We start from the raw sequence: 71156 nt of genomic DNA on the forward strand, positions 1-71156 counted from the left end.
TGTTTTAACACCGCTGTTATAACTCGAGTTTAAAAGCTCTTAAAAATATAGGAGTTTAAAACGGCGCCTCGTGTAGGTCCATGACGTCAGGGAGAGTGAACTCCACTCGCCAACCAATCATCACCCTGTAGCAGTAATGTGCGCCTTCTGCTGCCCAAAATTAGTTATGTTAGCCTTCAGCCCAAAACAAAAGGAAACGTACAGGTGAGTTTTCCCATTTGAGGTTTAACCAGCGAACGGTTTGGCTCATTTATTCAAAGGTTGGAATTTCTGCATATACAGACGCCGTGTTGAGCATGACAGACTTTCCCATTCATTGTCCAAACCAGTGACCTGTCTCCTCCTTTAGAACGTCTCTGCTATTATTAGTAATTAATTGCTGTAATTAACCTGGCAACCCAGCTGCCTGTAAATTACTGTAATATTATAATTTTTACAGTGTGCTTGTTGTGTGAGTGGACAAATAATGAGTGTGTTTGTGAAACTGTTATAGATTTCTGACCCCTTTGTTTGTATATTTTCCAGGATTCCTGCTCATTATGTATATCCTCAGACCTTCGTCCAGCCCAGCGTTGTCATCCCTAATGTCCAGCCTTCTGCTGCGTCCACCACCGCAGCTGCCGCATCTCCGTTTCTGGACTACACTAGTGCTGCTGCTTACGCTCAGTACTCCACAGCCTATGACCAGTACCCGTACGCCGCCTCTCCTGCCGCAAGCTACCTCACCACAGCCGGCTATGGCTACGTCCAGCAGCCTGTAGCATCACCTGCACCACCAGCAGCAGCAGCAGCAGTAGCAACAGCGGCCGCAGCTTTTAGCCAATACCAACCACAGCACCTACAGACTGACCGCATACAATAGTGAAGAGAAGTTAAAGTTAAAGTGCAGATAAAGGAAAAAGTGTCTCGGTTTCCACTCACACCAAGACATCAAGCAGCCAGATTAGCTTCTTTAGTTTAGCGCTGGAGCTACAAGGCTAGTGTAGCTAACAAGTAATGGACATTCATGGCTGTATACACCATGATAACTACATTAGCCTTAAACCATGTGGATTCATTAAGTAGTCTTGATTTATGTGGTGTCTGTGACCGTTTTTAGCTATGCTAATGTACTTAGTCCGTGTTTATAGTGATTATTACATTATCAGAGACCACATAATCAAGTCTGTTAGCGATTACTGAGCAGCTCCACACAGTTTGAGGCAAAAGCCGTTAGTTAGCATGATGCTAATGTGCGGCTGTGAGCTTTTTATTACCCGTTAGCTACATTAGCCTCGTGGCCCTAGCACAAAACCAAAGAAGCGAACTTCAGACACCAAAACACGTCTTGGCTGATCAACTACATTTGAGGTAAAAGGGTGAAACGGTGTTCATTTGGTTTTGCGCTTTTTCGTCCTGCAGCTGGTGCTGAGTGTGAAGAAGGACTGCAGTCCAGCCAGAGAGCAGTGATGCTCATCATGAAGAGAAATAAGCTTTTATTGGTAGTTGTTGTTTTTTGTGTTTGTGTTATTTAAAGTGTATTTAACAAGGCAAAATGTGCGAAACAGCAACTCGCATCGTCTTCAACCACATCACCTCAATGTGTTCTTCAAATCCAGTGCTGTGCAAGCGTCTTAGGCCAAAATGATGACCATAAATGAAAGTAAAGATTTGGGTCATTCTACAGAGACGTCTGTTTTTTTGTCCTTATGTTAGGATTACAGTTTATTTTAAAATATAAATAAAACAATACGTTATTTTAACAATTACACCTTCTTGAACCATCAGTTTAGCAATATTGGTTTTTAAATCAATCATATATAATTGCAAAATAATAAATCAATAAAAGTCACACTGATGACATCACGATTTCCTTTGACCTGTTTGCTGAGGATCTATGAAGAAAAGCACATGGTGAGTCCACTGTGTCTTTCAGTTATCAGAGATTTTCTCATTTAGCTCATGATTTCATATGAAGCTTTTAGCTGAAGTCACTGGTGTGACCAGCTTTATTCTGAGGTAATTGTAAAAAAAATTGAATCCAAAAGGATTAAACTACATATTTTAGTGGATGTTCCATGATTGATGATCTGTGGTTTGATGTTCTGTAGCAGTCACTTTGTAAAATGCATTGTTCACTAAAAATGTCTCTGGTGTTACCTTTCTTATGTGCAACACCAGTGACACCTATGGTCAGATAAAACCAGTGGATGTTTCTGTAGAATGACCTGCTTATTTGTTAAAAAAGACACTAATATTAGAATAAATGGAAATAAAAATACATTGTGATTTGATGTAATAGTTTTAGCTTAGCTTAGCATGTCCAAATCTTTCCTGGAGGAAGTCCAGTATTTACTGTTACCTGGTTTATCTAATCAGATCTTCATTAAATGAAGTCAGGTGATGGAATTGAATAAGTCCATGTGGTGCTGGAGAGCGGTCAGAAGTCAGGAACCAGACCTGTGTTCTTCTAACCTACACATTCATAACTTTACTGAAAACAAAACAATCTTACTCCTTTTTACTCTATTTATATTTACATTTATTCTAATGTTATGTAGTGTTTTTACAGGGACCCAGATAGCGCGTATATATCGGTCCTCTGACTTGGAAAGGTCAGCACCCCGCCACTGCCTTTGGACCACCCAGATTACGGTCCTGCATACAATCTCTACCTAGTTTAATCTTCTCAAGTGGATTTTAAATGCACAGACTTTTATTTTGGAAAATGAGACAAACATTACAAACAGCCGAGAGAAAAAATAATATAAATGTCTTTAAATATATATAAAATGATTTTATAGAAATTGTTGCTGACTTTGCTGGATTAAAATGATTTACCTAACTAATTTACAAAGTATAATTGAAAGAAGGGAAAATGATCAAATTAGACTGGGTGGACAATAAGCGATAATAAATTAAATTTGGTCAAATACTCCATTTTACCACCGGTGGGCCGCACCAAAAATGCTGAGCAGAACACCAGTGGACCGCCAGCTTTCAGGGGAAGACAGACTGTAGCTTTGTTTTTGTTTTTTTTTTCACTGCCTAAGACTTTTGTGCTGTATATTGTAAGACATATTACATTTAATATGCAGTACAGTAATCGTAGTGTTATTTTGTCCATACAGCCCTACTGTATACATCTAGGTTTGTCTAATGCTACTGTGTGAGCAACACTAAAAAAAGTATTATTTTGTATTGTACGTAAACAACGTCCACCCTCTGTGCTTTGTACTCACTTCATGTCTTTGCACTCAGAGATGTAATGCTGTATATCATATTCTAATCATATTGAACACTATTGGGGTTTTTACACTCTTTACCTGCTTGCTGCCTTGCTGGTGTACAGGTAGAGACTATAGTTCATCTGTTGCTGCACAGTTTGTGTTATTTAGCAGTCCTTCATCAGTGGTCAGTTTCTGACAACAGAGCTGCTCTTGGCTGGATATTTATGGATGGTGGTCCACTCTCAACCTTGCAGAAACACTCATGTTACACTCATACCAGCACTACACATGCTACCATGTCAGTGTCACTGCTGTGCTGAGAATGGAGCACCAGCCAAATAATATGTGGACAACTGTGGTCAGTAACACAGGGGTAGAGGGTGGTAGTTTCTAATAAAGTGGCCACTGAGTGGAATCACAAGGTAGATGTTTCTAATAAAGTGACCAGCGAGTGGGATCACAAGGTAGGTGTTTCTAATAAAGTGGCTAGTGAGTGGAAGCAGAAGGTGGTGTGTGTGTGTGTGTGTGTGTGTGTGTGTGTTAGGATCATTGTCCACCTGAGGTGTTCAGCCCTCCTTCATTTTCCCTACACACCACCACTCATCCACTTTGGAATCCTTCGTGCTGTAGGGGGCGCAGTTTTCACTTCTAATATGCTCTGGTAGTTTATAATGACATCTAAAGGCCAGCAGAGGGCAGTAATGAGTTCAGTTGAATCAGTTACACAAACTGAAGTAAAATTTCGATGGATATCTCATTTTAAATGATAATACTTTCACTACTGGTGTATATTAGTGAGTAAAGTAATCTACCTTTCCCTTAGTTCCAACTTAGTTATTAATACTGAGCTTCTAGTTCCTTTTTCAGGTTTAATATCATTCCGTTGTGCTGGTTCAGCTCCGGTTCTGCTTTGCTGTTGATCCCTCCTCTCACTCTGCAGCTTTAGCATCTCATTTTAGACCTGAAATATCCAAAAAGAGAAGCAAGGAGTCTAACAAACTTCAGCTCCTGTACTGAGAGAAGCTGGATGGACTAAGAAGTTCCTCTGCAGTTCTAGAGGTGTTTCATGGTTACGAGCCCACCTTACACACTAAGGCCCAGTCCCATTTCACCCCTCGCCCCTACCACTGAGCCCTTAGCCCTCTGTTTTGCGCATTCAGGTCTAGGGGTAGGGTGTCCCACTTTTGGTTGAGGTAGATGGGGTAAGGTGAAGTGTTGGGGCTACGCGACCCTCCAAATGGAGTCCAGAATGTTAAGTGAAAAAAATGAAGAAACGGCAAGATGGCTGAACAAATGTGAATTTTCTCTGTTAAAAACTTAGGATTATCATTTTATGATTATCTTACTTTAATGTCGTTTCAGTGTATTATTGTCATTCTTCGTAACAAACACAAAAAATCGCTAATAGTATGCTAATGTCTAGGTAGTTAGCGAGCTTAAATAGTCCAGCATTTCTGCGGTCTGAAGCACCAGAATGTAACTGCTGCTCCATTTAAGGTGGAACGGGAAAATTCAAACAAAAACCTGGCTTCAGGTTCACATCGTTGAAAGAATTAGGGGTGGGTGATAATAAATAATTGCCCCCCTCTTTGAAGATCAAAACACGGTTATTTCGTCATGTCTGCGCACTGAAATGGCTTTCTAGTGTTTTGAGATTTGAGGTGCCATTGAAATGTGTGCCAGTATTCATACTAACAGTAAAGAACTGAAGCGTAGTCTTAAAGAGCCCATATCCTGCACTTTTCTTGCATTTTATCCCCCCAGCTTGTAATACATTTTTTACATTACCTTATTATAGCCTCTGTTTAGCACTTAGAACTAAACAGTCTGTTTTTGTTACTGTGACTTTTATGGGTGTCATATGTAAATGACCTCTGGTTTGACTGGCTGACCTGTATTGGGCCTCATTTGAAAAGCAGACCAAAGCGGAAACGCTCCATATAACTTCAGCATAAGGGGGTGGGGCTAAATTGCTGTAGGCTCGGTCACAGGAACAGAGATTTCTAACCAGGCTGTTGTTGCAGTTTCCAAATATGGACCGGGACGTGAACAGTAAACAATATTACATTAGACTCTTTTATTTGAAAAAAGATGATATGGGCCCTTTAAAGCAGGACATTTTTTAATATGACAGTCATAGAAAATTAATTTGGGATGCCATACTGTGATTGTCCTATTTGGGTCAGCTGGCCTCCATAAAAAAACACCCACACAAGCATCAGTGTAATCGATATTACTCAGTTCTGTAGGGAGTGAGTAAGCATGTTTACAACACATGTGGTAAGGGACACATTTTTAATTTTGGCTGGAGTTTCCCTTTAACCTTGGTGTCCATACTATTTGTAACACTGTACATGTCTCTCAGTCCTGCTCTTAGGCATATTTTACTTTATTTTGCCGCTCTAACACTCAATTTAAATGAATAACAAACGGCTTTCTATTGCACATAAGCGCGTTATTATTTCGTGCCCTATGTAGTGCACTACGTAGGGAGCACTTTCACAGGATTGTCGCTAGAGGGCGCTGCGAAGGACCGTTCGATTCCAGAAATTTTAGAGTCGACCCCGATTCTGATTCCAAGTGCCGGAGTCGATTCAACACAATAATCTCGTTTCAATAGAACCACCAGACAAAAATAAAGATTAAAATATTAACCGTATTTGATCATTAACGAAGGACATGTGTATATCTTACGCTAGATAAATTAACCTTTACATTGTACTTCGTTTTCCGCCTTTTCTGAAGCAAATACAGGTCGAATATCGATGTTTGAATTGGAAGGATCGGGGTCGACTCGCGATGAATCGATTCATTTTGGAGTCGACTCTAAGCTCTTGAGCCGTAGCGAATGAACGGTAGCGACGGTACTTTCTTATCAACACCCGAGCACCTGGGACACGCTATTAATTTCGTTTTTAATGTAAGGGACGATACGACTCCTCTTCTCCGGCTCCAGATAAAGCGACAGTAGTAAGTTGTGCTCTAATAACGTCTTTCATGGACGAAATAAACGTACGTTTGTCTTCGAGCTGCGGTGTGTTGTGGGGGTAGCTAACTTTTGTTATGGAGCTGAAGCTAAGCTTAGCTGAGGCCACGACTCCGGATGAACGTCGGTCAGGCGTAAACTAAACAGAATTACTGTTTAAATATGATGTTCTTACGCAGATTAAACCTTTTCATATGTTTTAGGATTAACCTAGGTTACCAAATTTGGGTGTAGTGTTGAAAAAGCTGCATTTCTGAGGAGTTGTTCGCTTTAAAACTGACGAAGCTGAAGTCAGCTTGTGCGAATTTTCCCGTTCCACCTTAAATGGTGCGGCAACTGCTGCACCATTTAAGGTGGAACGGGAAAATTCGATCATGAAGCTAGCGGATAAAACTGTAACGTCACTCTGACGTAAGCTGATATGCTAGTTGGGTTTCACTTTTGTAACATTATAGTGTAAACTGAGGCTCCTCGCCTGGCTCTTCGTCTTTGGGTCCAGTTTCCAAAAGGTTCTGTCTGTTTTTCAAAAAATTAGAAGGCATAAAGTTTATGTGAACACGGTATGTTTCTTGCTACGACTTGTTCTTATTTAAACGACCTATTTAAAGGGCTCACATCGTGAATTTCCCTCACGCTTTTGTTGATGTGAAAGTGGTATTGTTAAAGTTTCAAATCCTGCCCTTGGGTCTCTAGTCAGTATATGGAGGCTAAGCTGCAGAAACAACCCATTGTGTTTGTGATGTCACAAAAACAAAAGCGTTCACATACACCGATCAGCCATAACATAATGACCACCTCCTTGTTTCTACGCTCGCTGTCCATTTTATCAGCTCCACTTACTGTATAGCTGCACTTTGTAGTTCTACAGTTACAGACTGTAGTCCATCTGTTTCTCTGATACTCTGTTAGACCCCTTTTACCCTGTTCTTCTGTGGTCAAGACCCCCATGGACCCTCACAGAGCAGGTACAGTTTCGCTGGTGGATCGTTCTCAGCACTGCACTAACACTGACGTGGTGGTGGTGTGTTGTTGTGTCAATGTGTGTTGTGCTGGTACCAGTGTATCAGACGCAGCAGTGCTGCTGGAGTTTTTGAACACTGTGTCCACTCTCTGTCCACTCTATTAGACACTCCTACCTGTCAGTGCACCTTGTAGATGTAAAGTCTGAGACGACAGCTCATCTGCACCTGCGCAGTTTGTGTTGGTCATCCTCTAGTCCCTCATCAGTGCCCACAGGACGCTGTTACTGGATATTTTTGGTTGGTTGACTATTCAGTGTAAAAGCAAGGATCGATGTATCTCCCTATTAATGCCTACAGCCATTTAGCTCCACCCACACTGAAGTTGTAAGGAGTGTTTCAGCCCTGGGATGTTTTTTGAAGATATAAAATTGCGTGTTATACTGATCTGAATGTCATCGACAAACCAAAACAAATCTGTGTAGAATGTTAATATTTCTTATGTTTGATGCAGCTTGCACAATCTGAGGTCAAACTGACCACAAAGAAAACGGATGCATATTAAATGTGTGCAGAACACTGAAATCAATTTTATCTTTACCTGGTTTTTCCCTATTAAAATAGAAAAAAAACTGCCAATCATTTATTTAGAGATATTAAATACAAAATGGGTTCATATTGACTTCAGAGATAATAGGAGGGTTAAATCTAAATAAACAGAAGCAGAAACTCTTAGCTGGTCACATGGATCACAGAATCCACTAAGGCTTTGTCACTGTGTTTACAATATTATTAATCTTTTTCCTTTTATTTTCTTTTTTTTTTTTTTTTTTTGGATATAGACAGACCCATGGCGCAGGACAAAAGTGGCTATGTTCCAATAACTGACCACAGCCCACAGCAAGGCTCAGGCTTCGGCCAGCCGAGTCCACCAGGATTTGTTCTTCCTCCTCCGGATTATGCGGGGATGCCGATGGGTCCCGGGGCTCCCGGGGGGGTTCCCTTTCCACCTCCTGGTGCGTTTGGTCAGCCTATGTATGGCCAGGGTGGACCAGGCTTTCCACAAGCACCTTTTCCACATGCAGTTCCTTACGGTCAGCCTTCCAACCAGAGACCATACCAGTACGAGCCTAACGGTGAGTGACGTCCACTGAGCATTCACGCTGACCTCACATTACCAGGTTAAAGTGGCACAAATCAGATGTTTTTTGCCCTAATGTGACTCAGATCTGATGTTTTCAGGGCTGTGTGGACACAAATCTGATCTATTTAAATCCGACCTGAGCCACTTTCATATGTGGTCCTAGATCGGATACGTGTCTGATTCATGGCCATGCAACCTTAATGTGACACTCAAATCGGAATTCATGTCCTTTTTTTCCACTGCACATGTGCCCTTGTTCAGCATTACCATGGCAACAGTGCCGAACAGAAATTAAAGCCAATAAATGTTGGAAAAGCAGTTTTTCTCTCCTTTTCTCCTTCGTCTCGCTCTAATAATGAAGCAGAGTTAATTGTCTTCTCAGCGAAGCTCGTTCTGCTCGTTAGTTTGTGATTCATTCTCGTGACATTACTAGGTTACTAGAGTAGGATGTGCATATACGGGTCATTTCAGGATGCTGGTTTGTTCACATTAATGACAGATTTGATGCGTGTGATCCATCCTGTCAGAGAGATCGGATTTGAGCACAAAATTGGATTTGAGAAATGAGGCTTGTAATGTGAACGTAGCTTAAGTCAAGGATGCTTTTCCAGGTCTCGGCTGAGTTAAGGCAGGTTCTGACGCTCTGATTTTGGTCACGATATACTGCCAGGGACAGAAACCGCGAAGGAATTTTTCAGTTACAAGATAAAATCTGCAGCCTTTGAACACTTAAAGTGACGGTATGACTAAAGATCAGTTACTCCCCTTAATCCAAATGTAGTCAATCAGGCACGTTTGGTGTCTGAGGGTTTCTGTAGTTTTGCACGGGAAGTTAATGTAGCTAAGTAATTAAAGCTCATACCTCATCAATTAGCAAATTAGTACCATTATGAAAATGTAGTGACCGATACGGATTTTAAGGGGATAAAAAATTAGGAATAGTTGCAGAAATTGGTTAATGATTGGATTATTAAGTGCATGTGAACACATGCACTTATACTGTAATAGCTTTACTTATTAGATATTGTCAGTTGTAAATTTTCACACTTCTTAACCTCAAATAAACAACAGAAACAGTCATAAGTTATATATAATAAGATATACAGTACTGTGCAAAAGTCTTAAGCACCCAAGACATTTTCAAAATCTATTTATTTGTGTTGTTTGTGTTTATAGCTGAGAAGTGTTAATATGTGAATACACAAGATTTATAGTATATTGATTTAATAATGATATATGTATACATAAAATTTATATATATAAAAAAATAGTGATTTTCTGGATGTTAGTGTGTTTGTTTAACAATTTCCAAGACTCTCCTTGAGGAAGCCCAGTATTACAGTATTATATGTAGTTAAAAAGCAACTCCTGGTTTGACCAATCAGGGCTTCAGTAAATTGTGCTCATGATGTAATTGATGATATTAAGTCTCTGAGGCTGTGAACGTGTCAAGGAAAAATATGGACCCAAGAAATTCTTGGCACTTTTTATTGTTTTTATGTTTATTTGAATTATGAATGTGACTTTATTCTAATGTATATTGTGATAAACTCACTGCGGAGGTAAATTGTTAGATTTGCTTAGATGCCCAAAAGTTTCGCACACTTCTGGTATATACCTCTTAATTTTCTTGTTTATATTTTTTTGCATGTTGTCATGTTGTTACTCACATTCTAAAGATGAAGTCCAGATACATTTTACATGTATTTGTTATTTCAGTCATGTTGGTGTTTGTTCAGATTTTCCAGTTTAGTTAAACAGGGAGTGACTTTAGTTGGTCCCCAGTAACACGATTGTCTAATATTTTGTTCTGTCAGTGTCTGTCAGTTTGTAATTATCAGCAATATTTTCACTTATACAGATAAAATCACAGTAATCACAGGTTGTTGGTATTAGTTAATAATTAGTGTGTTTACATGCGTTAAATAATCCGATAACTGCAGAAAGTCAGATTTTGTCAGTAATCTGATCAACACATTTACATGATCTTGAGTAATCAGATAGTGGGGAAACTCCAGGTCTACATGAGCCAGACAGTAATCAGATTTCAGCTTTGGAACCAGCCAATAAACTAACAGAAGAAGACGTGACGTAAACGTAACATGAAACTCAAACTTCTTGCTTTTTTTTCTTTAAACACAGAGTCACTTTACCTAGAAATATGAACATACATCGTTTAGAAGATGAAGAATATTTAAATCCTTAATTTCGCCAAGAATGTATTTGGTTTCAGTGTTTTGCTGGGTCTCGCATTTTCCAGTACAGCAGTCTGTTTTCACACATGCTCAGACTGAGAAATCTGAAAGAAATCAGAGTAAGAGTTCACAGCACTGAGAAATCTGATCACTGAGCTAAAATCCAGCCTCTTTATCCGATTTCTTAATCAGATTTCTAGACCTTACTCTGATCTAAGAAATCAGTGTGCTGTTTACTGCTGTTTACATTTGAATAATCAGACAACTGCAGAAATCTGTTTATGATCAGATTATTGAGTGCATGTAAACGCACTCATTTTAGCTGATAGTGATTTCGAGTGTGATTTTCAAAATGCAGACGCAGTTTATTTGTTCAGATCAGTTCATGGCAGAAGTTCAGTGACATCACCGTTCTGTTGGCGGCACGGTGGCGTGGTGGGTAGCTCTGTCGCCTCACAGCAAGGAGGGCCTGGGTTCGATTCCCCGGCCGGGTGACCAGGGTCCTCTCTGTGTGGAGTTTGCATGTTCTCCCCGTGTCTGCGTGGGTTTCCTCTGGGTTCTCCGGTTTCCTGCCACAGTCCAAAAGACATGCAGTCTGGCCAATTGTGTAAAATGATCAAATTGTAAGTCGCTCTGGATAAGAGCGTCAGCCAAATGCTAATGTAATGTCATATAGGCTGGTTATTAGTTCACGCTTGGTTCAAGGCAAGTTTATGATTAATTTTTTGTTAAGCTGTATGATTTTTGTCTAGTTTTTCTCACCCTTTTTCACCTATTTTGCTGTATTTTTGTTGATGTATCATGCTGCTAGCTTTAATGTTTTGTCTTCAATCTAAATTAATCTAATCTAAGCAACTAGGGATGACAATATCACGATAATGATACATTTGTCACAGTATGCTTTTCTGAGTATATCATGGATATTGTCCATATAAAGAACACTGACTGACTACATGTTTCATTGTAGTATTAGCACAATTAGGCCTGTTTAATTGAATTTAATTCACTGTGGTCTGTTAAATATTGAGAAAAAAAATCATTGTAATTGCAGGTTTATTATTGTTGTTGTTGTTGTTCTACGTTTCACTACATGATTAAATCGTTTTCCTAAAACAGATCCGATGAGCGATCCTTACCACAGCACCGATCCTCCTCCATCTTACGACAACGAGGACATCATCATCTCAGGATTCGATGACAAATCAATCAGACGAGCCTTTATTCGAAAGGTATGCATTTTGTGAATAAAAGGTTCTTTGCATAGAAAAATGGTTCTTCAGACTGATGGAGAATGTGCTGTAGATGGTTCTATGTAGAACATTTTTAAAAGCATTCCGTATAGCACCCGAAAGGGTTCTGCTATTGTCGCGATGTGAAGCTTGTAACAATTGAAAAACTCATTTTCTGCTATATAGAATCCTTTTCTGTGTAGAACCATATACAGTACATTTTCCATCAATCTGAAGAACCCTTTCATCATGAAAAAGAGTCTTTGAGTGTTCCATGTAGAACCATTTTCTTTACTAAAGAGCCTTGAAGAGCTATCTTTTTTAGAGTGTATAGAGCCATTTCTGCTTAATTGGTTCTTTGCATGGTGAAATGGTTCTTCAGATTTGCTTTATATGTAGAACATTTTAAAAAAATAAATTGGTTCTATTTAGCATCAAAATGGGTTCAGCTGTTGTTATGATATCGAGCATCATGTCCAAGCATAATATACAGCACATTCTCCATCATTATCCATTAAGGATGAAATGGCTCTATATATGGTTCTAAATAGACCCATTGCACTAAAGAACCCTTGAAGAACCATCTTTTTTGAGAATGAAGCACAGTAAAGTTTGAAGGTGTATGAGTCGGAGTATCTAACAGACGGAGCAGTTTTAAACATAAAACCCTGGAAGTCAGGTACTGCGATTCTGAAATGAGACGTTTTAAAGTAGCTTACAGCTATGGCTCATAAACAGCTTTGTGGTTAGAAATTTGGGGTTTGAAAAAGGAAATGCAACAGGGCTTGTGGGTGAGTTCTGCTGCTGAAGTCTACATTTCTGTTCACTCATTACTTTGATGTAGAAACAAGCTGCTTGTTAAGGAACTATAATTTGGCAGAAGGAACTGCGGACATCATAAATAAAACAAACACCACGTTCAGGCCCAGTTTATTCATTTCTTACTGTATTTATTTAACTGTTGGATTAAAGCAATAGAACACTCAAGGTTGTGTGTTATCGCCAATAACATCACGGCTGTGATGATCTACAGCGACCAAATCACAGCTGTGATGTTATTTTACACACTTCCTCTGTGTAATGTTTAATCTTTAAATCTAACAAACTTTACATGAGCTAAAACAGTTTGGAACAACCCATTAGATGGAGTTGGGAATTTCTCAAGGGCAGATAATGAGACCATGCAGCCAAACCCTGTTTAATCGTTAAACTGTTGATGGGGTTTTTCCTTTCAGGATACAAACATTGTGACTTGGGTGGTTCCCTCATGGCAACATGTTCAGTGTCGTAGTTAGGAAACATTCCACTGCGTACAGAAGTAAATCACTGTTGTATATAAAACCTCCAAAATGGTAGCTTTACAGGAAAAAGGTAAAAATGCTATTAATGTGTAATGAAAGTTAATGTTAATTTTTTTTCTCCAAGTAATTTTGGACCATTTCTGTTGGATCATTTATCATGAAATTTTAACACTATGCAAAGAGTTAACTTTTTAAATTATGCTAAAAAGATTATATGCACTTTTAATAAGATAAGATAATCCTTTATTAGTCCCACCACAGGGGAAATTCACAGTGCTACAGCAGCAAAGGGACAGCAAGGCACTCAATAAAGGGTAACAAGAAGAGATTTAACAAAAAGTCTATTAACCTCATTCATTTCTTAATTATAAGGTGTCTTTGAAAAAAGATTAGAAACTAATGTGCCTTTAAACTCATTTAAGGTGCGTAAATTTACTTTGTCTGTGCCTTGGGGGGTCAGAAATCTACAGTACAGTACCCATTTTTTTCAACTATAGAACTTTTGAAATATACTGTATGCTTAATAAAAGTGTTTAGATGTGGCTGAAACCCCACCTTCTTTCAGTCTAACGCCCTAGAAATTCACATCCTCACCTTCCGTTCCTGTGACGGAAGTGTTCGCAATCCCCCCCACCATCCCATCTCCACCCTGTTCATCAGTGTTAGATCAGTCCTACTACAGGTATGAGAGGGTCCAACCTTCTAGCCACAAGCAGAATCTGCTCAGCACTCCAGCCCACATTCTCAGAGTTCTTCCTCTCCGTCAATCAGTTTTCCCTCATACTATCACCACCATGTTGAAGGCATTGTCTGAACTCACAGATGTACTATTGGGTCCAGTGAGTGCAGTGAGAGCATTCCTCATTCTGAATCGCTGAAGAGAGGAAATGTGCAGGCCAGTTCTTTCTCGAATCTAGATTCTTATAACTTCAGCAGGGCTGGTTCACAATGTAAAATACACACACACACACACAGGTGCACTTTGTAGTTCTACAGTTACAGACCTCTTTTACCCTGTTCTTCAGTGGTCAGGACCCCCATGGACCCTCACAGAGCATGTATTACTTGGGTAGTGGGTCATTCTCAGCACTGTAGTAACACTGACGTGGTGGTAGTGTCTGTTGCGCTGGTCTGAGTGGATCAGACACAGCAGTGCTGCTAAGGGGCCATGGGGGTCCTGACCACTGAAGAACAGGGTAAAAGTGGGCTAATAAAGTATCAGAGAAACAGATGGACTACAGTCTGTAACTGTAGAACTACAAAGTGCACCTGTATAGTAAGTCGAGCTGATAAAATGGACAATGAGGGTAGAAACAAGAAGGTGGTCATAATGCTATGCCTGATTAGCGTAAGCTTTTTTTTGAGCATATTGTGAATATCAGCAGTATTTTAACCTGGACTGACTGCGCTGTATTCATTGTTTCTAACATTACTGTCTCACGGTTCTGTTCTGTTCCAGCTTATCAAACTTTAGGAAAACTGAGCATTGTTATTTGTAAGCTGCATTGTGAAAATATCTTCCTGTATAAGCGGACCACCAGTTATCATCGTACCATAACTTTTTATATTTTTTTTAACCAAAAGAAGTTTGTTTTCTGTCGTTTCCTAATTGAATTAGTATTTTTTGTTTCTGTCCATTTTCAGGTTTTCCTCGTTCTGACGGCCCAGCTCCTTGTTACCTTCTCCTTCGTGGCTCTCTTCACTTTTGAAAAGAATGTCAAAAAATTTGTGCAGAAAAACGTTTGGACATATTACGTCTCCTACGCTGTTTTCCTCATCCCGCTCATCGCCATCAGCTGCTGTGGGGAATTCCGCCGTAAACACCCATGGAACCTGGTGGCTCTGGTGAGATTCCAGTTACAGATACTAGTCACATTAGCCTTGTAGCTCCAGTGGAAAAACTAACTTTAGACACCAGACTTGTTGGTTGAGCAGCTGCATTTGTGGTAATCAGAATCAAAAGTGTAAATTTGAACTTTTTGGCTTAATTATTCTTTAATCTTATTCCGCAAGGTATATTTCTGTTTTTCCATGTGATTTTACATGCCCAAATCATATGGCAAAGTATTCAGTAACTGTTTAAAAGAAATGTCAAGTGTTAGTGGTTTTTTTGTAAGTTCCCCTCAAATTAACAGAAAATGTGTATTATGATCATTAACATAATGCAATATGCATACAGCTTGCTGCTGAAGGCCAATAATCTTAGATATTCTTTGTATTTTTTAAATATATATATATATATATATATACACACACACACACACACACGCGCGCACATACAGTGCATATCACTGAAGAGACGCCATCTGAGATCCAGTTTATAGCTCAGATTTGTGGAAAAATGAGACGACTTTCAGTAAAAAAGGTTTAAAATTACAGTTCCCATGTATTTGAGTGGAGAGAAGACAGTTAGACCTCTCATATGAAACACCTCGTTTGAATGCAGCTTATGAGATATGAAAGTTACGAAGTAAAGAATGCGTTTTGGATTTAAAAAGGTTAAAAGTACTGTGATATTTTGCACTCATACCCAACATATAAGGTATTATAAGTAAATTGACTAAATTAATTTATTGAAAGTTTATTGAAATTTGAAGCTGCATTTTTATATACATGTTTTATCATTTATGTTTTGTTCTCAGGACTTACCACGAATGTACCACGAATATTTTCATGCTTTTTCTTGCACTACAAGGAGAAACTTAATGAATTGGAGAAATAAAGAAAAATAAACAAAGAACTAAACTTTTACGAAGTTTCATGAATTTGTAACAGGTGAAATTGTCCTTAATGTAAATTTGACGCAGCTTTTTGAAGTTTTGTTTTCTGTTTATGACTGTTTTAGTCGGTTCTGACTCTAAGCATGTCCTACATGACTGGGATGATTGCCAGCTTCTACGACACGGATACCGTCGTCATGGCCGTCGGCATTACTGTGGTGGTTTGCTTTACGGTGGTCCTCTTCTCTATGCAGGTCAGTGAGGGCTCCGAATCACTTCTAGCATTTTAAATAGGGGAATTTAAAAACAAAAACAATGCTTTGATCTAAAGTGCTGAAATCGTAATTGATTATAGGAGTAATCCGTTTGGAGTCTTTGGAATCCTTTTTTTTTTAGTTTGACAACTGTGTAAGCATTTTGTGTGGTTGGTGTATTTTTAAAAGTAGTTCAGTCAGTCAGTGTTGATATTAGTTTACTAGTTAAAGCTTATTTATTACCTGTGCATTGTACTAATGAAAACATGATGTGCTGACACATCTGTCCTGCTTTTTTTTCCCTCCAAAAACCTCCAGACCAAGTACGACTTCACCTCCTGCATGGGTGTGCTGTTTGTGTGTGTGATCGTGCTGTTCATCTTCGGGCTCCTCTGCATCTTCATCCGAAACAGGATCCTGGACATCGTTTATGCTTCACTGGGTGCCCTGGTCTTCACCTGCGTAAGAACTGACCCTAGACTTCATTTAGCTGTGCTTTCTCAACTCCAGATCCATACCTTGCACAAGTATGCAAAGGCAAATGACAACGCTTGCATAGTGCACTGCAAATTTACGTGCCTGTTCTGTATAATTAATGTGGATTTAGCGTCCATTATCTGAATCTTGCAGAGGCCAGACGTGATCTTGTAACGACAACACATGAGCACCGCCATGAGAAATTGTGGGCTAAATGTTGGGGGAAGCTGTTCCAGTGGCGTTTCATTGTGGACGTGGTTCAAGATGGAACCCTTAAAAACTTGGTTCAGCATGTTTTTTTTTTCCCAGCAGGGTTAGCTAACCATACTCAGGGCCACAGAATTGTTCAGTGGGGCGACATGTTTATGTCTGTATTGTGCCACCATATCATGCTGTGTTATTTCAAAGTTGAAGAAAATGTAATAAGCTCAGTTCACTCACACGAATGGCAAATAAATGAAAGTAGTGCACAGATTTACATCTAATATTCATCATCATCGTTGTTCACTGCTTAGTCCTTAGTCCAGGGTCGCAGTAGCAGTTGGGAGAGCAGAGAATCCCAGACGACCCTGTCCCCCCCGCAACTTCCTCCAACTCATTTCCAGGGACCCCAATCAGCTCCCAGGTCAACTTGGAGATGTAATCCCTCCAGCGGGGATCCCGGGGTCTTATCCCGACAGGCCATGCCTTATACAATCCCACTGGGAGGCGTCCAGGGGACATCCAGATCAGATGCCTGAACCACCTCAGCTGGCTCCTCTCAATACGGAGATGTAGCGGCTCTACTCCGAGCTCCTCCCGGATGGCCAAGCTCCTCACCCTATCGAATAGAGTGTAGCCGCTTGTAATCGCTATCTCATTCTTTTGGTCATTACCCGCAGCTTATGGCCATAGGTGAGGGTCGGGATGTAGACCGACTGGTAAACAGAGAGCTTCACCTTATGGCTGATCTCCCTCTTCACCACTAGTCTGGTACAGTGCCGATCTCATGATCCCTCTTCCCATCACTCGTGAACAAGACCCCGAGATACTTAAACTCCTCCACATGGGGCAAGTCATTTCCCCTTACATGGAGTGGGCATGCCGTCCTTCCCAATCACGCCTCTCCCGGTCTCCCAGTCATTGCAAACATGAGAATTGAAGTCTCCCAGTGAAGACTATGGAGTCTCCCACTCGCTCCAAGAAGGCCAAATACTCTGACTGTCATAGTCAGTTTTCCTCTCTGCGATTTTAATTCGCATTGAGGTGACCCTCTCGTCCACCAGGACCAACTCCAACTGCACGGCCGCCAGCCAGGGGCTCATGAGTAAATGCGCATGCGGGTCAGTTTAGGAGCTGATCTGTTCAGATGGATTTGGTGAGAAAATCAGATTTAGGCCACTTCTACCTGCTATGTGATCATAACCAAAATGGACCAGAGTCTTCAAACCATAGCCCAAAAATAGGCTGCAAACATCCACATTAAAGCCAGTATGGAAGCACTTGGAGTTTGTTTCTGAATGAAACAATGAAGCTCTTAACCCTACTTTGACTTTCCACAGTGGACAGTAGGCCAGTGTTACCATTTGCTCATTGTATGAGAAGTAAAGGAGATCTAGTAGTCCACCTGTTTCTCTGCATACTTTCTTAGCCCCCTTTTACCCTATTCTTCAATGGTCAGGACCCCCATGGACCCTCACAGAGCAGGTACTATTTGGGTGGTGGATAATTCTCAGCACTGCAGTAATGCTGACGTGGTGGGGGTGGTGTGTTAGTGTGTGTTGTGCCGGTCTGAATGGACCAGACACAGCAGTGCTGCTGGAGTTTTTAAACACCTCAGTGTCACTGCTGGACTGAGGATAGATAGATACATACATACAGAGATACATACCAAATAGTCCACCAACCAAAAATATCCAGCCTACAGTGTCCTGTGACCACTGCTGAAGGGCTAGAGGATGAGCAACACAAACAGTGCAGATGAGGTTGTCTCTGACTTTACATCTAGAAGGTGGACTGACAAGGTAGGAGTGTCTAATAGAGTGGACAGTGAGGGGACAGAGTGTTCAAAAACTCCAGTAGCACTGCTGTGTCTGATCCACTCAGACCAGCACAACACACACTAACCCACCACCAGGGGGTCAGGGTTACCGAGTGCTGAGATTTATCCACCACCCAAACAGTACCTGCTCTGTGAGGGTCCATGGGGGTCCTGAGCACTGAAGAACAGGGTAAAAGGGGGCTAACAAAGTATCAGAGAAACAGATGGACTACAGTGCACCTATAGAGTAAGTAGAGCTGATAAAATGGACAGTGAGTGTAGAAACAAGGAGACGGTCATTATGTTATCCCCGATCGGTGTATTCTTAGCTGCTATCTGTGATTAATTATTATTCATTTCATTTTCAGTTTTTGGCCGTGGACACTCAGCTGCTCCTGGGAAATAAGAAGCTGTCTCTGAGCCCTGAGGAGTATATTTTTGCTGCACTGAACCTCTACCTGGACATCATCAACATCTTTTTGTACATCTTACAGATTGTCGGCAGAAGCCGTAACTAACGCAGGGGAGGAGAAGGTTGTGTATAAAATTCTATACAAGCCTTACAACATTCCTGGATAGTTGCTGTTCTAAACCCAACACTCTGTGATTTAAGCCTGTTTGGTGTACCTGCTCTGTGAAGACCCTTTTATCCTGAGCCTAAATCATCTAATCCAAGCAAATGCAGAAATCTGAAGCTTCAAATTGTGCATAGCCTCCTTTAAATGGTGGATCAGGTCACTAAATGGTCATCTTAAAATTGCAGAGTATAAATGTTCAATTTCACCAGCTGTATCGCTGCTTTGACTGTAAATATAGATCATGATAATACTGTTTTTCTTTCTTTATTTAGTTCATATGTGCTGTGATTTAGTTGTGTGTGTTTTTTTTTTAAAGAATCAGGTGAAAAATGCAAGAAATGAAGTTATAATTCAGTTAACATGCACTTCACTTCTATTACTAATATTTGGATAGTATGTTTAAATAAACATATATATGAGTTATGTTATGCCTTATGGTTTGACTGATATTGTTTTAGTAATAAGTTGCACTGCTGTAGTTTTAGGAGGTTGATATTAATCTTTTGATTAGGTTCCAGTGCTGCATTACACATAATGTAGAAGATGAGCTTTAATCTGCTAAAAAATGTGGAATAAACAGATTTTTTGGCACCTACTCAGCCAGGCTTATTCATGAGTTGTTGATTTTTTTTAAATCGGAGATGTATTTATAGTATTCGATTGTGTCATTAAGAAGACCACGTCGCCGTTTTGAAAGGCAAGTTGTAATCAGAGAACTTACAGCCCTACAAATAGATCAAAACCAAGCGAAATAGACCGGAATGACAACAAAAAACATTTAAAGACCTGTAGACACTTTAGAAAATGCTACGAGGAGAACATCTAGATTAGTGGACTGGATCCGTGTAACCTGCACATCTCCAGAGTTCAGAACGTTCCAGTGCATGAAATTTTATTAAAAGTAATGAAAGTAGCTACCAAAGCTGTCAAATCTCTTAAATAATAACTCATACATAAATATTAAGCTCAAGTCAGCTTCTGAGCAGCACAGCGAAGCTAATCAGCCATTGGGAGCTGCTGATCAATTCTCACTGGCTGATCTAACGTCACGTCCTGAACAACACACTTCTGTACTTCACCTACTACACTAATGAGTGCAGTTCTAATGATATATGTACCTTTTTTGCATACTATTTAGTGTGCTGGTATGCAGATTGGAACACGAAAACAACACAGTGGGAAATCCCAGCTGTTTAGATTATAGATTTCAATTGTTATCACTACAACAACAAATCAAATGAAATCAAGTCAGTCCGCTCAAATACACTGGATAATGGCTTTAAAACATTTTAAACGCCTAAAAACGTATTTTACTGCCTGTGCTGGACTGCTTTTGCCACTCAATTCACTCAAGGGGCCATGATAATAAAAGCCCTAAACAAACCCATAGGCCAGAGAATGCCTATGTTTTTATTTCATGTTAATTTTATTTATTTATTTCAGTTTAATTTTGAAATGATGTGAACTGAACATTGTCTATTCAAAATATGCCGAAACAAATATAGCATCTTGTAGCACACCTTGAAATATTAGCTACATGAATACTTGAACTGTTCAGGGAATAAAAACAAACTGTTTACATAAAATAAAAGGCTACATAAGCTACAGATAACCATTAAATCTCAATACTCAGGTAGTAGATTTTTTTTAAACCTGCCTATTTGCTTGAACTAGACACCTGCCAGTATAACCACTGTCTCATACATTGTTGTTGGGGGAGCACACATTATGTAGCAGTGCATGCTGGGGGTTGTAGAGTGGTTCATTGAGGTTAATATTAATAGAAAATTAAAATGATTTTGTGGGGCAGATAGGATTGTGCCAGGGGCCTGACTTGGCCCACAGGCCTTGTGTTTGACACAGGGGGGTTGTGGCTTTGACTCATTACACACAGCCACAGCACTGCTGAATGAATTTGAGGTTGCAGTCCAAAAAGGTTAGAGTCACGATTGTGACGTCATCAGAACACGCAGTTCCTGAGTTGTTATGACCGGGGCCTTATGATGTCACACCAACCAGTGTGATGTCATAGCGGAATGTTCCGAAATGCTTTAGGCGAGTCTCCGAAGCGAGCGCTTGTTCACAGCCTCCTTGTTTGCTGTCCCGATGGCCGAAGAGCAGAATAAAGACACGCTGAGCGTTCAGAACGAAACGCTTCAGCGAGAGGTCAATGACCTCAGGAGCATGTTGAGCCTGATGAAGGAAAACATGGAGCTTCGCACCGAACTGCGCAGCTTCTCATCAGCCTCTCATCAGGAGAGCGCAGGAACATCTGGCATGGCGGGTGAGTGTCAGATTGAGGCCTAGTGGTCTACAAAGTGAGACCATGGTGGAAGTAAAAAAGCGAGTGAGTTTATTATGAAGAAGAACTGGAGCTACCAGCTCAGAAAAAGCGCTGAACAATATATGATATCCAATATATCATGCAGCACTTACTAAATTCCAAAATTGCAAGATCAACTGTCCAAACAGTGGTCATCAAAGTTGAGCATACGCTTACATCCGTAAAATGAGCATGAATTTTTCTGGATTATTTATACATTTATTTGGAAATGTTTTTTTTTTTTCATTTTTGCAACAATACACTGACTAAATGCATCACTGCTACGTTGATGTCTGAAAGTGTGAATATACAATAAGCGTAATCAGTACATACCACTAAGTCCATGACAGAGCCTTTCCAGTATTCATTTATTTCTTCCTTTAAACCCTCACAATACAGTAAGAGGAGCCTACATTCCACATATACACTCCCATGCAAAAAGGCCCAACATTAAGTTTTAATTGTCTTAAGAACAAATCAGTCAGTAAATGGGCAAGAATTAACCAAATAGATGTAGCAAGGTAGTGTGGGAGAGTTTAAATGTTGAAGTGTTGTATGTAAATTTGCTGTCCATCTTTTGCATATATTGTAAATATTGATCCTCTTAGCACTGACGGCTTCAAACAGCTGGAAAACATTGACAAGCTTGTTTGTGTCTAATGTACAACAAAATATTCTCTGTAGGGTTTAAATCTGGACTCTGACCAGTAAAAACCATCAGTAAAAACCAGCATATGAATGTATGTAATTTATATAAATGTATATAACTTATAATTTATCATATATTACATTAATGCTGCATCCCAAAGCACACACTTCTATACTTCTAATGGTACTGCACTATTTTTTACCTAGTATTTAGTGTACAGTTTGATATGCAGAAATACATTACACCTAATATACTCATCGGTTTAACAAATTCTGACCTTATATGTTTCCTGTAATCCATGTTGCTTAAATATGCTTGAATATTTCTTTCTGCATATTAATAGAAAAAAGAGAGCCCATTATGTGTATGTCATTTATTATATGCATCCATTCATCAACAGTGGGAGGCTCTGGAGTATTAGAACCAGTTTTCTATCCTTGCTGTTCCATGCTGTATAAAGAATCACTTTTAAAAGGAGTGTCATTTCCAAAAACAACTTCCCCTTCCAGCAGGGAGTGACAGTGAGGCTCACTATCAAAACATCAGTATGGATTTGAGTGATCCTAATGTAAATGATAGGTATATGGTGCCAAATTGGGCCGTGTCCCTTACAAATTAAATGTAAACAAATTGGTAGACGTGGTTCGTACGTCATTCGAGGCTGTTTCGTTTCTACACAGCTTTAACGATAACGAGAAGAAAAGGCCAGCTGGACAGCTGATGGTTATAAAACATAAACATGGAAATACACATGGGCTTGGTTTTATTTCAAGGTGATTAGCAAGACATTTGTGTTGCTACTGTCACTTTATTTGATTCGCAGTGCATTCCAGGGTATCAGTTAGGGTACATGTTAATTCAGATTAACTGTTTGAATGTTCCTGTGCACTTCTTTCCATTGAGAGCCACTAGAACATCACCAAATGCCCAGTAAGTTCACTACATAGGGAACGAGTAATCGAATTGGAACGCACCCACAGGCACAGTGAGTCATGTGGTACTGAGGCTTTAACCGAAAGCTTCAATCCAATTCCAGTTGGAGGAAACTGATTTAAGTACAACACAAAATAGCTGTTTTTTTTATTGGTATATAGCTGTTTTTTATTGTTATATAGCGTAAAGGCTCTATTTTCCACTATACAAATACATAAATACAAATATGTTACAGCAGGGAACCCTGGACTGACTGGATTCCAAAGATAATGCACAGACTCTTCTATAATCTTAGTTCAAGTTCAGCAGTTGTTTGATTTAGGACTATCACACTGATTTTCTTGGTCTAATGTTTAGAAATGCAACTTAAAATAATAATGTAATAAAATATGACATAACCCAATGGCTATTGTCGTTTAGGAGCATTATTTTGCAATGCACCTATTTGTTATTTTGCTGCATTTTACTTACTTTATTTCGATTTTAGCTTTTTAAAGGGGAATTCCAAACATTTGCCAAATTTTCTGCATAATCTCAGTGGTAGAAATGTACAACGGACTGATTCAGAGCGGTTTGGTGTGACATGGTTCCATGGTTCAGATGTCTTTACAATGTTGTTGATAGTAACCAGGGGTCACCATGAAAACAACACAAATATTTTATTTACTATCCAAAACCACCAGTGAACCTGCACAAGTCTTCTGAGTTTTATATGGAATGTAGATGATGATAAAATAAAAAAAATGAATAAAAAGTCAAATTGAAACAGTTTTCTTTTGGAACTGTTTTGCTTCTGCAAGACACCCTGCACATATCTGTCCACAATTAATAGATCTTAAAATTATGTTTTGGGCCTCAACCTTCTCAAAATATGTAAAACAATGTAGCAGCGACACTGAGGTGTTTAAAACTCCAGCAGCACTCCTGTGTCTGATCCACTCAGACCAGCGCAACACACACTAACACACCATCACCTGTGTCACTACAGTGCTGAGAATGATCCACCACCCAAATAGCACCTGCTCTGTGAGGGTCTGTGGGGGTCCTGGGGGTAAAAAGGGGGTAACAAAGAATATGTCAAAGCCGCACTTCTATAACAAGTAGCAATGTTTTGTGCTGTGCCTAGGCCCAGCATTGAGGTCGTTTAGTGGGCCAGTGCCCCACCAACCAAACATGATGCCCCGCTAACCCTTTCAAACTCTTTCATTCATGCTTCTATATATAAAAGTAAATATATCGATAAGAAGCTACACTTCCTTAGAATAGGAAGCCACATCAGTTAACACAGGAAGGGTCTGAACGCATCACTTTGTACTGGCTGTATGTTGTGAGAAGATAATTTCACAGACCGGCTTCCTGAAACTCCTCCTCCTGATCCGTGATATTTACCTTATTTTCCTGCTGTGTAGGTTAACAACCACCATTTCCACAACCCTTAAGCTGCTATTTAAACTAACAGGTCATTTTCTGTCTAGTCTCTTTCCATAACGATGATGCAGTGAGGAAAGCAAGGCTTCAGTGGCTCGACTCTGTGAATGAAAGCAAATTCATGAGTGGCCTCCTTAAAAACACACATCGCACATCATCTCCTCTCAGCCTGCCGACTGACAAAGAGTCGCTGAGCACGACTCCACATCACGACAACCAGCTGCCCAACGGCTCCTTTTCCCACCTGAGAGTGGAAGGTTAGTTAACCCGGTTGGTTTGTAGTAAGCTGACCCATACATTAGTTGTGCAAATGCACATACATATGAAAATCTGATACATGGCCCTGTATGAACATTATAAAATATGGTTTGCAAATTTTAGTGCACAATTTCTATTTATTTGCTAATTTTTGCATAAAAATGCAATAACTTTTGCCATAACTTTTGCACAGGCCACATTTGATATGTTTTGTGTTTGATTCAGCAAATAAACAGTAACTGAGCCTTAAAATGTACGGAACAAAAATCAACAAAAATAAATTTGACCAGGAGTGTTCAAACTTTTGCTTTTGCACATATCAAGTCATAATAACTTTCTCTTTACTTCTATTGCATGTGCCGGTAAATTATAAATTCTAATTAAATAATTAGAATCTTGGTATTCAACACAGGCTTAGTAAGACAAATGTACAAACACAAAACTAAAGCAATAAATACCGACTAACCTGCCCCCAGATCCTGAGCGACTGGTGGGAGAAATGGCCTTCCAGCTGGACCGAAGGATTCTGGCCTACATCTTCCAGAACCAGTCGAGACTGTATGGCTTCACTGTGGTCAACATACCAGATAAGATAATACAGGTGAGGTGCAAGTCACTGTATATGTGAGCTGCTAGTACAGGTCACATGAGGTGTTAGTACAGGTAATTGTACAGATTAGTTGCTAGTATACTATAGTAGGTCAGTATGTAGTATATGTTATAGTACAGGTGAGCTGCTAGTACAAGTCATAGTACAGGTTGGAAGGTAGTATATGCTATAGTACAGGTGAGTATGTAGTATATGTTATAGCACAGGTGAGCTGCTAGAATAGGTCATAGTACAGATTAATAACCAATATATACTATAGTACAGATGAGTAGCTAGTATATGATATAGTAAAGGTGAGTATGTAGTACGTTATAGTACACGTGAGCTGTTTGTACAGGTCATAGTATAGGTGAGCTGATAGTGCAGGTCATACTACAGCTTAGTAGTCAGTATATGCTGTAGTACAGGTGCGCTGCTAGTACAAGTCATAATACAGGTGAGCTGCTAGCACAGGTCATAGTACAGGTTAGTAGCTAGTATATGTCATAGTACAGCTGAGTAGCTAGTGCAGGTCATAGTACAAGTGAGTAGCTAGTGCATGTTATGGAACAGGTGAGCTGCCAGTACAGGTAAGTAGCTAGTATAAGTCATAGTACAGGTGAGTGTCTAGTACAGGTTGTAGTACAAGTGAGTAGCTTGTATATGTCATAGTACAGGTGAGTAGCTAGTGCAGGTTGTAGCACAAGTGAGTAGCTTGTATATGTCATAGTACAGGTGAGTGTCTAGTGCAGGTTGTAGTATAAGTAAGTAGCTTGTATATGTCATAGTACAGATGAGTAGCTAGTGCATGTTATGGAACAGGTAAGCTGCCAGTGCAGGTCATAGTATTAGTACAGGTAAGTAGCTAGTGTATGTTATAGTACAGATGAGCTGCTAGTACAAGTCATAGTGCAGGTTAATAGCTAGTATGATGCTGCTGTTGGAAAAAATCTTGTATCTCCAAAATGATTACTTTTAATGTAAGTCATTGGAACCAGCCTTTTTTTCCCCAAGTGTTTTTTTTTTTTGGCGTTTCTTTTGACTCATTTATCATGATGTACCCAACAGTGTAAAGAGCGCTTTTCAAATTATGTCAAAAACTGAAAAACAGCAAAAATGGAGATACAAGGTTTTGTCCCAATGCCAATGATGTGTTATAGTACAGGTGAGCTGCTGTTACAGGTCACCTGTACTAGCACCTGTACTGTAGTAGAGACCATAGTACAGTAGAGCTGCTTCTACAAGTTATACTACACATGAGTTGCTAGTACATGTTATAGGGCAGGAGAGCTGCTAGTACAAACCATAGTACAGACCATATTTACAGGTGAGGAAAGTGATTTATGAAGGTATGAGAAGTGTTATCACTGTAAAGAATGGAATGGCAGGATATTACACAGCATACGGCTTTGCAATAGGGAGTGTGCTGTAAACTGCCGAGATTAAAAGATGGAATCCGTTCTTTACTCAACAGGATTTTCCTGTTTTGATCTGACGCAGTTCTCACCACAAAGATACAAACAGCCAGCCTCAAAACGACAAAGGGGGAAAATGTCTGAGTTTCCTTTCTTTCAGACCAGGTTTATAGACAGCAGTGTGTAGTTTAGTGTCAGACACACATTATTTATAGTCTACAAAAGATGAACAATCAACCCCACACAGTTTGAGACCAGTGGGTGATGATATAGGCATGAGGTTAGCACCATGCTAGTCGCTATGCTTCCATTACATGTTAAAGATGAACTTTTAGCCACAGCCTCGAAGAAGCCTCAATAACAAAAACAGCCTATTTAATTCTGTGGGATAAAAAGAGAATGGAATATTGTCACGTATTAATGAATTATGGGTCACATAAACAAAAGTGAAAAAAAAAACACAATACACAAAATGTAGGATATGGGCCTTTAAAATAAGGGGCTGTCTAGATACTTTTGGATGTCCGGTGTATTTTGGCTGTCTTTAATCACAAATTTTTTGGCTTTAATCTCCTTGGCAGGTATCCACACACCCTCTTACAGGTGCAGTGGATGAGGCGTACAGGTGTGAACTGACTGACCGTTATTTGGACTTGATGGATCGTCTGCGTTCGCTGGGCTACAGCCTGACCCTCCATCCGCCCTTCACCGAGTTCATCATCAACACGTATGGCATCCTGAAACAGCGGCCGGACGCACAGACCACCCGCCAGCTCGGCTACAATAACCCAGACCTCCTGCGGCGTGTGTTAGTGGACACCGTGCCGTGCAGCCTGCTGAAAGACCTGCTGCTGCTCTTCAGCTGCCTGTGCTACATGGCCCGGCGGGACGGAAAGGCCTTACTGCTGTGGTAGCCACTTTAAACTCTGTGACGCCAGCCAAATAGGAACATTGCCACAATCATGGCCTACAAAAGGCTTTCACACACTCCCACACACACACACACACCTGCTCTACTCAATACACAAAACTGGAGCATAAAGCAACTGTGAGTCACTCGTTTGCCTTTTTCTGTTCTGTTTAGTTTATACATGAAGTTCAAATCTCCAAGGCCAGGCTTTCTGTGTAAGCTCAAGGGATGGTAGGGGCATAACAATATACACATATTAATGTCTGGTGTGATTTTGGAATCTGGGGTTGAAAATGTTCTAAAAGTTTTCTTCTACTGTTACAAATTTAACCTCTTATCCTCCAGGGTATATTTTGGTTTGTCCGTCTGAATTTACGTGACCAAATCGTGAGACAGATTATTCACTAACTGCATGAAATAAATGTCCATTTTTATGTTATTTTATTTATTTATATATTTAATGCTCCCCTCTTTTTATGATCATACACATATTGCTATATGCTTACAATTTACTGCTGAAAGCCCAAAATCTTAGATGCTCTTTGTATTTTTTTTTTTATATAAAAATAATGTTTACAGAGCAGATCACTGAAGAGACGCCATCTGTTTATAGTAAATAGCCCAGATTTGTGGGAAAATGGGTCGACTTTCAGTAGAAAAAGATGTGAGTTCAGCTTCTTTTATTGTAAGGGTTTAAAATTACAACACCCATCTACCTGACTGGAAGACAGTTACAGCCTCATATGACACCGACCTTTTGAATGTAGTTTATGAAATATGAAAGTCATGAAGAATTTGATGAAGTGCGTTTCGGAACCACCGGTGGTCTCAAGGAGATGAATAACATCAGAAGAACTCTTTTCTGAAAGGTGCCCTGCAAAAAGCCCTTTAATCATGCATAGGGTTCTTTGAGTGTTCATGGTTCTATATAGAACCAATTTTCTTCACTAAAGAACCCTTGAAGAAGCACCTTTTTAAAGAGTACACTACATGAAAAATGTTGCGGCCACACATCAGAATATCATTCCCACACCTAACTAAGTCATAGCCACGACTTTATTATCTTGTTCCCATGCCTTACTACATTATAGCCATGACTTAATCATCTTGTTTCCACACCTTCTTTGTTGTGGCCACACATTAGGATCTTGTTCTCACACCTTATTAGGATCTTATTCCCATGCCTTACTAAGTCATGGACATGCATTAGAATCTTGTTCCTATGCCTTAGTAAGTTGTGGCCATGCATTAACATCTTGTTGCCATGCCTTACTAAGTCATAGCCCCTACTTAATTATCTTGTTCCCACTCCTTACTAAGTTGTGGCCATGCATTAACATCTTGTTCCCATGCCTTACTAAGTCATGGCCACTACTTAATTATCTTGTTCCGGTGCCTTACAAAGTCATGGCCACTACTTAATTATCTTGTTCCGGTGCCTTACTAAGTCGTGGCCATGCATTATTTTTATTCATACAGGACGTCATTAGCAGGGTTACGTACAAAACAGTAAAACAGAGCTAATCATACAAAAACAGCTTCCCCAAAAGACAGTAAATGGGAGAAGGTGAGGAGTTTCAGCAAGACAGTTTCATACATGACTCTGTTTCATACATTATTTCAGTGCTTCAGTGAATCTGGTAGACCCTACTGGTCAGTAATCCTTTTAGCTTCTGTCTTGTTTCATGGTCAGCCCATGGACAGCAGAATAGCAGACCAGTTAATGGGGCACTCTGACTAAAAATGAAAAACATTACTACATGTGTTGTAAACATGCCTACCCACCACCTACAGTGGGGCCACAGTTTGTCTCCTGGGTGAGGTTTTCTGGTTTAAATACAAGGAAAACACCCTTCCGATGATGCATCTTGAAGGTGGGAGGAATTTTTGAAAAACTCAAAGCGCTCTATGGCGCACACTTCAGAGCGGGATTGTTTTTTATAGCTGGCTAAAACAGAAGGAAGCCTGTTATTACTACTAAAGCTTAGTTATTAACATTTTACGAACGACTTCAATAATGTAGCATTTTGGAGAGCTTATTTAAAGGCCAACTCAATTTTTCACATTTTCTGCATAACTAAACGGTTCAGTCGTGTCAGTCAGTCATTCAGTGGTTCGGTGGTGACAGGAACCAAACATCCACCTCTGAAAGCTCCCTCATAGAAAGTTATTACATGAGATGGTTATGAACTCACTGCCTGGTGTCTGAGACATTGTTTTATGGTAGTTTTGTGAGAGGTAGGCCTAAAACACTTTACTCAGTTTGTGTTAATATATCCATGGTGGAGGCGCACATGAATGGTGTTCTATGGCAAAATAGTCCCTAAAGAGAAGTTATTTCTTCAGATTTTCCACTATTTTTAATCATCAAAGTTCCATATAAACTCAGAAGACCTGTGTAGGTTCACTGGTGGTTTTGGATAGTAAATAAAATGACTATATTTGTGTTGTAGCCATGTTGACCCCTGGTTCCTATCACCACCACTGTAAAGACACCTGAACCATTTCACACCAAACCACTCTGAATCTCTCTGTCTACATCTTAAGGACTGAATTATACAGAAATTACACAGAAACTATACGGAAAACTCAATTTAACTTCGTTTTTAATCGTGCTGCAATGATCAACGTGGCGCGTTTTTTTCCAAGCTGTGAGGGCAAAAGTGTGTCAGATTAGCACAGCTAGCCTAGTTTCACCCCAGAAAGCAGCGAGAGCGCGCAGAGGCTCCAATCGGGTACGCGCATGACCTAATAGTGCTGCTAACGTGAGAGAGAGGGAGAGAGGGAGCGCGCTAAAGAAGCAGAGAGAGCGAGAGAGAAGATAGGGAGGTAAAACGAGAGAGAGACAGAGAGGAAGAGGGAAACGGAGAGAGAGGGCGAGACACTTTAATTCGAGCGAGAGAGAAAGCGAGCGCACCCCCAGCTCTCGTAGCTCGTATATTTGCTGATAATTGAAATAAACAGGAGATTAAAGCGGTTATTAAGCTGAGTTTGCACACAGTAGGTCTTAAATATTAGCAGAATCTAGCTTGTAGAGCAGAAATGAAGCTCGGAGTACATGAAACCAGGCTTCTTCAGTAAAGGTAAGTCCGTAAGTCCACTGTGGTGAAGGTAAAGGTAAAGGTAAACTTCATTAGCCTGCTAGCTAACCTTAGCCACCCTGCTAGTTAGTTAACAAGATATCGGTTTATAACGTGGCGAGAAAAGACTGAAATCGCAGTAACGGCTGTAGAAATGAGCTATTTTAGCTGTTTACTGTGTTTTCCATCCTCGTTCGGAGTTAATCTACTGCTGCCATTCATATTGTGAAGCTGGTGTCAGCTTCTTATTCGAATTTTCCTTTCCACCTTAAATGGTGCAGCACTTATCGGCGCCTTAGCAGCCGGAATGTAACTGCTGCACCATTTAAGGTGGAACGGAAAATTGCAACTTCAGCCTCGTCATGTGTTGCGCTGAGACCACTAACAGTTTAGCCTACGTGTATGAATGTGATTTCACATTTGTCGAGAATATGTCATTTTTTTACGTTTTTAAAAGTAATTTCTGTTCTGTTGGTGACAGCAAACAGCTGGACTGCTTTGCTGTTGTTTACACCTCTTTCTTTAGCTTTAACGTTTTATTTTATGGTCAAAAAAGGAAAGAATAGAGCCCAGCAAGCTTCAGTTCCTATGCAGACAGATGCTGGAATACACCCAGCAGCTTCACAGCATTTCCATAGGGAACCTATTTCTGCTATTTTGAGCATTTTGTTTTATTCCAACATGTCTGTATAGTTTTAGGCTGCCTACCTCCTGGAAACTCAGTAGTTTTCCTTTAGTCGTTAAATGCATTAATTAATGCCATTATGAGATCAGTGCAACAACAGGTGTTGAGAGGAAGTGGCACATTTTCCATTGGGGGAAAAATCCAGTGCGGATACTGTTATTGACAGTTTTGTTATCTTTTGCTTGCTGACTGCAGCTAGGAAAGTTATCCAGATGGCCAGGACTGGATTACTATTTGCTGCGTGTCTCTTCTTGCCCCGTCCTACAAGTGTCTATGTTAATCTCGCCCGGACTGATAGCTTGTGGGTGCTCCAGCTGGCGCGAGGCCTTGTCCAATGTTTTTCTGAACCAAAAGCTTCTTTCCTTCAAAATGAAAGCAGACCTTCTCCTCTTAACCTTTCGCAGCTTATGTGTATGGCATTTACACAACTCATTACACTGTAAGCTTTGAAGCCATCGCTTTAAAAACCTAATTTACACAGCATACCTCAAATTTAATCTCTAAAGGACTTGATTATTTGTTTTCTTGCACTGTATGACACACTGCTATGCAGTAATACTGAGTGATATACCGGTTCATCCAGTATACCAGTTGAAATTCTTGTAAAACTGAGTTGTTATATGCTTGGGGGTGCTGGGTTGGGCAGTAGGACAATATTTTATCATTATTGTGATCAGTTATGTTGTAATATCCTTCTTTGAACAGTACTGCTTAATTATAAACATTAAAAATATAATAAAGCCTGTTTAACTGGATTTAGTGCAGGGCAGCACGCAAAACAGTAAAATAAAATAAAAATCACTGTACTTATAGTGTTTGATATTGTTTTTAACTTTATTTGTGATGCTACTGTCTTGGGTTATTAAACTGTAGAAAAACAAAACATTGTGATATAGTATGCTGCAAATGAGCACACATAACGCAGCACACATATATTGTCACATACACAGCGTGTTATTTTGAATGAAATAGTTTTATGTGGAACTGTTCATAGAGCTGTCTGCAGAAGCTGTGTTTCATGTAGCATAGACTGAGCGTTTTTCTTGCAGTGTGGGTATATAAATCATAGGTTGTGTTCGTACACAATGGACTATTCAAACATACAACGTGAATCACCAAAGAACAAGATTTATAGCTAATCACAAATACAAAATATACACACATAAATATACATATTTACACATATACATTCACCGGCCACTTTATTAGGTATATCTTGCTAGTAAAAGGTTGGACCCGCTTTTGCCTTCAGAACTGCCATAACTCTTCGTGGCATACTTTAAACAAGGTGTTGGAAAAATTCCTCAGAGATTTTGGTTGGTTATTTGAGTTCCTGTTGCCTTTCTATCATCTGGAACCAGTCTGGCCGTTCTCCTCTGACCTCTCACATCAACAAGACATTTTCATCCACACAGCTGCCGCTCACTGGATATTTTCTCTTTTTCTGACCATTCTTTGTAAACCCTAGAGATGGTTGTGCGTGAAAATCCCAGTAGATCAGCAGTTTCTGAAATACTCAGATCAGCCCGTCTGGCACCAACAACCATGCCACGTTCAAAGTCACTTAAATCACCTTTCTTCCCCATTCTGATGCTCAGTTTGCACCTCAGCAAGCTGTCTTGACCACCTCTACATGCCTAAATGCATTGAGCTGCGGCCATGTGATTGGCTGATTAGCTTTTTGTGTTAACAAGCAACTGAACTGTACCTAATAAAGTGGCTGGTGAGTGTATATCGCTGTTGTCAGAGCAAAACTTCATATCTCTGTTTTTGTTGTTTTTCAGTTTTTGACATAATTTGAAAATGTTGCCCTTAACATTGTGTGTAAATTTTATTAAGAATAGACCAAAAATGATGGCCCAAAATGACTCTGTTGCCATTGACATACATTAAAGTAAAGTAAAGTAGGTTTTTCCTTCTCTTGTAAAGTTACCATTTTGGAGATACAAGCTTTTCTTCAGACAGCAACGATATAAATATACAATATCTCACAGAAGTGAGTACACCCCTCACATTTATGCAGATATTTTATCATATATTTTCATGGGAAGACACTATAGAAATGAAGCTTGGATATAACTTAAAGTAGTCAGTGTCCAGCTTGTATAGCAGTATAGATTTACTGTCCTCTGAATATAACACACCGCCATTACTGTCTACTTAGCTGGCAACACAAGTGAGTCCACCTCACCGTGAACATGTCCAGGCAGTTGTCATCTTGGAGGTGTGTTAAGGGTTGTTATCAGTATTCAGTTTCCGAAGGGAGGGGATCATGCTCTGCTTCAGAATGTCACAGTACATGTTGGAATTCATGTTTCCCTCAATGAACCACAGCTTTTCAACACTCATGCAGCTCCAGATCCCACAATCTTATCCAGTTATTCCACAATGCTTGATTATAGGCAAAACAGTTGTCTTTGTACCCCGCACCAGGGTGCCACCACACATGTTGGACACCATCTGAGCCAAACAAGTTTATCTTGGTCTCATCAGTCCACAGGACAAGGTTCATGTAATCCATGTTCTCGGACTGCTTGTCTTCAGCAAACTGTTTGCAGGCTTTCTTGTGCATCAGCTTCAGAAGAGGCTTCCTTCTGGGACGATGGCCATGCAGACCGAGTTGATGCATTGTGTGGCATATTGTCTGACCACTGACAGACTGACCTCCCACTTCTTCAACCTCTGCAGCAATGCTGGCAGCACTCATTTGAAGCAAACCTCTGGATATGACGCTGAACACGTGACTCAATTTCTTTGCCCGAGCCTGGCGAGGCCTGTTCTGAGTGGAACCTGTCTCGGAAAACTGGTCTATGACCACGGCCACCGCGCTGTAGCTCAGTTTCAGGGTGTTAACAATCTTCTTATAGCCTAGGCCATCTTTGTAGAGAGCAACAATTCTATTTCTCACATCCTCAGAGAGTTCTATGCCATGAGGTGCCATGTTGAATATCCAGTGGCCAGTATGAGAGAATAGTATCCAAAACACCAAATGTAACAGCCCTGCTCCCCATTTACACTTGGAACCTTGTAACTCATAACAATTCACATGACACCAGGGAGGGACAACGACACAATTGGGTGCGATTGGGCACAATTTGGACATGTTCACTGTAAGGTGGACTCACTTGTGCTGCCAGCTATTTAGACATTAATGGCTGTGTGTTGAGTTCTTTTCAGAGGACAGTAAATCTGCACTGCTATACAAGCTGTACACTGACTTCTTTAAGTTATATCCAAGTTTAATTTCTATAAATTTGTTGTCCCATGAAAAGATATAATAAAATATTTGCAGAGATGTGAGGGGTGTACTCACTTTTGTGAGATACTGTGTGTGTGTGTGTGTGTGTGTGTGTGTGTGTGTGTGTGTATATATATATATATATATATATATATATATATATATACACACACACACAGTATATGTATATACACATAGAGAAATGCACTATTCAGTGATGTATACCAAAACCTGCAGCAATTATAATTATATTGGGATATACACTATATCGTAGTATAAATTTAATATAAATAGCCATATTGCTCGCTGTTGCTATGCACATTTGTCCTGTGTGCATTTTGTCCCTTTTTGTAGGTAACAGTATGATCATGCAGCATTAGAAACTAATGAGAAAGTATTTTAGAGATAACACAGTGCTATTAAGTGGGATATAAGCTTATATTACCTTTTAGCTACATTAGCCTCACTGCATGCTCCTTTACCGACTGGTCATAGTTGGGCCTATTTAATTGGATTTAGTACAGTTCAGATTGTGAAAGCTGATTAAATCGACTGTACACAGCTTTTGACAGCACTTGATAGCAAGTGTGGCTCTACAGGGCTTTCATATATGTACCAACTTATCAAACCACAGAAAAACTGAAATATTATGGTATGTACAGTGTATCACAAAAGTGAGTACACCCCTCACATTTCTGCAGATATTTAAGTATATCTTTTCATATAAAACACTGACAAAATGACACTTTGACACAATGAAAAGTAGTCTGTGTGCAGCTTATATAACAGTGTAAACTTATTCTTCCCTCCTTCCCCCATGAAAAGACATACTTAAATATCTGCAGAAATGTGAGGGGTGTACTCACTTTTGTGATACACTGTATTATATATCATGAAAATTTCTCTCAAGTATGGCAAGATATTTGTGCTGTATCGTCCAGTCCTAGTCTGTGTTATAGACAAACACTTTTTGCACTTTGCAGGGTCATTGTTCGTCCACAGAACTTGCCATGGGGGATAGGAAATGAGCAGACTCTTTCACTGCGGCGTCTCTTTGCTGGAGGAATGTCTCTGAGAGAATCCCCTTTCCCGAATGGCTTTGCAGAGTCTCTCCACACTGTGGGATGGGGCCTCGTCTTCCCCTGCTTCTGGTTCCTGGACCGGCTCATTGCCGTGTGCATTTCCACCAGCCTGGAACGTCGTAGGAGACGAGAGGAAGAATGCTACCTCCATCCACTCCAGGTGTTTTTCGGCTTCATCCTTTTTCTCTTCCTCTTCCTCATTTCTACACCTTTTGCCTTCCTGGGGTTCCTGCTTTGGGCTCCACTTCAGCTCACACGGCGGCCTTTCTCTTACCGCCACCAGGTGGCGACTGTCGAAATGGAAAATCGAAATGTGGGCTGGGAGGAGGCTGGTAGGGTAACTTTTGGGTTTGTCACTGCCAATCTGTGCCTACTGCCGGACGGATTGGCGCGTTTTAACAATCTAGGGCATTCCCAGAACCGGGCTCTGGCCATTGGCCAGAGCATCGTCCAGGGTGTTAGTCGACCCCACATACGCATTTTGATTGATTCACCCAGCAGCTCTGGAACCCTCAGCCCTTCAATCAGCCTCCTTCCTCAGTCCGCATCCACTTCATATGGTGCCACGGATGCTCAGGTACAACCAGGTAGGGTCGAACAGAGTGCAGACACAGTTTTGGATGGAGAGATTCCCAAAACGTCTACTGGGGACGCCAGTGTCAATGTGGCCAGTGACCATATGAACCAGCAGCAGCCCGTATTGTGGAACTGCAACCAGAACTCCAACCAGCAGGGCAGCCGAGGGCGCAGGAACCCCCCGAGGGCCTTACGGATGCTGGGCAAGGCTGGAGATGCGCCGTTGGAGTTGTCCACGCTGTTTCCAGCCAACGTGGACATAGTGTGCCTAGAAGAAGTGTTCGATAAAAGGGCGGCCAAAAAGCTAACTGAGGCTTTAGGGTCGGTCTTCAGCCATATTTTGTATGACATCGGGGACTACGCCTGCCAGCCCTGCGGGACCTGCTCCTCCTTTAAGTTCTTCAACAGCGGCCTTTTCCTGGCCAGCCGTTTCCCTGTGATGGAGGCGCAGTATCACTGCTTTCCCAATGGCAGAGGAGAGGACGCACTGGCCTCCAAAGGGCTGCTCTGCGTTAAGGTAAAGTTCTGGGTAAACTCACTGCATAATTAACTGGTAAAGATGTAAACAAAGTCATTCAGAGTCGTGTGGTGTGAAACACTCCATTCTAGAGAAACTTACAGTCAGAATTGTTCACAGTGGTGGTGATAGGAACCAGATGTCCACCTCTAAAAGCTCCCTCACTGAAAGCTATTACATGAAATGGTTCTGAATACACTGATGCGTTTTGTGATGCTTTTGAGAATCTTTTGGCCTAAAATGTCCTGTGTAAAATCCATTTAGGGTGGTACATACAAGGCAGAATAGCGCAGGGGATGAACATAATCATCAGATTTTTCCTTCAAACACACAATCAGCAGTTGGCCTATTTATTATTTTGATTTTCTATAATCGGTGCTGCAGTTTTTTAGGTAAATAAGCTGAGGCAGGTCACTGCACTGCTGCTACACCTGCACCAAAGTGTCCCAATTATACTCGACTCTTTGTGTTGAATAGCTGTCACCTAATACATTGTTTTGGATAAAATAAATAAATAAAGGCCTGGCTCCCATGTGGCACAACCATCTAAGCGCAGGCCCTATTATCAGGAGATCAAGTGGATAGCTGGATAGCTGGTGATGCTACAGCCGTCCGTGGCCAGGAGTCCAAGAGAGCACAGTTGTCCTTGCTCTCCCATTGGGTAGATTGGCCTCCCAACTCCCCCATCAATCGGCACGATGCTTGCCAGCGCAGGCCTCGGTTAGCTGATGTAACAGAACCGGCGGTTAACCTCTTCCTCTGAGTGCATTCAGCATTCATGTTGTGTTAGCAGTACAGCTGAGAGATTAATCAATTCTTCACATCAAAATTGCAATTTACCAGAGTACATTTTTCAAATTGCAGGAGCTGCAGGTTATTTTAGCAAATTAATTAGCAAAAAACTAGCAAAAAAATAGTTTTAAGTTTTAAATGGGGAAATTTAATCTAGACCAAGCCAAGCTAATATCAGTCAGAGGTGACCACACAACTGGATGTCTCACACATACATTCAGAGGTATAACGTCAAGTCAAAGAAGGTGGATATATAAAAGGAAAAGCCTAAACTTCATTTGATTAAAAATAATCGCAATTTAAATTGTAGTTGCAGTGTTAGTCAGAAAGATTGCAATTAGATCCACAAATGTTCCCCAAATCATTCAGCCCTAGTTAGCAGCAGTTTGAAAAGATGTGGTGGTGCTCTACAGCCTGTGTTTGCCTTCACCCTGCTAGCACTGATTGTGTCGTCTGATTAGGGGAGTCCTAACTCGTGGGTGGAATTGGATACAACTAAATTGGGGAGAAAATTTGGTCCCACAATTAAGTGTCTCTAATAACTGTATAATTACAAATGAACAACATATGTAACAACATAGTAATTACTGAACATTTTGTCAGTGTTACAGATGGGTTACATTAGTACAGTCTATGTAATTACACATGTGTATTAACTTTAGTTTTGCCTAATGTAATTACACAAGTGTACCTTCTACAGAGGACCTTTCCTGTAGTGCAGTGTTAAAGTTACACTTTAAAATAAGTGGACAGTTCCTGTGTAGTTGGTATGTAGGTACTGTGTAATAATGGAGGAATAATATATAGGGGATGTCTGCTGTCCTGTCACATTACAGTATGGTTTAAAGCTGAAACTGGTTACAGTGTTTCAACACTAGCAACATAAACACTAGCTAAATGTTAGGAAAGCTGGCAGATACAGTGTAAGTAATGTCTTAATCTACGTTGATACAAACTTCCTTTACTGCTGGAAGAAAAAAATTCTGAAAAAAAAAACTGCTGTTCCAGTTTGATTACAATGTAATTACATTTGTAATTACCATTGTGTAATTACATGAGAGAGAATAGGCTGTTACTGTTAAGATACACTTGTAATTACATAAGCTGCACTTCTGTCATCCATCTGTACCAGCGACTAAATCATTAGTAGTTACAGTGTTGTTACATATGTTGTTCACATGTAACTACACAGTTATTAGAGACATTTAATATAATGTGGGACCGAAATTTTCTTATGAGCCAAAATAAAGAGCTCAGAAAAATTTATCAAAAAGCAGCCATTTGCAAATTTTAAAATGACATAAAAAATCTGTGGTTTTGTGTAAGGCAAGGCTATTTAGACAGCACCTTTCATACACAGTTGTCATTTAAAGTGATTTACAAATGAGAAAATATAGAGTCAGAAAAAAACATGATTAAAACTAGAAAATTATTAAATTAAATGTCAAATTAGAAATTAAATTAGGACAGTTAAAAATTTGAAAAATAATAATAAAGGTAAATAAAGTAAATGGTAAGTAAAAAATGGTTTATGCGCATTTTGCAGCCTCTGGTTCCCATCACCACCACTGTAAATAAATCTGAACCAGTAAACAAACCACTCTGAGATACTTTGTTTACATCTCAATAGCTCTATTTTGCAGAAATCGTCCAGTAGAACCAACCCTAAACTGTTCTTCTATTGGACTGTGACTTTTAATTGTGCCAGTTAGTTTTATCAGGTGTGTTTGAGCAGGGAAAACTCTGAAATGTGCAGGACATTGCTGATCCAACACACCATAAACATCTATTTAATGCCATCTAATTAATAACCACCTGAGTTTCAGTACTAGGTATTTCAAAACCAAAAGTCTCTTCACTGTGGTTTTAAAATCATGTTTTCTTCACCAGCTGCAAATAGGGTTACAGAAGGGAGAGAAGAAGATGGTCGGATTTTTTAACTGCACTCATCTTCACGCTTTAGAACGTAAGCAGTGTTTTATATTGTTCTCAAATAAACATGAAAAGCTTGGTTCTTTTGCACGAGTATGGCTTTACTTGTTTTTTTGTTTTCTGGGGTTTGTCTTTGGGGGTTTGAGGAGCTTCTTTTCTCTAAAGACTGTAAGTATTTATACAACATTTAGTTCCAGCCATGCAAGCTGATTGGTTGAGAAGCGTTCTAACTGTGCTGTTATTTTACCATAACATCATAGACTTTTCACAAACACTGCATCACTCTGCTGAGATGCCGTTGCTAAGCAACGACTCTGACAGCTGTAGGATACGCTGAAGCCATTTGAACGTTTTTACTTCTTACTTTGCCACAAACAGAAAGTGGGCACTTTTAAGATCACATTTCACCGACAGCCGATTTGGTCAGACTCTGAAGATGAGACTACACTAAATTCCCAAACTGTCATCACCATTGAGCAGCTTTTCAGTCAGCAGCTGAGACAGAAAAACAGTTAAACATCCCGGAATAAGCCAGAAATTAACCCAATACCATTCACCAAGCATGCCGTCTGATCTTTAGAGTCTGACCAAATCAGACTGAGCCATAAAACTGGAGAACAAACTGCCGGCTGTGCAGCAAGTGGGCAGAGTTCATTACTCTGATGTAGCAATAAGCTGCTTGTTAAGGAACTGTAATTTGGCGGAAGGAACTGAACATTAAAACATATTAAATGCCGCGTTCACCGCCCAGTTTATTAATTTCTTACTTTTATTTATTTAACTGTTGTATAAAATCAACAGAACACTTGAGGAGTGTGTTATTGCCAATAACGTCACAGCTGTGATGATCTACGGTGACCAAATTACAGCCGTAAAACACTCCCTCTCATGTTCTGTTGCTTAATTATTTGCTTTTGTTTTTGTTTGGTTGATTAGGGGACGGAGTGATTCGCTGCGAGCAGCTGGACATGGTCACCCAGTGGATCAGTGAATTCCAAACGATGACCCAGCAGCAGGACGAGATAGTGGTGTTCGATGTGCTCTGTGGGGACTTCAACTTTGACAACTGCTCTCCAGGTGTGTCCCACAGAAAAAAAAAGAGTCTTATTATTTATTTATATTTATTATTATTATTATCTGTGGGCCAGGTATAGGCCTGTAGCACAATCCTATCCGGCCCGCAAAGTTCTTTTCTGTTAATATTAGCCCCTTTTGCAGTGTGCTGCACAACAGTCCCCAGCACGCACTGCAACAGGAAGTGTGCTCCAACCCTAATTGAAAAAACACCTAGTTTGCAAAAAGTGAACGATGGGGATTTCAAGACAGGTGGAGTTCGAATACCTGTTTACTTCCAGTATCTGACTTGGGTGCAGAGATGGTCTGGCCGTAATGAAAGAATACCACATTAATTGCCATTAAGAAACAAAACACCAGAGAGTTGGATGGACAACAGAGGCAACAGAACAGTGGCAGTGATTAAGAAGGGCGTTCCCTGGCCCACAAAGTTTTTGAGATTTTTTTATCATGGGCCTATCATCGTTTGAGTTTGACACCCCTGCTTTAGAGACTGATTCTGTGCATCACATTTGATTCTGTTGCTATGATTCAGAATTATTTTGAATCTTTTTTATCTCTTATCCTCAAGGGTATATTTTGGTTTGTCCATCTGAATTTACGTGACCAAATCGTAAGGCAAATTGTTCAGTAACTGCATGAAATAAGTGTAAATTTAGATTTTATTAATTTATTTATTTTGTAAAAGCCCTCAACTTAACAGAAAATGTGTTTTATGATCACACATATTGCTATATGCTTACAATTTACTGCTGAAAGCCAAAAACCTTTGATGCTCTTTGTATTTTTTTATAAAAAATAATGTTTACAGAGCAGATCACTGAAGATGCCACCTGTTTATAGATTATAGCCCAGAATATGTGGAAAAATGGGTCGACTTTTAGTAGGAAAGAAAAGATTGTGAGTTCAGTTTCTTTTATTATAAGGGTTTAAAATTATATCACCCATCTATTTGACTGGAAAGAAGACAGTTACAGCCTCATATGACACCCACCTTTTGAATGTAGCTTATGAAATATGAAAGTTATGAAAAATATGACAAAGTGCATTTTGGAACCACCAGTCTCAAGGAGTTGAAGAGGTTAATTCTGTGGAACCACCGGTGGATCCAAAACGCACTTCGTCATATTCTTTACTTCATAACTTTCATATTTCACTTTCAGCACTGCTGTGTCTGATCCACTCACACCAGCATAACACACACTGACACACCACCACCATGTCAGTGTTACTGCGGTGCTGAGAATGATCCACCACCCAAATAGTACCTGCTCTGTGGTGGTCCAGCGGGGGTCCTGACCACTGAAGAACAGGGTAAAAGGGTGCCAATAGTATCAGAGAAAGTATCAGAGAAACAGATGGACTACAGTCTGTAACTACAAAGTGCACCTATATAGTAAGTGGAAGTGTAGAAACAAGGAGGTGGTCAGAATGTTATGCCTGATCGGTGTAGATGTTGTATGTGATTCATTCTGTGTCTTGTCTTGTGTGTGTAGATGACAGACTGGAGCAGAATCACAGTCTATTTAATGACTACAGAGATCCCTGCAGAGCTGGACCTGGAAAAGAGAAGCCTTGGGTTATAGGTATCAGCATTTACTCACACTAATCACAATGGAGGAATAGAGATGCACTTTCAACCCTTTTGTTGTTTGTTGAGGTTGTCTTTGAGGTTGTCTTTACCTCCTAGTTGTTTAGGTGTCAAAGATAAGATTTCAAACCTTGGGTGTGAAGAAAAGAGATTTGAAATGGAAAATCCCACCAACCGTCTACAGTACAGCTGTGTTGATTTACATGAGTCAATCTGGTTTAAACAAAGAAAGAAAAACATCTAAAAATCAATACAGTCATCCCTAATCGATGCTCTCGAAAGCCTGGTGCTTAAAAGACAGTGCTTAAAGCTTACAGTTGCACTATATAAGACTGTTAATAACCCATGTAACACAGTGTTGTTCTGCATGTGGCTTGCATTTACAAATTTCCACCAGAGAGGTCTCAAAATCCCCAAGACTTACACAGTGTAGCTTTAGGATACAACTCATAATATTGTTTATTACAGAGAGAGATGTCAGACAGAAATGTCTTTTTCAGTCTGCTTTCATTCATTTTGCCTGATCTGTGGTCATGTATTAGTTAGCTGTGCTACAAATCAAAGAAAGGCAAAATGAATGTTAGTGCACTGCTCTGTTAGGCTCTAAATGAATCCCTGTTGAAGCAGGTTTACACTATCTGAAAATCATCACAACAAAAAACACAAAGCATCCTTTGATTGCAAGTTATAGTTGGTGATCGTTTGAACATTTAATGTGATGGCTCCATGGCAACTGCTTTACATTACAGGCCTCTTTGCTCAGTTCAGATTTTTTTGTCTGGTCTGATCTTTCTGATCTAAATGGATGGTTCTGATATATGTATATAGATCTGTCAGTGAATGTGTTTACATGCACTTAATAATCCGATAAATACAGAAAATCAGATTTTGTCAGTAATCCGATCAATGCGTTTAAATGCACTTGGGTAATTAGATAATGGGGAAACTCTGATTCTACATGAGTCAGACAGTAATCAGACTTCTTCTTTACAACCAGCCAATAAACTCACAGAAGACGTGACATAAGCACACTGTAAAAAGCTAACTTCATTCCGCATTTTTTTTTTTTTACATCGAGTCATTTTACCTGAAAATATGAACATACATCATCTAGAAGATGAAGAACTTTCAAATCCTTCATTTAGTCAAGCGTATAGTCAATTTCAGGATTGCTTTGAAAGTGTTTTGCTGCCATCTCACAAAATGAGATCCTTGTAAGAGTTTAATTCACTGAGAAATCTGATTACTGAGCTAAAAACCAGCCTCTTTATTGAATTTCACACAACCATATGAATATATAACTACAGGAATCTGATTCTGATCAGATTATTGACTGCACTCATTAATGTGAATGAACCTGCGTTCTGAAATGACCTGCATGCGTACATACTAATCAATAATGTCACATGAAGGAATGATCTGTGTGCTTATGAACAACCAAAAAACCACAATAAAGTGGCCCAAATCCGATCTTTTTCCTCATATGTGACACAGATGTGTGTCTTTGTGAACAGGTAAACACACTGAATCTGACATTTTCAATTCCGATTTGAGAGGCTTTCATATGTGGTACTGAAGTCCAATATTTATCTGATATGCTGCGATGCAACGCTGAACAGCCAGATTGCAATTCATGCAACTTTTATGTCAATTCTACTCGACATTTGTCACAATTTCGTGCTGCTGAGACTCCAGAACCCTCCGTGTTCGAAGAGATTTGTAAAGAAATGTCCAAATGGGCCCATAAGAGAACCAGGCTGCAGTGTCAAAGAACAATTTAAAGTCTGAGGACACGAACCAAAGAAGTGACTGCACCCTTTTACGGCTCGAACACATTCGGGATGATGAGCCCAGCTGTCACAGATGCTGGTGAAGATGAAGCTGATCCTCTGGGAGTGACTGGCGTTCATTGGCAGTTGTGATTGTTTACCTCTAGATGAGCTGCGTGAAGCAGCGTGAAGCATCATTTGAAAAGATCTTCAGTCTGGTAATGTGAATGCAGTTTCCGCAACCAAAGACAGCCTGCAATAAAGTTCTGGCAGTTTCAGAAATTTTGCTCCAGTGTAATTGCTGCTACAACACACCTAAAAACATCCACTAAGAAACAGCATGAAATGACGTGTGAGAGGGAGAGAGAGATTAAATTAAAGTAAAAACTTTATTCCTTGTAAGTTTAAGAATATAAGCTTACATTATTAGTCTGGCCCTCAGTTCACATACAGACTGACCTGCAATGAAATAGCAGAGCTCGCTGATGCATGGAGGACAGAGAAATTAGCCTGCTGACCCCAAGTTTACGTTGGAGAATGTGCATTACATTTAGCTCCCCTGGCCTCTCAAAAAGAGCAGAGAACAGCTCTGTCTCAATTTAATTCTTCATTTAATATGTATTTTTTTCCAGACTGTGGATCATCATAGTTATGTCCAGGGTTTTTTTTTTTGCATTGCTCTATTTTTCTTGCATACACTCTTAAAAAAGAGGGTTCTTTGGTAAAGAAATGGTTCTATATAGATATAAGATATTCAATTGAATATAGGCTGAAAAGGATTTGCAAATCATCGTATTCTGTTTTTATTTATGTTTTACACAACGTCCCAACTTCATTGGAATTGGGGGTGTAAATGGCTCTTTGCGTCATGAAATGGTTCTTTGTATTCGTGGAAAATGTGCATGAATGTGCTATAAATGGTTCTACATAGCACCCAAAAGGGTTCCTCTATTGTTACAAGCTTAACATCATAACAATAGAAGAACCCATTTAGATGCTATATGGAACCATTTTTCAAAAGGCTTTCATACAGAATCATCTACAGCACGTTCTCCATCAGTCTGAGGAACCATTTCACCATGCAGAGCACAGTTTAATCATGCAAATGGTTCTTTGAATGTTCATGGTTCTATATAGATAAGTTTTCTTTACTTAAAGAACCATCGTAAACTGTATATTGGTTATATTAGGCAAATAGCAAAAAGATTTCTATGTACTACAAAGCGTTCTTTGGATTGTAACAACAGTTGAACCCTTTTTGGTGCTATCAAGAAACATTTTCAAAAAGGTTCTATATAAGAACCATCTACAGCATATTCTCCATCAGTCTGAGGAATTATTTATAAAGATACATTGTTGTAGTTCTAGTTCATTTTTTTTTTTTTTTTTAGCCACAACTTTGTATCATTTTTACAGTTTTATGCCAAAATGTTTGGATTCACTCTTATTTACTACACTTAAAACTTTGATTCTGAGCTTCTGGACAGTGTAAGTTATTCTTCCTCCTCTCCAACCTGCAGGCACCCTGCTGCAGCAGCCAACCCTGTACGACGAGAATGTGAAAACTCCAGATAATCTGCAGAGGTAACACTGAGCAACGTGTTCCACCACATTCTTCACCTTTTCACAGATCACGCTGAAAACCTGCTATAGCTTTCTGTCTTTCCAGTAGGAATGAGGGGTGGGAGGGATGGCGGTATGACAGTGATGAGCACCTGAGCACAAACAGTTTAACTGACTCTCAAACATCAACTCAACAAAAGGCTGTTTTACACTAAACTGCACCGCTGGGTGCTGCTTGAAGTCGTTCCTGCGTTAATCAGTGTGGTGTTTACTTTTCGAGGGTTTCTATTTTTACTCTTTTTTTTCACTCTGTTGGACAAAACAGGTTTATCGTAACTGTTGAGAACCACAGAGAAGAATGAATCGGCTCCAACAGCTAAACTTAACATGATTAACTTAACCTGGCAGGCCTGGAACTGCGAGCTGCCTTTGTTAGATACAGCAGTGAAATATTATTTTGCGAACTACATGCTGCAAAATGGAGTTGAGGATCAATTGAGGAACAAACATGAGGAGGAGCACAGCACACAGATATGCTTCAAAAACGATAACCTAGCAAGTGAAAAGACCTATAATGAAGTCAGTATTTCCAAAATTTCTCATTATAAGATTGTCATAAGAATATTTAAGGTTATTTGATTTATTTCCGGACATTTTTACTTGTTTTAAGTCATTTTATCTTATCAAAGTAGCAGATAATTTCACTTCTTTAAGCATTCAAATTTAATCTTTCTATATAAACAAGTTTGATATGGTAAAGTAAAATGACAAATAAAAAGACATAAAATGGCTTAAAACCAGTAAAAGTGTATGGAAACAGTTTGAACAAGCTTAATATTTTTACAACAATCTCATAATAAGAGATATCAGCTATATTGCCGACGTTTAAGATGTCTTTGCTTGCTAACATGATTTTTTTAGACTAATAATGGCAACAGTAGTAGTAATAACAATAATAATAATAATTATTATTATTATTCAAGAGTTGTTTTGTTATTATTATTGTTACCACTATAAATTCTTTTGCTTTTTTGTGACATTGTGATATCACAATGTTATTTTGTGAGTAATAGAAAATACTGTGATATAAATTTGAGTCCTTCCTTAGTAGGAACACAATACATCTTTCTTTTGCTAAGAGAAATGTCCAGGGTTCATTCAGATGGATTTGTATCTCATGGATTTTGTGCAGTTTGTTTTTGTGCAGATGTGATTAGTCTCTGCAGTACTGATGCCACACAAAGCTGCACTGTGCACAAGAGCCCTTTAACCAATCACAGTCTTATTTACTGTATGCTGTGAATGTCCTGACCAGTCACAGCTCCAGATGACTTATTGTGGGTTTTGGATGAATCAGAGTATGTAATCCAACAAAAATAAACTATTTTGGTCAGTATGTCACATACTGATTTACAGATGTGCTTTTCATGTATTGGGCAGTTCTCATGAGACTGCATTGAAATATGCCCATAAATTTTTGAGTGCCATCAGCATCACTCATATAAAAAATATTCCTATAGTTTAGTAAATATAGTTAGTTTAGTAAATCTGTTGTACAAACAAAAGTTTACAATTTGAAGAGTATAATTTTCTATTTTTCACCTTTTTTGGTATTTTAACCTAATTTTCAGAATATCTAGAAACCAATTTAAAATCAATTAAATTAAAATTTTATTTCAAATTCAAGTCAGTTCAAATCAGCCTCAATGTTTCTAAAATTTAAAGTTTTTATCATTATATTTTTTTCGTCTTTTGTCTGTATAGTGCAGCCCTACTGAATTAGGGTGATTTTCGTCTGATATTTGTTGCGTTTTTAGTTACGTAGATCACAGGATCTGTGCAGTAACTGAATGACTAAACCACAGATCTACTTCCCTGTTTCACTGTCAACAGGTTACATGATCGTTAGTTCTAGATTGTTTACAACATTGATGTGGGAACCAGGTGGAAGGATGTAATTTGACTAAAATTCAAAATGTGCTTTTTCATCGCATTTGTTAACCCATATAATGTGTATATATTTAGAAGCCTAGAGCTGTCATAGCTGTCATTTTTCTATTCATATGATTTACATTATATCACTGTATGTAATTACATAGCTTTGTTATTAATTACATAGTTATGTAAGGAATTATGTTTTCATTTGATTTGCATTCTGTTGACACTTTCCAGGCTGAACTTCTCACTCCTTCTTGTTGTAATGTTAGTTAAAAAAATGAGAATCTGCCCTTTTCACAGAACTTCTCAGTTTGTTTTAATAAGAGCAAAGTCAGAAATAATTCATTCTGTTGTTGTTTCTGCAGGACGTTGGAGGATGAGGAGCTGCGTAAAGTGTATCTGGCCCCCCCAGTATCTCAGGGCAGTGCTCCTCTCGTGTATCCTGACCCTGGAGAGCCATGGGTGGGCCGTCGACTCGACTACCTCCTCTACAGAGAGAGCACCCTTACTGACCATTGCCGGACAGTAAGTTTCCACACAGAGAGTAAACACACGTGTATTTAAACTTGAGTGACTTATTTCTACCAGTACTCATTTAATCATTAAATTTAATATCATATATGGAACCAAACTTCACTCAGTGTTTTAGGTGTAGAAATTTCAGTCTGTCAGCCGTCATGTGCTTCCTTCATGACACTTTTAGCTTACGGTTTTGGTTGTCATGTGATTTGAGGTGTTGTCTTAAAACCATTATGGCAGCCTGTAAAATCTAGTTCAAGGGCTGTTACTCAGTATCTGAATTATTCAGTATTTACTATGAATTGTTCAGTATCTACTATGAATTATTCAATACCTACTAAGAATTATTCAGTAACTAGTTTGAATCATTCAGTATCTACTTTGAATTATTCAGTAACTGCTACGAATTATTTAGTAACTACTTTGAATTATTCAGTGTCTACTTTGAATTATTCAATATCTACTTTGAATTATTCAATATCTACTATGAATTATTCAGTAACTACTTTGAATTAATCAGTATCTACTATGAATTATTCAGTAACTACTTTGTATTATTCAGTATCTACTTTGAATTATTCAGTAACTACTTTGATTTATTCAGGATCTACTATGAATTATTCCATAACTGCTACAATTTTTATCCAATAACTACTGTAGGATGTACTTCATTGACTGAATTATTTATCATTAATTCACAGATGATATTTAGTGCTGGCTAGATTTAGGTAATTTCAAGGAGAGTGTATTTAATGCATTTTTCTGTTCTGTAGGAAGTGGAGGAATTTACGTATGTGACCCAGCTGGCTGGATTAACAGATCACATTCCTGTTGGCCTGAGACTCAACGTCACACTGTAAAACACTGAACACTACAGTTTTCCTGGGGAAAGACTGTTATTGCAGAGACAGCAGGACAAACTGAACACTGAATGCAACTTTTGGGCACAAAATGACTTTTCTGTGGAGAAAAGTGGACCATTAGAAAACTCTAATTGCTAGATTTTTGTAACAGTAATTGATTGACAGGGAATTCAAACCACTTTAATTTAAAACACTTTGAGATTATTATTTTTTTTTCTCATAAAATTTCCATGGTATGGATTCTACAGGATTACTTCGTCTATAATCCATAAACAACAGTTACCAACTGTACCTGAGTTTGTAAATCCTGAAAAGATTTTGTAACATTGATTTTTTTTAATTTCATACCATCACATCAATTATTCTGGTAATGTATTTTAATAAAATGGCGTAGACTTTTCAAATGTGGTGTAATTATTTTTTACTTATTAGTTTTTTTCTCAAATGAATGGTTTCCTCTTCAATACATTCAAATCATATGCAGAAGTGTTTTAGACAATATGTTGAAATACTCACTCATTTAGGATGTGATGTCACTGAACTGCTTAATGCTTACCATTTTGGAGGGCCCTTATCATCAAAAACTGAATTCCCTCACTTTTTTTAAATAAAAGAATGGTGTACTGTATAAATGCTGTAAAATTTCACATCCATGACCCAGTGCAAAATATCCAAATATGGAAATGAAGCTGCAAGATCAAAAGTTTTTGTGATTTTTTTTGTTTACAAAAATTCGTTTACCACGAACTGTTGGCCGAAGCCAACAGTCAACAGCAGCTCATCCTTACCTAACCTTACCCTGCCCAATCACACTGAAGTTATAAGGAGGGTATCAGCCTGAATGCGTTGTGATTGAGGCACAATTTGGGGCGGCCAATCAGAACAGAGCACAAATGGTAATCTAAAATGATACAACCACACAAACATCATAGGTACGCAAAAGTTGAATTGTATGTACTGTATATGGACCCTTTAATGCTAGATGACTAAACTGGGCGAAGTCAAAGTGAGTAGTATTTACACATAATCTTAGTTTAACCTCTTATTCTCCAGGGTATATTTTGGTTTGTCCATCTGAATTTTCATGACCAAATTGTAAGACAAATTATTCAGTAACTACATTAATGTTTAGTACATTTTTATTTTATGTATTTCATTATTTATTTTGTAAAAGCTCCCCTCAAATGAACAGAAAATGTGTTTTATGATCACACATATTGCTATATGCTTACAATTTACTGCTGAGAGCCAAAAACCTCAGATGCTCTTTTTTTTCTTTATGAAAAAGTGAGCCCTCAATGAATGGGAGTAAATGACGCTCAACGGCTAAAAACGAAAAGGTAAAATAGTTTCTAATCACTCGCCCAGAACCTTTCTTTAATTTTAGAAAGTAGAAGGATGTATTTCACTAAAAAAGTAAGAAATATTACCTCTATGTTTCCTTTTTTCTACAGCAAACAGGTTTTGGGCAGCAGGAGGCGGGCTTTACTGCTAGAGAGTAATGATTGATTGGCGAGCGGAGCAGCTCATTGGCTGTTGCCGCTCACTGACATCATGGACGTAGATAAGGTGCCGTTTTAAACTACAACTCGAGTTTAAAAGCTCTTAAAATATAACAGCGGTGTTAAAATGTTCTACGGTATTCATTGTTCAGGAAATGAACGTATTCTTTTACACTGAAAATGGTTAAGCATTTATAAATTCAAATGCTCCATATCAACCTATTCATTTTGGACTCGCTTGGGAGCGCCCTCTAGCGTTGAGAAACCATTGCAGAGCGATAATTCTCCTCTCTACTAGTTCTCTGGTATTTACATATGATCTCACTTTAAAATCACATATGTAATCATTTTTTCAGTAAAACACTAGATTATTTAAGGTGGGACAGCGGTCTTTCGGCGCCTGTTGTGTGACTTTTATTTTGAAATCTGACGTTAAACTTACGGACTTTTAAGCTTTTGACTCATAACAAACATGGCGGACTCAGAAGAAGGAGGTGTGTATTTCGTCGTGAATAATATTCCCCCCAGTTTTAGATCCGCTGATCTGAGGAACTATTTCAGTCAGTTTATCGAGAGCGGAGGGTTTTTGTGTTTTCATTATCGACACAGACCGGAGGTCCGAATCAACCCGGCGGAGTTCGAAGAACCTAAACAGCGGGACGGAACCCAGAAACAGACCCAGAGCAGAGAGTCAGACCGTTCAGCCCGGCCCGCCTCGGAGGACGAGCCGAGCACGGAGAGTAAAGCCCGTCAGGGCGACAGGAAGGCTGGGAGCTGCTGCTGCGTTGTGCTGGTGAGGAGCTCAGACGCGGAGCGCTTTGTGAAGATGTACTCAGGAAACCAGTGGATCGACTCTAAGGGGAACTGGCTGATGAAGCGCTGCGCTCTACGCAGAATTAAAGTGTCTGAGCACTCAGGTGGGTTTATAGTCCATACAGGTGACTGAGGGGCTCAGCTGGTGTCCAAACTCACATACACCGATCAGGCATAACATTCTGACCACCTCCTTGTTTTTACACTCATTGTCCATTTTATCAGCTCCACTTACTCTATAGCTGCACTTTGTAGTTCTACAGTTACAGACTGTAGTCCATCTGATACTTTATTAGCCCCATTTTACCCTGTTCTTCAGTGGTCAGGACCCTCATGGACCCTCACAGAGCAGGTACTGTTTGGGTGGTGGATCATTCTCAGCACTGCAGTAACACTGACTGGTGGTGTGTTAGTGTGTGTTGCGCTGGTCTGAGTGGATCAGACACAGCTGTGCTGCTGGAGATTTTAAACACCTCAGTATCGACAGAGAATAGTCCACCAACCAAAAATATCCAGCCAACAGCGTCCTGTGACCACTGATGAAGGACTAACACAAACTGTGCTGCAGCAGATGAGCTGTCGTCTCTGACTTTACATCTACAAGGTGGACTGACAGGTAGGAGTGTCTAATAGAGTGGACAGAGAGTGGACACAGTGTTTACCTATATGGTAAGAGAAGCTGATAAAATTGACAGTGAGTGTAGAAACAAGGAGATGCTTTCATTTTGGTGTATATATGGGCCCAGAAGTCTGAGACAACGCTGAAAATCTGGGAATGTCTTATTTAAACTTGGAAATGAATAACAGAAAGTTTTAGAATTTTCAAAAATTAAAAGAAAGGAAAGTTATGAGAAAACGATGAGGACTGTTCGCATTTTACACTGTAGTTCACCTTTTGTGTATACATAATTTTTTGTATCATATTTTTAGTCTTTCTACTTTCACTCAAGACTTCATAGTAGTTATTAAACAATAATAGCTGCTGAAGAATTCCTAGTAGTTACTGAAGAATTCACAGTAGTTACTGAAGAATTCACAGTAGTTACGGAAGAATTCCTAGTAGTTACTGAAGAATTCCTAGTAGTTACTGAAGAATTCACAGTAGTTACTGAAGAATTCACAGTAGTTAATGAAGAATTCCTAGTAGTTAATGAAGAATTCCTAGTAGTTACTGAAGAATTCCTAGTAGTTACTGAATTGTTTATAGTAGTTTCTGATTAATACGTCTCAGACTATCAGCTGATTAATACACCTGCAGTTTAAGTGATTATTTTGTCTGTCTCTGTAGATCCTGACGTATTTCCCTATAGAACGAAGGTTGAACTGAGGCGTCATGGGACGCATTCGGACCGTTTCACTAAAGCGGACCTGAAGGCTCTTCCTGAGCTGAATCCTCCCGCACTGATGCCCGTGGGAAACGTGGGGACACCCGTGTGTGTTTTCCTGCAGCTCATCCAGTCCTGCCGTCTGCCCCCCCGACTCATCCGCAAACTGGGCCTCACCTTCCCCAAAACAGGCTCCCACCGTCGCTACGGCAACGTGCCCTATCAATACCACAACAGCAGCCTGGTGGCTGGGAGTGAGGAGAGTGTGTTTACTGCAGGAGGGGCGGAGATCAGCGGGCCTGGGAGTGTCCCACCGCTGAGAACCACAACTACACCCAAAACGCAGCTGTCCAACGAACATCCAGTCAGAGAGCAGACGGCAGAGGATGAGAGTGAGGACGACCAATCAGGACCCGACGATGTGAGTTAGCCAGAATTAAAGTTTCTTCTTCTTCCTTTTCTCCTTCAACTCCTCCTTCTTTTTCTTCTTCCCCTCCTCCTCCTCCTCCTCCTCCTCCTTCTTCTTCTTCTTCTTCTTCTTCTCCTTTGGCTTTTTCTTATTATTATTCTCCTCCTCTCCCTCCTTCTTTTTCTTCTTCTCCTTCTCCTACTTCGGCTTGTTCTTCTTATTATTATCCTCATTTTTCTTCTTTTTCTTCATCTTCTCCTCCTCCTCCTCCTCCTCCTCCTCCTTCTTCTTCTGCTTATGTTTTTTTCTCAGCTAACACAAAATATGGAGCAAAAACCAAAAAGCCCAAAACACCAGATTTGGCATTGATGTACAGCAGGTGTGGAATGACTCAGCCCAGAAAAAATGACATTCATTGACCTGATGGTGGCGCTGTAGTGTACCTAAACGTGTTTTGCCTTGTAATTCCAGAACAATTTTTTTTTTAAAGCAAAATAATTTTTTTTACTGGATCAAAACAAACAACTTTGCAATTGGGAACTTTTAGCTCTACCTACTTATAATTTTCCCTAATTTGCATAAAACAAATTAGCAAAACCTATTTTTGCAAACTAGTGTGTTATTTTTAAATATAACATTTGTGTTTTATGTACCAAAAATTAATTTTTACATGACCATTTAACAAGCCTCTCTTTATCCACTTAGACTTTAACAGGCTGTTTTTGTTACTTGTAATGGGGAGCAAGGAGGCGGACGGATATGCGGAGATAAGCAACTTTTATCATGGGCAAATCCAGGGTCACGGTAAAAATGGTCCAGGGTCAAAGAGCCAACACGGATAGAATGATAGTCAGACATGATAATTGACACAAAACCTCAAACAGTGAACCCAACATGAGAATACAGTAGATACAACCAACAACCAACAAGGTGTTTTGCTCATTGCCACCTGTGCTTCCCAGTGGCACAGCGGTAGCTCCACAAGCCTGACTCTGGGTCACCTCAACCCCACATGCCAAATTCACACTCCATTACCTCAATAAATGTATTTTCTCTTTGCGCTTGGGTCCGCCGCCCTGCTGTCCTGTAACAATGGATCAACTACACTGCTCAAAAAAATAAAGGGAACACTCAAATAACACATCCTAGATCTGAATGAATGAAATATTCTCATTGAATACTTTGTTCTTTACAAAGTTGAATGTGCTGACAACAAAATCACACAAAAATCATCAATGGAAATCAAATTTATTAACCAATGCAGGTCTGGATTTGGAGTCACACACAAAATTAAAGTGGAAAAACACACTACAGGCTGATCCAACTTTGATGTAATGTCCTTAAAACAAGTCAAAATGAGGCGCAGTATTGTGTGTGGCCTCCACGTGCCTGTATGACCTCCCTACAACGCCTGGGCATGCTCCTGATGAGGTGGCGGATGGTCTCCTGAGGGATCTCCTCCCAGACCTGGACTAAAGCATCCAACTCCTGGACAGTCTGTGGTGCAACGTGGCGTTGGTGGATGGAGCGAGACATGATGTCCCAGATGTGCTCAATCGGATTCAGGTCTGGGGAACGGGCGGGCCAGTCCATAGCTTCAATGCCTTCATCTTGCAGGAACTGCTGACACACTCCAGCCACATGAGGTCTAGCATTGTCCTGCATTAGGAGGAACCCAGGGCCAACCGCACCAGCATATGGTCTCACAGGGGGTCTGAGGATCTCATCTCGGTACCTAATGGCAGTCAGGCTACCTCTGGCGAGCACATGGAGGGCTGTGCGGCCCTCCAAAGAAATGCCACCCCACACCATTACTGACCCACTGCCAAACCGGTCATGCTGAAGGATGTTGCAGGCAGCAGATCGCTCTCCACGGCGTCTCCAGACTCTGTCACGTCTGTCACATGTGCTCAGTATGAACCTGCTTTCATCTGTGAACAGGGCGCCAGTGGCGAATTTGCCAATCCTGGTGTTCTCTGGCAAATGCCAAGCGTCCTGCACGGTGTTGGGCTGTGAGCACAACCCCCATCTGTGGATGTCGGGCCCTCATATCATCCTCATGGAGTCGGTTTCTAACCGATTGTGCAGACACATGCACATTTGTGGCCTGCTGGAGGTCATTTTGCAGGGCTCTGGCAGTGCTCCTCCTGTTCCTCCTTCCACAAAGATGGAGGTAGTGGTCCTACTCCTGGGTTGTTGCCTTCCTACAGTCTCCTCCACGTCTCCTCACAACTCCCCAGACTTTTGTATAAGACTGTATATTACTTTGTCATAATGTTACTATAAGGTTTTTCTTCAGGCAATGCTTACATAACTGCAGTGTCTGTTATTTTCATAAGTACAATAAGTGATACTCCATGTATTTCTACTTCATGTATTTCTTTATTTTTAAATCTGTTTGAGCTCATTCTGATACTGAGTCTCCCTTTTACTGAATTTCCCTTTTAGTGTCGGTGAAGTTTATCTTACATTTATCTTAACGCTGTTCCAGGACGATGACCGCTGTGAAGAATGGGAGCGGCACGAGGCTCTTCACGAGGACGTCACGAGTCAGGAGCGCACTAAAGAGCGGCTGTATGAGGAGGAGATCGAGCTGAAGTGGGAGAAGGGAGGATCAGGGCTGGTCTTCTACACAGACGCTCAGTACTGGCAGGAGGAGGAGGAGGGAGGTACGGCACCACTCTCTTCGCCATTAATCTGAACTCAGCTGGGATAGTTACCCTTAAAAGTCCATTACAAGTGATGGATTACTGTAATTCTGAGTTACTCTCTAAAACCCAAACACATCTACTTCAGCTACAAAACACAAAAGGAAAGCTCATTTAGTATTTTATTTAAAAAAAACAGCCAGTCTCAGTAAACATGGCCGAATGATTTAGGCAAATTGTCTAATTGTTATTTTTCTGTCCAATGTTGAGGCTAAAATTTAATTGTGATTATTTTCTATAAATTAAGCACCGGTTAATTAAGCACCCTATTTTTTGGGCTCTGTGGTTATTAGAAAGACTTGTTTAGACAATTTTGAATAATGTTGCATATACTTCAGTTGATTTAAAATTTTAACCCTTTCAAATTGCCCATTTAACATACTCATAATATGTTAACATAACACAACATAATAATAATAATAATGTTATTTATTTATTTACAGAAGATAAAGCTGAATATTAATACAAGAAACTAAGTACTCTTTGAGAATTATAAGACAATAACATGGATCAAATTAAAGATAAACACCCAAGAGCCATGGAGTTCTACTGAAGCGCTGAGTTAAAGAGCTGCCTTTTCAGCTGTTTATTGAAAGTGAGCTCTGAGCTCGACTGTCTAATAAAAGCTGAACTGAGCTCCACAGTTTACGAGCAGAATAACTGAGAGAGTCTCTTCACGCTTTCTGTGTTTTACTGAAAGTGTTCAGAAGGTCAGTATCTGCAGATCTAAGATCATAAACAGACAGACAGTCTGTGTTCTAAGCGGTGCTTTAAGGTCATTTAGAACCATAAAAACTAGTAGCAGAGCTTTAAAATCTATCCTGATACAAGGAACCAGTGTAGTTCTTTTAAAACTGGAGTGATATGAGTGAACGGCATTTAAAAGAGCAGTTTAAGAAGAAAAATCCTACAGAGCTGTTTCTGAATGCAAAACGAATGACTTTGTTACTTTATAATGTGTTACCTCAACACTGAGCCTCAGGTGCTGTTCAGAATGATATTTTTCCAGCAAATATATATATATAACATATATATGTCTATTTTGATCTATGAGTGTCAAAATGGATTTTAAATTCATTTAATGAAACTATGATTTTTTTTCCGTTCTGTAAGCACTAAAATCTCCATGTAATCATGCATAGAATCAGTAAAATACAACATATAACCAAATAAAAATGTCTTATGCTCTTTATACCACTTTGTGTTTACTCTTACTCATGTTGTAATGTATCTCTCCTGTGTAGATTTTGATGAACAGACAGCAGACGACTGGGACGTAGACATGAGCGTCTACTATGACAAAGGTAGAAGAAGAAGCTTCGTCACAGCTTCTGCTGGGCTGAGCTGTGAAGTGTACATCATTAAATTAGTTAATTAGACTGGATTGAGGCTGATATGTTGTCGTGATTACTTACATCATTACATGTTTGTTATGCCTTTCTGGACAGACGGAGGTGACATGGACTCCAGAGATTACGTACGCATGCGGTACGAAAAGAGACTGAGGGAAGGTCTGGAGGAGACGTCCAGCCAAAAAATCGGAACCTTTGAGAAGTTTACTAAAGTAAGAATGTAGATATTGCAGCTTAAAAATGAACTCCACGTTTTTTCAGAACATCAGAACAGCTCTACTGCTGCTATGCAATCAGTCATTCAGAGCGGTTTGGTGTGAAATGGTTCAGATGTCTTTACAGTGGTGGTGATGGGAACCAGGGGTCGCAAATATAGACAATTTATTTACTATCCAAAACCACCAGTTCACATACACGAGTCTTCTGAGTTTATATGGAGTGTTGATGATGATAAAATAGTGGAAAATCTGAAATCATAAGTTTTCTTTTGGGACTATTTTGCCTCACAACATCCTGCATGTATCCCTCCACCATGAATGGAATTTAAGTTCTCAAAACTATCATAAATCAGTGTCTCAGTCATCAGGCAGTGAATTCATAACCATATCATGTAATAAGTTTTTGTGAGGGAGCTTTTAGAGATGGACGTCTGGTTCCTATCATCACCAGTGTGAACAATTCTGACTCAGTAAGCTTCTCTAGAACAGAGCGTTTCACCCCAAACCATGCTGAATGACTCTGTTTGCATCTTAACTGTTTAATTTTGCAGAAATTATGTAGAAATGTAGAGAGAATAATGCAGTTTCCCAATATACTGTCCTATTTTCTGGTTTTGATTTATGGACAATGTAACGTGAATAACTTGTTGAACAATAACCTTTTGCTCACAAGTCTGTTTCTATTGTGCTCTCTGTGTATTTTAGGGTGTGGGCCGGCGTGTGATGGAGAAGCAAGGCTGGAGGGATGGAGATGGACTTGGACACGCTCGATCTGGGATGCCTGAGGCTTTAGAGAATGAGGGACAGAACCCCAACTGTAAGAGAGGGTTTGGGTGAGTGCTACCACCTTCGTTCTCCTCCCATAAATGTGTTCTTTTATAGCTACATGTCTATTGAGAAACTGTACACCAGACTTGGTTTATATCACAGTACCTACATTTAGAGTCAGTTATTCATTCAACCTAATGTGAAACTGTAGAACAGACTCAGTTTATATCACAATACCTACATTTAGAGTCAGTTATTCATTCAACCTAATGAGAAACTGTAGAACAGACTCAGTTTATAACACAATACCTACATTTAGAGTCAGTTATTCATTCAACCTAATGAGAAACTGTAGAACAGACTCAGTTTATAACACAATGCCTACATTTAGAGTCAGTTATTCATTCAACCTAATGAGAAACTGTAGAACAGACTCAGTTTATATCGCAATACCTACATTTAGAGTCAGTTATTCATTCAACCTAATGAGAAACTGTAGAACAGACTCAGTTTATAACACAATACCTACATTTAGAGTCAGTTATTCATTCAACCTAATGAGAAACTGTAGAACAGACTCCGTTTATATCACAATACCTACATTTAGAGTCAGTTATTCATTCAACCTAATGAGAAACTGTAGAACAGACTCAGTTTATATCACAATACCTACATTTAGAGTCAGTTATTCATTCAACCTAATGAGAAACTGTAGAACAGACTCAGTTTATAACACAATACCTACATTTAGAGTCAGTTATTCATTCAACCTAATGAGAAACTGTAGAACAGACTCAGTTTATAACACAATACCTACATTTAGAGTCAGTTATTCATTCAACCTAATGAGAAACTGTAGAACAGACTCAGTTTATAACACAATACCTACATTTAGAGTCAGTTATTCATTCAACCTAATGAGAAACTGTAGAACAGACTCAGTTTATATCGCAATACCTACATTTAGAGTCAGTTATTCATTCAACCTAATGAGAAACTGTAGAACAGACTCGGTTTATAACGCAATACCTACATTTAGAGTCAGTTATTCATTCAAACTAATGAGAAACTGTAGAACAGACTCAGTTTATATCACAATACCTACATTTAGAGTCAGTTATTCATTCAACCTAATGAGAAACTGTAGAACAGACTCAGTTTATAACACAATACCTACATTTAGAGTCAGTTATTCATTCAACCTAATGAGAAACTGTAGAACAGACTCAGTTTATAACACAATACCTACATTTAGAGTCAGTTATTCATTCAACCTAATGAGAAACTGTAGAACAGACTCAGTTTATATCGCAATACCTACATTTAGAGTCAGTTATTCATTCAACCTAATGAGAAACTGTAGAACAGACTCAGTTTATAACGCAATACCTACATTTAGAGTCAGTTATTCATTCAAACTAATGAGAAACTGTAGAACAGACTCAGTTTATATCACAATACCTACATTTAGAGTCAGTTATTCATTCAACCTAATGAGAAACTGTAGAACAGACTCAGTTTATATCACAATACCTACATTTAGAGTCAGTTATTCATTCAACCTAATGAGAAACTGTAGAACAGACTCGGTTTATATCACAATACCTACATTTAGAGTCAGTTATTCATTCAACCTAATGAGAAACTGTAGAACAGACTCGGTTTATAACACAATACCTACATTTAGAGTCAGTTATTCATTCAGCCTAATGAGAAACTGTAGAACAGACTCAGTTTATATCACAATACCTACATTTAGAGTCAGTTATTCATTCAACCTAATGAGAAACTGTAGAACAGACTCGGTTTATATCACAATACCTACATTTAGAGTCAGTTATTCATTCAACCTAATGAGAAACTGTAGAACAGACTCGGTTTATAACACAATACCTACATTTAGAGTCAGTTATTCATTCAACCTAATGAGAAACTGTAGAACAGACTCGGTTTATATCACAATACCTACATTTAGAGTCAGTTATTCATTCAACCTAATGAGAAACTGTAGAACAGACTCGGTTTATATCACAATACCTACATTTAGAGTCAGATATTCATTCAACCTAATGAGAAACTGTAGAACAGACTTTGTGAGCCTTTGAAAGAAATCAAAGTAAATGAAAGTATGACAGTAATAAATTCTGCATGAGACTAAAGCTGTTCCATTTCTTCTCAGGTATCACGGAGAGAAGCTCAGCTCATTCCTGCCACTTAAAAGGCCGCGGCCAGATTTTCACATATCCACTATTTATGACCAGCCTAAAGACATTGACCAAGGGGACAGTCTGCTCAGACGCCAGCCGAGCACCAGCATGAAGCACACAGACTGGAGGCCAGGGAGAAGCACCGAGCCTAGCAGCTGACCATGCAGTCACTGATGATTATTCATTGCTTCACTAATTTTGTAGTGAAAGCATGACCGACGTCTAATAAACTGAGCTCAGAAAGACGTCATATTTTTACAGGACGTCCTGTGTGTAAACTCTAAAAACAACCCTTTGTTTTAAAGGGTTTTAAATTGTTGCTTATTGTTTGTAAATGTTTTTCAAAACCATTTCCTTCACTGCATTTTATTAAAGCTTGTAAACAGAAACAACTGTGATTATTATTTGGTTCACTTGGTTAACAGGTAGTTCCTTTGCATGGTCTTCTGTTCCTTGGAGGAAGATTATTAAAGTGGAATTCCATCATATTTTCAATATTTCTTGCTACTTAAGTGGTTAAGATGTAAACAGAGTCATTCAGAGTGGTTTGGTGTGAAACGCTCTGTTCTAGAGAAACTGACAGTCAGAATAGCTCACAGTGGTGGTGATAGGATCCAGACGTCCACCTCTAAAAGCTCCCCCACAGGAAGTTAATACATGAAATGGTTATGAATTCACTGCCTGATGACTGAGACGCTGTTTTATGATAGTTTTGGGAAGATTTTGGCCTTAAAATACATAACATGCAGGGTGCTGTGAGGCAAAATAGTCCCCATAGAAAACATTCCAGATTTTCTGCTATTTTACCATCATCAACATTCCATGTAAACTCAGAAAACTCATGTAGGTTGTTGAGTGAAATGCTGTGGTGTATAGGGTTATCATTCATTTTCTGTCATGTTATTATGTGTAAAAACATTTATTTAAGGTTGTAAAGAGAGAGAGAGAAGAGAGAGAAACAGTTGGGATATTAATTGGTTCAAAATGTTGCACCACAAACCAGGCGTTGGGTTTCCTACACCGTGGAATTCCACAGACCTTTCAAAATCCTGGCATAAAAATGTTTATATAATTATGTATTATTTATAACAGCATGTAATGTGTTTTGATGTCGAGTATATAATAAATATGACAAAAGAATAATAAATTACTTGCAAATAATGAAATATTTATATGTATTGTGGCATTATAATGCATATAAATAAGTAACTAGGTCAGAAATGACATAATTGATTACTTCACATTTGGGTTAAATCTGCACTTGCGTTATACATTACATCAAAAATGGCAAAAGCAAAAAATATTTTGGCTTTCTGCAAAATGACTGCACACTAAAAAGTTTTCATCAAATTAAAATCATATAAAATACCTCCTACTCACAAACACAGGTTATGAATTGGAATTATAGGTTGAATCTCAAATGACTCCCTGCTCCCTACATAGTGCACCGTGAAGGTCATGAAGTAACAGACTTCAACACTTTAAACAGCGCTTTGTATGTCTAACAGAAGACCATTTATATTCAGCTAAAGCTGGTCACCTCCCGGTCATACACTTAGTGCACTGTTTGGGTGTAGAAAGCCATAGTTTTATGACCTTTGTAGTGCACTTTGTAGGGAGTAGGGAGCTATTTGAGATTTAGCCATGGAATCTGCACTACACAATCTCTCAGCCTGTTTTGTTGTGCTAAACTGAAAAATATGCCGCCTTAAAACATAAAAAGCAAGTAACGCAACTTAAAATAGTAAGTTTCCAAATGTAAAACACAAATCGCTCTTCTGTTAACTTCATATTATAACCTCAATGAAAGTTAAAGCAGCCCTATGCAAGTTTTGGGGATTTGGAGACCTCTGTGGTGGAAATGTGTAATTGTATGTGAAGGTTTTACAATGTGGGGTTTACTTCGGGCCACCATGCATGGATGAATCTGGTGATTGAAAGAGAATTCAGAGAGAACTCGGTCCAAACTTGGTGAAGGAAGCGTCTTCTGAGGATTTGAGTTAATTATCTACTATTGCCGTCACATCTTTATCAGTATATGTTATTATCTGACGTTCGGTGAACTCAAAATTTTAAGGCACCGAGGGTACTTTCTTTTCTAAGTGAAAACATTGAAGCATTTTGTTGTGTGTTTTACATTTGTGAACTTTAAATTGACTGAAGTCAAAATTTCTCAAGTTTTAAAGCAGCGTATTTCTTACACCATGGAAAGGAAGGAAAAACGGCAGGGCTTTTCTAGGGAGAGACTTTTAATTTGAAAATGGGCTGGTTAGTATAAAAGTCAGGCCGCGTTCTGTTTGTTTTGTTGCCGCCTTCGCGCGGCTGAGTCGGCTGACACGTCACGAAGGTCGGAAAAATGGCGAGCAGCTACAGCAGCCTGAGTCTGTAAGTGTCCGGCTAAACTCAGCATTATAAACCTTATTCAGGACCTCAGCGCTCTTTACCCTTTTAAAACGCTTTTAGACTGAACCCTTTTCACTGAAGTCTCCGGAGTGACGGCTCTGGAGTCTCTGCAGCGAGGCTGCCGCGTTTTGTTGTGTCATATTGAGCTGAAATGAGTGAAAAGGGCGTTTATTTCCCCTCATAACTCACTTTCACTCTGGCCGAATGGAGGGAGTTATTACAGCATTTCTATCTTTCTTTCACAGTATACCGTTATATTGTCTAACATAGTGCGGTTTGAGAAAAAAAAACATGGTTCTTCAAGGCTTCTTAAGTAAAGGAAATGGTTCTGTTTAGAACCACGAGTTCTGTATTGAACCTTTTTCTGCCTTTTTTCTTTGCATAGTGAAATGGTCCTTCACATTGTTGGATGTGTTTTATATGGTTCTATATGACCCCAAAAGGGCTCCCTTTTTGGTGCTATATGGAACCGTTTTAAAAAAAATGCTTGTATATAGAACCATATAGAACCATTTAGAACACATTCTTCAGCAATGTGTGAAAAGCATGAAAGACTTGCTGGAGGAACCATGCTAACCTGCTGGAACCAGCCAAAATAGCCCTGAACGTCCCCTTACAAAACAAAAATAGTAAAATGTGACATTTCCACTGACTACAATACTGTAGTTTTATCCTCTACTAATCTATTTAGTACCATAAAGGTTCTTGTACCAATAGCAGAACCCTTTAGGTGCTATATAAAGCCAGTTTTCCTTAAAGGTTCTTGAAAAAAAGTCACAGTGAAGAACTATCTGTGGTTCTGCCCTACTAAAGAGCCCTAACTACCTTTTCACGAACTGTGGTAATTGTATAAATGTAAAAATACAGTTGATGTGATTATTCTATTAGATTTGTCATTAGGATGAATAGAATGAGGCTCATATACATCTGTCTTAAAAATGCCTATCCCAGCACTCACTAGGTGGAAGGCAGGAAACACCCTGGAGGCCGCCAGCCTATCACAGGGCAGATACACTCAAACATGTATATTCACAAACACAATGAGGGGCAATTAAGCATGTCCAATTGGCCTGAATGCATGTATTTGGACTGTGGGAGGAAACCAGGCAAACCCACACAGACCCAGGGAGAACATGCCTGTTCCACACAGAAAGAACCCTGGCCGCCTGGCCCGGCGGTTTCCTCCCACACTCCAAAGAAGTGATGTGGTGTGCTGTTACGCGTGGATCAGACACAGCAGAGCTGCTGGAGTTTTTAAACACTGTGTCCACTGACTGTCCACTCTATTAGACACTCCTACTTTGCCAGTCCACCTTGTAGATGTAAAGTAAGAGATGACTGCTCATCTGCTGCTGCACGGTTTGTGTTGGTCATCCTCTAGTCCTTCATCAGTGGTCCCAGGATGCTGTTGGCTGGATATTTTTGGTTGGTGGACTATTCTCAGTCCAGCAGTGACACTGAGGTGTTTAAAACTCCAGTGGCACTGCTGTACCTCCCCCAGTCCAAAGACATGCAGTCAGGCCAGTTGGACAAGCCAAATTGCCCCTTGGTGTCTTTGTGAATGTATATGTTTGTGTGTATCTGCCCTGTGATAGGCTGGTGGCCTGTCCAGGGTGTTTCCTGCCTTTCACCTATGGTGGCTGGGATAGGCTCCAAAGCCCCCCACGACCCAGGAGGTTAAGTGACTTAGATGATAATGGTGATGTTGGAACAAAACTATTCATATATATCAGAAAAGACTTTACAGATGAAGGCGACTGCAGTCCAAACTCATGTTGCAAGTTAACATAAAAAGATTTTGTTTAAAGTGCATTTCTGTCTTTTCAGCATGAATTTTTTATTCAGTGCAAAGGGCAGCTGTGTTCAAGTGATGTGAAGAAAATGTGGTGTTACGTTTTGTTTGTACAGCAAATATGTACATGTATATGTATTTATACATCATAAAGCTGCAACACAGCCAAAATAAAAATAATAAGCTGTCCAATTTTGTGTTTTGAGCAGAAATCAGTCAAGTGCATTGCTGAGACGTTTGTTTACGTTGGTTCTCTTTGTTTGTCCTCGCAGGCACACCACCCCGGAGAAGTTTTACATAGAAGCCGGGGACGATGGCGCTAATGAAGTCCTCGCCATTGACAGAGTGTCCACAGAAATGACCCTCATAGGTACAGTGGGACAAACACTCAGTGACTGATACTGGGCAGCTGCAGAACTCAGAGTCTAGCCAAAGCAGCTGACCTGAAACTATTTCAAAGAAGAAGATTTCTATTGACTGAAGTTTTGTTATTATTCATTGTTTGAGATGTAAACAGAGTGATTCAGAGTAATTTGGTGTGAAATGGTTCAGATGCCTTTACAGTGGTGGTGATGGGAACCAGGGGTCACCATGACTACAACACATATACAGACATTTTATTTACTATCCAAAACCAGCAGTGAACCTACACGAGTCTTCTGAGCTTTTTTGTGTAACGTTGGTGGTAAAATAGTGATAAATCTGAAATAATACGTTTTCTGTGGGGACTGTTTTGCGTCACAGCGCCCTGCATATCATGTATCCCTCCACCATGAATGGATTTTAAGGCCAAATCACCACCACTGTGAACAATTCTGACTCTGAGTAAGTTTCTCTAATGCCATATATTCTCACACCAAACCACTCTGAACGAGTCTGTTTACATCTTAACCACTTATGCAGAAATTTTTATATGGAAGTATTCAAGTGTCTGATCTACTTTAAAGGTTTTCATTAACAGCTGAAACCAGTAAAATAGCTCAGCAATTACTGGAGAATTCCCACTTTGGTAAAATACAGCTGTAAATCACTTTCTCTCATTTCATAATTTTATTATAATTTTCGTATGATTTATTCTTTTATTTTATTTTGTTTATGCTCTTGTGCTTTTTTTATTGCTCAACTTTACCGTTTCTTTCACTATTTGGTTTTATGTAATAGTTAACGAATACAATTGTACTTCAATTTATTGTCCTTGCTATTATTATTATTATTATTATTATTATTATTATTATTATTGCTTCCATCATTCTGAAATTGAGGATTTCATGGAGAATTGAATAATTTTCTAAAGAATCATAATCAGATTGACTCCCTGTGAGCTCAGAGATTAAAACTCCTAATTTTTGCAGGGAGCAAGGATGTCCCTCCTTCAGCTGTGACCCGACCGATATATGGCATTATGGGAACAGTACGACTGGTTGCAGGTCGGTGTTGGAAAAATAAACGCATTCTGACTGTTTGTTTGAAAGTGGTAATGTAGCCAACAGGAATAAAAGCTATTTAAGAAAATTTGGTGTAAATTGAATCTGCTGCATGTTTTATCTTGTGCTTGTTTAGATGAACTATTGGTTTCCATTTGGCTGCATGATATCTGCATTAAAATGCAGTGTTCAATGAAGCTTGATAGCTCAATGATATTATAAGAAGTGATCCGTTATTACTGCAGTTTTCCTCTTACTGAATGTGTCACAAGTACAGACTTTTTTAAGATTAGATTGAGATTAAGTAACCCTCAACGGGGAAATTTCGCCTCCACATTTTAACCCATCTGTGCAGTGAAGCATCACACACACACTAGGGGGCAGTGAGCACACTTGCTCAGAGTGGTGGACAGCCCTATCCATGCCCAGGGAGCAGTTGGGTTAGGTGCCTTGCTTAAGGGCACTCTGGTCACAAGGCTGCTTCCTTAACCTCCAGCCCACGACCGCCCCCATTCTTGCTGTATTCACACAAATCTAACCTCTCCTTTAAGCCAATAGCAAAAAAAACAAATAACGAATTACAGAAATCCAATTCTCTGCAATACAAACAGCTACTTGCACCACAAGTGCAAGCAAAAAACACTCAGCACTCCCTGAACACACATTTCTATGTAGGCTTACAAAAACAATTTGCTGCTGTCGGACCAAAAATACGTATCTCCAAAATGGTAATTTTACAGGAGAAGGAAAAAACCTACTCTGCTGTTAAAGCAAGTCAATGGACCCAGACATTTTTCCAAGTTATTTTGGGCAGTTTCTTTTAGTTGGTAGGCAGGTAGGCAGACACACAACACTGTACAGTAACTGTAATAAGAGTGTAGACATAACAGAATAAATATATCAGATCCTATCTACAGGCATATATACAGTATATAGAAAGAAAAAAAATACACAGGGTAAAAGGGGGCTAACAAAGTATCAGAGAGACAGATGGACTACAGTCTGTAACTGTACAACTACAAAGTGCATCTATGTAGTAAGTGGAGCTGATAAAATGAACAAGGAGGTGGTCCATTTGTCATGAAATTCATACACAATGTAAAGGCCAACAGGTATTCTCAAACTATGTCAAAAAACTGTATTTCTGTTTTCTACACAAGCTTCTCCATTGTAATGCAGGTTTGTTGTAACAGTAACTTCATCACACCTATTGAAGTTAGAATAATCATTAAATATGAAGTATTTATACAGGCTGGTAGTTCAGTATTAATGTAGTATCATGATCATCATATCACGATTATGATCAAAATCTGATTAATCTGTTTTAATGAGTTTTTTTCTCACTAGCCTGACTTATTTTGCCTGTTTTTTCCTGCACTGTCTGTTTTAGGCATGTACCTCATTGTGATCACAAAGAAGAGAAAAGTCGGGGATCTGTTGGGTCACGTGGTTTGGAAGGCGGTGGAGTTTGATGTGATTTCCTATAAGAAGACAGTGCTGCACCTCACTGATAACCAGGTTCAGCAGTTTTTACATTACACCACTTGCTTTACTGTGTTCTGGAAATGTCTCAGTGCAGAGTGTTGGAAGTGTTTGGCCTACTTTCTCTAAACCTCCACCCATCACACTCCTGCACAGCCCTGCTCAGTAGGAACAGGCTTTTTTTGTGATTAATTAGCAGCAGTTTGAGTGCTTGAGTTAAAATGATAGTTTGGCCAAAAGTCAAATGTCCACAGTCAAATGTACGTCTCAGACTTAGTAAAAATAGGTGTTGAAAAGGGTTCTATATATAATCTTTTTGAAAAGTGTTCTATATACTGTAACACCAAAAGGGTTCTTCTGTCGTACCAGGCCTGACATAGTAACAATAAGAAAACCCTTTTTGAGTTTTAGTTTTTAAACACTCCACTTACAATGTCCACTCTATTAGATGCACCTGCGTTGTTGGCCCACCATCTAGATGTAAAGTGGATAGTTCTGTTTGGTGGACTATTCTCAGTCCAGCAGTGACACTGAGGTGTTTAAAAACTCCAGCAGCACTGCTGTATCTGATCCACTCAGACCAGCGCAACACCCACTAACACACCACCACCACGTCAGTATTACTGCAGTGCTGAGAATGATCCACCTCCCAAATAGTGCCTGCTCCGTGAGGGTCCATGGGGTCCTGACCACTGAAGAACAGGGTAAAAGGGGGCTAACAAAGTATCAGAGAAACAGATGGACTACAGTCTGTAACTGTAGAACTACAAAGTGCAGCTATACAGTAAGTGGAGCTGATAAAATGGACAATGAACGTAGAAACAAGGAGGTGGTCATAATGTTATGCCTGATCCATGTATTTCTATTATATTTAAGTATATTTACAAAGTAGGTTGTACGGCTGGTATATTGAGTGATATGAATCTAACCTGCTTTGACTTTACTGTTTAGATGCAGGACAACAAAGCGTTCCTGGGTATGATGAATAATGTCCTAAACACGGATGGGTTTTACTTCGCCACTGACTACGACCTCACGCACACGCTGCAGCGGCTCGCCAACACCAGCCCTGAGTTCCAGGAGATGAGCCTGCTGGAGAGGGTGAGAGAGGATGCAGGAGAGATAGAGAATGAAAGAGAGAAGGAGGAAGGAGAACGTTAAATTATGTACAGTCCTATGCAAAAGTTTGAACACCGCTAGTACCATGGATTGTAAAAAAAAGGCTTAAAGTATCTTGTTATGATATATTTTTGCTGTATCACCCACCTCTAGTTTATATACTGCAGGGCATGTTGTAACTTTGAGTATAATAAGCAAATAATCGCAACAGGATATTTTATATATCTGTAATATGCAGCCCTGCAAAATTAATATTTTTTCTTAAAAAAAAAAGTTAAAAATTAGTCCTTTACATTTCGATTTAACCCCCCCCCTGTAGTGAGTTCCCTGCAGAGGATGTGTTCTTTTTATTTTCACTTACGTACATAACTGTATATGAATTTTCTTGACTACAGCAAAATAAGTAATTTGTCTATTTCTTGTCCATTGTTTAAAAAAATCCCAAACAAGTAATTAAACTGTAAATTATTGTATCAATTAAAATGACTAAAATAATAATTACTTCATTTTATTAATTTATTCAGAAAAATTATGATTATTTTAAATTTCATTAATAAAATTGTCAAAAAATTTTCAAATTGAGATCTGTCAGTACAAATCTCAGAGGGAATAATGAATGCTCAATAACATGAATATGAAAAATAATAAAAATATGTAAATATTGAAGGATTTCATAAACCTGTCAGACCTGCTGTTGAGAGAATTCACCCTCAAAACAGCCTCAAAACACTAATAAAGTGCCATCTCTGATTGGCTGGTATGCTCAAAGCGTATAGTGAACAACATTGTGATTGGTTAAAGGGCTCTTTTGCATATTGCAACCTTCACTGATATCAGTACTGCAAAAGCCAATGTCATGATGCATATTAACAGCCAGTTTAAAATGCAGTCCCAGCATAAATTTAGTCAGGAGTCCTGATTTTTAACCTTTCCTGTGTTTGTGGTTTCCAGGCAGATCAGCGGTTTGTATGGAACGGCCATCTGCTCAGAGACTTCAGCACACAGCCCGAGGTAAGAGAAAACAGGCTCACGGTCAGAGAACACTAGAACGTGATGTGATTTGGTGTTTTAACTTAAAAAGTGAGTGACTTGACTGCCTTAAAATTATTTTATTGAACATCAAATAATGCTTTCAAACAACATATTTCATCATTCTATTGTATCGTTATTAGTGAATTAAAACCACCTACGTATATTTATATTTACATATTGGACATTATAGATGCATGAAAGAAATAGCATCTTCAGTAGATCGTTTAAATACATACTAGATACTGAAGAATTTATAGTAGTTGCTGAATAATCTGTAGTAGGAAGTGTGTAATTAGTAGTAATTACTAAATAATTAATAATAGATAACAACTCATTCAGCCATGAATAATTCATAATATACTCAATTGCAAGTTTCCTTTTAAATTAATTTCTCAAATGTGTACATCAGCTCAACATGAATGAAATGTTACATCAACATTATTAAATACTATTAAACTTTCATAACTGATAGTAGTTAATGTACAGTAGGTACTGAATAAGTCATAATACCCACTGAGTAATTAAGTTGCCAAATAATTCCTAGTAGTTACTGAGTAATTCATAGTAGGTTGTGAATACTTTATAGTAGATACTGAATAATACATGGTAGATACTGAATACTTTATAGTAGGTAGTGAATAGTTTATTGTAGATAGTAAATACTTTGTTAGATACCGAATAATATATAGTGGTTCCTTAGTGATATATAGGAGATACTGAATACTGTATAATAGGTAATGAGTACTGAATACTTTACAATAGGTACTGAATACTGTATAGTAGGTAATGAGTAGTTTATTGTAGATACTAAATGCTTCATAGTAGATACTGAGTAATATATAGTAGATACTGAATACTGTATAGTAGATACTAAATACGTTATTGTAGTTACAGGATAATCATGTTAATGGACCTGTCAAAGCTCTCCACTGTAACATCAGCATGACTCTTACTTTCATTGTTGTGAGACTTTTCCCAACAATGCTAAAGAATGCAGAGTGTGTATAGGTCAGTTGTTCGTTCAGTAGTTAATTGCATATGCTTGTATTAATTCAGCCTTTTTAATTTTATCCTTCTGGTTTCTCTCACAGCTGCACAGGTTCGCCTGCCCTGTGATCCATGGCTGTATCCTTAAATGTCTGCACTGAGCCAGTAGCTTCGGTTATTACCTTCAGGTTTGACTTTCCAGCTGCAGAGTAAACAGAAGCAGGCTGTGTTTTAGAGGTGCAGCCTCACTACTTTACAGGAGCCGTTATCAGTCTTCTGTGAAATGTTTACCCAAGTTTGAGAGAATCTAACTGTTGCAAAGCAGATTATATTGTAGTCTTTCTGGGTTTCTGATGTTAGTCTCACCTGTTTTTGTCATTTTAGTGCAACTTCATTGTATTTTGTGTTATATAATGTCATTTTTATAAACCCTGACCTGTTTATTTACATTTACAGCATTTAGCAGACACTCTTATTTTCTTTCTCTACCTTGAGAAAGTATCTTTGCTAGTTACCAATAGGTCAGAGAGAAAGCTAGTCCTGAGCTCAGATACTACTAGAAACAAAAAGTCACTCCTGATACCAAAAATGAAAGGAACAGAGTTGAGCAGTGCAATACAATACAATACATAAGAGCAATACAATACATTACAATCAATACTTATTTCAGTGCTCATTTAAGTGCTGTTGTATAAAGAGATGGTCTTCAGTCTGCGTTTGTAGACCATGAGAGAGACTGATGTCCGGACAGCCAGCGGGAGTTCTTTCCACCACCTGGGTGCCAGTCCAAAGAACAGTCTTGATGCTTGTCTTCTGCGT

General features: G+C 39.3%; 6 protein-coding genes across 7 annotated transcripts in view; all 6 read left to right on the top strand.

Moving 5' to 3' along the window:
* rbm24b (RNA binding motif protein 24b) overlaps nt 1-1663 on the top strand; it is a 12722-nt gene extending 11059 nt beyond the window's left edge. For both annotated transcript variants that reach the window (XM_017684139.2, XM_017684140.2), the window contains one exon: nt 526-1663. In XM_017684139.2, coding sequence (XP_017539628.1) covers nt 526-862 — 337 coding nt within the window. In that variant the 3' untranslated portion in view covers nt 863-1663. The remainder of the gene's footprint in view (nt 1-525) is intronic.
* A 4371-nt stretch (nt 1664-6034) lies between these two features.
* On the top strand, nt 6035-19671 carry grinab (glutamate receptor, ionotropic, N-methyl D-aspartate-associated protein 1b (glutamate binding)). The gene is made up of 7 exons (XM_017684146.2): nt 6035-6179; nt 7997-8290; nt 11610-11722; nt 14668-14868; nt 15869-15997; nt 16316-16459; nt 18863-19671. The coding sequence occupies exons 2-7, from the start codon at nt 8005-8007 to the stop codon at nt 19010-19012; spliced, it is 1023 nt and encodes a 340-aa protein (XP_017539635.1). The 5' UTR covers nt 6035-6179; nt 7997-8004; the 3' UTR covers nt 19013-19671.
* Nucleotides 19672-21178: 1507 nt separating this feature from the next.
* On the top strand, nt 21179-27581 carry LOC108412208 (speriolin-like protein). The gene is made up of 4 exons (XM_017684137.2): nt 21179-21356; nt 24453-24662; nt 25140-25264; nt 27249-27581. The coding sequence occupies exons 1-4, from the start codon at nt 21179-21181 to the stop codon at nt 27579-27581; spliced, it is 846 nt and encodes a 281-aa protein (XP_017539626.2).
* Nucleotides 27582-30354: 2773 nt separating this feature from the next.
* Nucleotides 30355-49186, top strand: smpd5 (sphingomyelin phosphodiesterase 5). The gene is made up of 8 exons (XM_017684147.2): nt 30355-30660; nt 35564-36755; nt 39438-39513; nt 40416-40556; nt 42050-42139; nt 45434-45497; nt 47780-47939; nt 48707-49186. Exons 2-8 carry the CDS (start codon nt 35646-35648, stop codon nt 48791-48793), a joined length of 1728 nt encoding a protein of 575 aa, XP_017539636.1. The 5' UTR covers nt 30355-30660; nt 35564-35645; the 3' UTR covers nt 48794-49186.
* A 1584-nt stretch (nt 49187-50770) lies between these two features.
* Nucleotides 50771-60487, top strand: gpatch3 (G patch domain containing 3). The gene is made up of 7 exons (XM_017684141.2): nt 50771-51215; nt 52400-52857; nt 55337-55514; nt 56798-56857; nt 57002-57117; nt 57829-57956; nt 60071-60487. Exons 1-7 carry the CDS (start codon nt 50771-50773, stop codon nt 60255-60257), a joined length of 1572 nt encoding a protein of 523 aa, XP_017539630.2. The 3' UTR covers nt 60258-60487.
* Nucleotides 60488-62410: 1923 nt separating this feature from the next.
* Nucleotides 62411-71156, top strand: part of sacm1lb (SAC1 like phosphatidylinositide phosphatase b) — a 24412-nt gene continuing 15666 nt past the window's right edge. Inside the window, exons 1-7 of the mRNA XM_017684145.2 lie at nt 62411-62483; nt 64566-64663; nt 65646-65720; nt 67108-67235; nt 68151-68300; nt 69270-69329; nt 70442-70475. Of these exons, the coding sequence (XP_017539634.1) occupies nt 62455-62483; nt 64566-64663; nt 65646-65720; nt 67108-67235; nt 68151-68300; nt 69270-69329; nt 70442-70475 (574 nt within the window). The 5' untranslated portion in view covers nt 62411-62454. The remainder of the gene's footprint in view (nt 62484-64565; nt 64664-65645; nt 65721-67107; nt 67236-68150; nt 68301-69269; nt 69330-70441; nt 70476-71156) is intronic.

This window comes from Pygocentrus nattereri, chromosome 24 (assembly GCF_015220715.1).
Source record: "Pygocentrus nattereri isolate fPygNat1 chromosome 24, fPygNat1.pri, whole genome shotgun sequence".
Taxonomy (NCBI): domain Eukaryota; kingdom Metazoa; phylum Chordata; class Actinopteri; order Characiformes; family Serrasalmidae; genus Pygocentrus; species Pygocentrus nattereri.

Excerpts from the sequence above, each read along its gene's own strand:
- grinab (XM_017684146.2), top strand. The coding sequence starts at position 8,005 with ATGGCGCAGGACAAAAGTGGCTATGTTCCAATAACTGACCACAGCCCA. Across the intron at positions 11,723-14,667 it reads GACGAGCCTTTATTCGAAAG|GTTTTCCTCGTTCTGACGGC; the intron begins GTATGCATTTTG and ends GTCCATTTTCAG. Across the intron at positions 14,869-15,868 it reads CATGGAACCTGGTGGCTCTG|TCGGTTCTGACTCTAAGCAT; the intron begins GTGAGATTCCAG and ends TGACTGTTTTAG.
- LOC108412208 (XM_017684137.2), top strand. The coding sequence starts at position 21,179 with ATGGCCGAAGAGCAGAATAAAGACACGCTGAGCGTTCAGAACGAAACG. Across the intron at positions 21,357-24,452 it reads AGGAACATCTGGCATGGCGG|TCTCTTTCCATAACGATGAT; the intron begins GTGAGTGTCAGA and ends TTTTCTGTCTAG. Across the intron at positions 25,265-27,248 it reads TACCAGATAAGATAATACAG|GTATCCACACACCCTCTTAC; the intron begins GTGAGGTGCAAG and ends TCTCCTTGGCAG.
- smpd5 (XM_017684147.2), top strand. The coding sequence starts at position 35,646 with ATGTCTCTGAGAGAATCCCCTTTCCCGAATGGCTTTGCAGAGTCTCTC. Across the intron at positions 40,557-42,049 it reads CTTTGACAACTGCTCTCCAG|ATGACAGACTGGAGCAGAAT; the intron begins GTGTGTCCCACA and ends TTGTGTGTGTAG. Across the intron at positions 45,498-47,779 it reads ACTCCAGATAATCTGCAGAG|GACGTTGGAGGATGAGGAGC; the intron begins GTAACACTGAGC and ends TTGTTTCTGCAG.
- gpatch3 (XM_017684141.2), top strand. The coding sequence starts at position 50,771 with ATGGCGGACTCAGAAGAAGGAGGTGTGTATTTCGTCGTGAATAATATT. Across the intron at positions 52,858-55,336 it reads ACCAATCAGGACCCGACGAT|GACGATGACCGCTGTGAAGA; the intron begins GTGAGTTAGCCA and ends ACGCTGTTCCAG. Across the intron at positions 57,118-57,828 it reads CCTTTGAGAAGTTTACTAAA|GGTGTGGGCCGGCGTGTGAT; the intron begins GTAAGAATGTAG and ends TGTGTATTTTAG.